The 69274-nt window shown below is 53.9% G+C and overlaps 2 protein-coding genes and 1 long non-coding RNA gene across 8 annotated transcripts in view; 2 read left to right on the forward strand and 1 right to left on the reverse strand.

Moving 5' to 3' along the window:
- Positions 1-4226: 4226 nt before the first annotated feature.
- LOC130683606 (uncharacterized) lies at positions 4227-36498 on the reverse strand. The gene is made up of 2 exons (XR_008997438.1): positions 36376-36498; positions 4227-5756 (listed from the first exon to the last, which is right to left on the reverse strand). It is a non-coding gene; the product is annotated as an uncharacterized LOC130683606 (long non-coding RNA).
- On the forward strand, positions 30653-50647 carry GPRC5C (G protein-coupled receptor class C group 5 member C). 5 transcript variants are annotated; one of them, XM_057501674.1, is made up of 5 exons: positions 30653-30801; positions 41451-42539; positions 44758-44852; positions 46900-47049; positions 47517-48573. In XM_057501674.1, exons 2-5 carry the CDS (start codon positions 41483-41485, stop codon positions 47664-47666), a joined length of 1452 nt encoding a protein of 483 aa, XP_057357657.1. In that variant the 5' UTR covers positions 30653-30801; positions 41451-41482; the 3' UTR covers positions 47667-48573. The 5 variants fall into 5 exon arrangements, 4 of the variants coding, with proteins under 4 accessions (XP_057357657.1, XP_057357658.1, XP_057357656.1 ...); XM_057501675.1 differs by lacking the exon at positions 30653-30801 and adding an exon at positions 35726-35878 and having other exon boundaries at positions 47517-48575; XM_057501673.1 differs by lacking the exon at positions 30653-30801 and adding an exon at positions 36329-36657 and having other exon boundaries at positions 47517-48574.
- A 12657-nt stretch (positions 50648-63304) lies between these two features.
- LOC118919844 (CMRF35-like molecule 8) overlaps positions 63305-69274 on the forward strand; it is a 12369-nt gene continuing 6399 nt past the window's right edge. The window contains exons 1-4 of one of the 2 annotated variants that reach the window (XM_057501676.1): positions 63305-63417; positions 64215-64401; positions 67682-68023; positions 68711-68873. In XM_057501676.1, the coding sequence (XP_057357659.1) occupies positions 64344-64401; positions 67682-68023; positions 68711-68873 (563 nt within the window). In that variant the 5' untranslated portion in view covers positions 63305-63417; positions 64215-64343. The remainder of the gene's footprint in view (positions 63418-64214; positions 64402-67681; positions 68024-68710; positions 68874-69274) is intronic. The other variant, XM_057501677.1, reaches the window with a different exon arrangement.

Genomic DNA, 69274 nt, shown 5'->3' on the forward strand with positions numbered 1-69274 from the left:
CTGGCACTGTGTAACGGGTCCTTTCATCAGCCTCCTCCCTCCACCTCCCTCGGCAGGGTCCAGGCAGCCCTTCCTGCTTGTCTCCACTTCGGGGAACTACCTTCCCCACTATGGGGACTCAGCCTGCCTGGGTTCAGAGCCCAGGGCTTCTTCAATCAGTGCCTCTTGGCACCCCCTCGCCCCACCCCAGTCCAGGTCCACCTGCACCCACCCACTGGCCAGCCGGTCCTGGCCATGGCAGCCCCCTGGGCATCCTGCCCTCCAAGGGAGTTGACACCCTGGCAGTGGCCCACATGGCGAGGACGGAGGGCAAGGAGCTGGGAGGGGGAGGGCAGAAGGAGACTGCCAAGCCCCCAGCAGTCCCGAGCAGAGATGGGACCCAGGGTGCCTTCCATGAGCGCCTGCCACTGGCCCTGGAGGGGCCCCGGAGCTGCTGCCGGCGCTTCCCATGGTCACAAAACAGGAGGGAGAGTCTATGCCCAGCCCGCCTGGTCCTCCCAGGCAGCCCCCTGACCTCGCCAGCCTGCAGCCCCTCCCAGCTGGGGAGACGGGAGCCTCTAGGTGCATCACTGGCAGGTGGACAGGAAGGCAGGCCTAGCTGAAGGGGCCCACACGGGGTGCTCGCCGGCATGTAGGGAAGGGGAGGTGGGGGCTAATCCACTTGTGAGACTCCCACCTGCCTCTGAAGCTGCTCCCAGGCTTCACACCTCTGTCCCAGAAGCCTGGAAAGGGGACCCGCCCTGGGGAGCGCGCAGGCCGCCTGCTTGGCACTCCCTGGCCTTGCTGAAACGGGAGCTGAGGCCACCCTTCATTCCTCTGGAGAAGGTGGGTTAGGGCTGGGCTTAGCCTCACAGCTGCTTGGAAAGTTGAGTGGCAGAAACCCACCTGCCCTCCTTCACCTCAGGTTCCTCCTCCTGGGCGGGAGGGGGGAGGGCAGTGAGAGCACAGGTGGTCTCCTTCCCACAGGGAGCCTGACTGCCCACCTAGGGTGCCGTCCTCCAGGCCTGCTGTGAGGGCTCACCCCGCCACCTGCCCTCCGGCTGAGCCTGGGAAGGGGCTCCTCCAGTCTAGCCTTGGGCACCCCTCCTGCTGGGTCGCCAGCCCACCTCAATGTCTGCCTTGTCAAGGCTGCTGGAGGTGAAAGAGTTAAACAGTGTGTGGTGCTTCCTCCCCAGACTCCTCCTCCTAGATGTATATTTAGCAGGCAGGGCAAGGGCAGAGAGAGGATGCCAGGATTGCCTGGCACCACAGACTGGTTTGCCACACCACTCCTCAGAGGGCAGAGGCTGCAGGGCCGTGGATGGGGCAGGGAGGGTGCAGGGCAGAGGCTCTAGTGGAGGGAAGGGGGCAGGGATGTGTGAGTGGCTTTAAGTGGAAGTCTGTGGTCTCACAAAGGACTTTGAGGCTCCTGGGGAGGGCACTACCCCTCTTCTGTGGAAGAAGGACCTAGTGACGCCGTCTCCCGGAGATGTGGAGGGACTGCAGAAGAGGGCTGGGGTGAAGGGCAATGGGCAGGGCTCGCCGGAAGACCTCCTCTGCCACCTGCTGACATGGCCACCCTGGAGCCCCAGTGTCTAGCCGGAGGGCGTGGGAGCTGAGTGTCTGCTGCAGGCTGTCCCTTCCGGTCCTGGTGCCCACCCAGCTGGTGGGAGGTGGCAGGAGGTGAGACGGCTGGCGAGCCTGGACCTGGGAGCTGCGTCTCCACTTGGGGCAGCAGACATCGCCATCAGACATCCCCTGGAGGGTGCTAGGGCAGAAGGGTTTTCCTAAGTTCTCCATAGCTAGTGCCTCCAAGGGCCCTGCCCCTCCAGGAGAGCGATGTTGAGTTAGTGCGTGCTAGGGGGGCTGAAGGCTGAGTATTCTGACTTTACAAAGGTAGAAATCTGAGAACAAACGTGATACAGATCCAGTTCTGCCAAGTCTCCAGACCTCTGGGGCATTCAGTTCATAGGGATGATGTCTTATTTGCTTGTGAGTTTGTTTTTTATGAGAATATCTGCACCCTGCCCCGGGACTCATAGATAATTCTGCAAATCTTGACCTCTCTGCCCTGGGGATTGTCACCAAGGGCCAGGACAACAAGCTTGACCCCAGCTGCTTGACCTTTCCCAGGGTCCCTCCCTTCTTCCCCAGGTGAATGCACAGCTCAGTCATGTCCATGAGAGCCTGTCACTTGTCCTAGAACTTGGTTCCCTGAGGCATGGATTCCCACCGAGGCCTGAGGTACTGGCCCCTCCAGGGGGGGACTCCCCCAGCCAGCGAGAGGGGGGAGCTCTCAGTTTGCCAGAGTGAGTGGCACTCCCAGAAAATATCCTGGGCCACCGAGACATACCAGTCATTACTGGTTTTAGTCTGTTTTGATTCCCCTAACCAGGGGGCACCACCCTTCTAGAACTTGCTGTGTCATGAACACTTGTAGGATCTACTAAGCCAAACCCCTTCCCCAGAGTGCCTCTCTACTACAAGGACACTCTCTGACCTGATATTATTTCTGGGGGAAGACTTACAAAGTAGGGAGCTGAACACATGGTAAGCTGCTCTGCAATTTGAGCAGACGACACAATGGGCACAGTGGGAGCCGGTGGAATGGACCCTGGGCTGGCCCCGGTGACACCTGGATCGCAGGCCCTTCTTCAACACCAAACACAGTGTGTGACCCTAGGAAAGTCACTTCTAACCCCAGGGTCTCAGTCATCTTGTCTGTAAAATGTGGAGGTGGGACGAGATGGGACTTGGGGTCATGTCCATTGCCAGACCCCTTAGTCCTTGCTGAGCCACCTAACCCTTAGTTCAGAGGAGAAGAGGTGGTCTGAACAGAAGGGATGGCTCGGGTGGGTGCAGAGAGCCACCCACCACTGCAGTCTCTGGCAGCCTGGCCACCCCGAACTCACCTCTTCTTTCTTGCTCACTTTGCCACAGCTGACATGCTAGTGCCAAGGGTACTGGAGCCTATCTTTACAGGGCTCAGGCAGCCGCATGTGAGGAGCACAGGCCTGCAGGAGGCTGCTCCAAACAGCCCTCATGAGAGCCCAGGTCAGCGCCCTGGAGCAGGTCCAGAGGGAGGCCAAAGGCTTGGGCTGCCTCCCCTCTCTGATGGCCTCCTGCGGTCCCAGCTGTGAGCCTTCCTCCCTCGAATCTTCCCACCTTACATTTCTAGAGTTCTGGCTCTCAACCTACTGCCACATTCCCTAACTCGTGACCCCCATATGGCAATAAACAAAGGCCACCCAAATGAGAGCAAGCGAAGGCTGTTGACTCAGATCTTGCTACATAGGGAGTCAGCCACCATCACCTACATGTGACAATGACTCGGGGAGACAGGAAATCTTACAGTGGAACAGAGGGAAGGCCTCGGATGTGCCCGAACGGTGGCAGGAGGAAGCTGGATGGGGGCCAGCCAGAAGGGCGGAATCCTACAGGCTTCATTACACGTATATTTGGTTTTCTGCGGTTGGTCCTAAGCTGGAAGCCAGGACCAGAATTAGGGAAGCTGTGGGTCATTCATCAAGGCTTGGCCATTTGGGGGCTGATTATTACAGGGGTTATTGCTTGGCTTCCTGGACCAGTTGTTAAGAGACAGTGGTCTGACTGCTTCCAAGTCTGGCTTCCGTACAGCCAGCAGGCCAGCTTCCGGGGCCAGTTCCTGAACGTCTGGGATTGGTTTTCTGAGCTGGTTGCTGCCGACTGTGAGTCAGACTTCTATTTTTACAGGTGTTCTGGCCATTGTCCCCCTGCAGACTCCGTCTCACTGACAACCTGTGAACATCATCCCAGTTTGTCCAGCAAGCACACGAGCGATCAGGCGGGTCAGCTGCCCCAGCTCGGTCAGAGCCAGTGCGGCTCAGAACTTGGACAGGAATCCACTGGTTTTGTGCATGAAACTTGTCTTTTCAGGTTCCTGCCCCCTGGCCTCCAGCTCCTATATCACTACTTGGAGCCTGCTCCTGTGGGGACCCAGGGAAGGCTGCCCCAAGATGGGTCACTGTGACATGTAGATTATTTGGAGCTGAAAACCATCGAGGCCCCAAAGACTCAGGAAGATGCTTTGACCTCTGCCCCACCCTACACCTCCCAACACACACACAGCTGCCTAAAAATAATTTAGTTGGAGGAACTACTCCAGCCGAGCTGCCACCATAGACAGCTACATTATGATGTAAACTAAGGGAGGTAGACGGGGAGGAATGAGGTTAAGTCTGTTAAAATTTCTCTCTGGGCTCCATTGCTTCTGTATGGTCCATCAGTATTTTGTTTAGCAAACATTTCTTTTCATATTCCGGAGAGTTACACCCCTTCTTGCTTGTCTCAGGCCCCTACCCGCTTCTCCTCGGTTCAGGATGACGCACAGACCTCATTCTCCCTGACTGTCCTGGGAACCCCCATCTATGGCTTCCCCCTATGTAGATAATTAAACTTTGGCTTTTTATCCTGGTAATCTGTGTCCTGTCAGTTTGATTCTTAGACCAGCTAAGGAGAACCTCAAAGGGTGGAGGAAAGTTCTTCCTCCCCAACACTCCAATAAATATTAAATGAATGGGTACGATTTTTATGATGTCGGTGAGGGAACCAGGTAAAACTGCAAAAAGAAAGCTGGGGATGGGGGTTCCTGGCTGATGAGGCCCCTGTAGTCAGAACTGCAAGTTCTTGGCTCTCTGTTCTCTGGCATCACTCAAGCTTCTCCTTGCTCCTGGACTGGAAGCTGAAACTTCAGGCTGAGACTTGTGGGTAGGGGTTGTTTGGGTTGGGAGGGAGCTGGCCTCTGGGCAAGAGCTGTCTGCCCGCGGGCCTGTCCAGCCTCTGTCCACCCCACTGTTATAATCCCCGTACTAGGGATTCTGGTCTGGCCTCACTGAGTAACAGAGAAGGGCACTTCCTCCCAGAAACTGGGCTGGGAGTATTGCCAGGTTAGGGACACAGGGGCCTCAGGCACTGCGGAATAGGGTGGCCCAGTGATCTCTGTCCCTGTCCTCAGGAGTCACCCTGACTTTATTACGTTACACAGTAAAAGGGATTTTCAGTGCAGGAAGAGCTACACTGTAGAGGAGGGGTGGGGCCTGGGAGGTCATGTGACCTGGCTGACAGCGTGTGTCCTGTGCAGGCCCCAGGGCCCTGGGCTTCCAAAAGCATTTTCTACATCTAAAGGGAGCCGCTGGGCTGAGTAATCTAACCCTACCTATTGTGATCTGGATTCTTTTGAGCCCAAGAGAAGCCAGTTTTAAACCCGGCTCCCCTAGGTTATGCTGGTAGGGTGGGTGTAGGTGGCACCTTGTTTCTGACCACAGAAAGAAGCCAAAGAAATCATTTGTGCCCTAAGCGCTGTGTGGGTGGGTCTGTGCTTCCTGCAGGGCTTGGCCGCACACCTTCTGGCCTCAGGTCCTCTCTGACCTCAGGGAGGAAGGGTCACACCTATGTAGGAAAGATTTCAGGTGAGCAACAGGTGTGGCTGTTGATTTTCCCAAGGGCTTGGTTCAAACCCTTCCCAGGCCAGAGAGGAGGGTGCGGTCACCATGCAGACTGCTGAATCTCAGCGCCTGGGGACCTTCCAGTCAACCAGCTCAGGTCATCAAGTTTGTGCACTGGGCGTCTGAGCCTGGCAGGGGGGTAACAGCTACGGCCCCTCTGACTGTCGTGCTGGCTGCAGGAGGGTGGGGTGTGCCCTTCATGCAGCCTTCAGACGTTCTCGTGACTCCATAGCCACACTTCTGCCTCCTCCCTCCCCTCTTCTTCAGAAAGATGTGCAGCAGAGGGCTTGGTCCCTGAGAAGCAAAAGAAAGAGAAAGAATAGTGTGGACTGGGCAGAAGGAGAGAGGGAAAGAAAAGTGGAAGTTTGAGGGTACAAAGTGGATGGAGTCCCAGGAGAATGGGGAGCCCCAGAGGGGTTAAGAGGAGAGGAGAAAATGCAAACAGAAACAGGCCTTGGAAGACAAAACTCTCCTTTGGCAGGGCTGCGTGGGGCCAAATCAGATGTGGCGAAGATTCAGCCTTAATCACAGTCTCTATTGTAGATTGTTGGTGCTTAACATCGGTCACAGGCCTGTCACCTCTCCAGGTTTCCTGAAGCGGGACCCTGGCCTCTCTAGACTCATCCCGGAGTCCTCTTTCCCGATACTGTCACTGCACACAGCCCTCCAGTGGCTTCCCATGGCCCAAGATGCCCTCCTGCCTCATCACCACAGCCAGCCCTTTGCGTCTTCACTCCCAGTCTCTCCGCCCCATCTCTCCCTACACCCCCCCCACCCAGCCACGCTCTCTGGTTTATCACGGGAGTCCCAGCACCTACTCAGTGCCTGGCAAATAGGCACTATTACCCATGCCCTTGACGGATGCACACTGGGTATGTGAATGATAACAATCTGGCTGATGGGATACTTGCCTTTCAGCTTTGAGATTCTGAGTAGGGCAGACATCACATCCATGCGCACCAGTCAGCACCCTTGCTGTGCTGATCCTGTCCAACCGGCTGTGTGAGTGGCGTCTGGGCCCCGTGGAGAGGGCTGCCCAGGCCCTTGTTTCCTGCAGGGCCCCCCACCCTGCCTGTTGCTGCCTACCGTGGGCTCCAGGGGAAAGGCAGGCTTCAAGGCTTGGCAGAGGGCCTCACGTGGGGTTCTGAATTAAGCTGTTTGATTACTGAGAGAGGGGCCTCCTCCGAGTCCTCTGTTCCCTGAAACTTGCCGACCAGAGGGGAGACCACGGTGGACTCTCACATAAGCTGAGACGCTGGCTTCTGGGCCGATGGCGAAAGGAATGCACAAAGGGTCCTTCTGCTCCGCGGGGCCCCAGGGAGAGGCCTGCAGCTAAGAAAACATTTTTAGTGGTTTTTGCTGCCAGCTCCTACATTCCTGAGTAGCTTAGGGGAGCAGGCCCCCGGTTGGGGGAGAGGAGGCTCCCCCCTGGCCTTGCTTCATAGAACAGGCAGTGAAAGGAGCTAGGAACTTTTTTCAGAAAGGCTGGGAGCATGTTAAGGGCAGACCCTCAGGGCAGCTGGGAGCCAACCCACAGGGCAGAGGCAGGGATGAGGGGATGAGGCTGCGAGGTCAGGCTGAGACCCGTTTCAGGAGGCTGGGTGGACCTCCTCCTCTTCCCCCTGCCCTCCCAGAGGCAGGCTGTCTGTGGGAGACAAATCAGGAGCTGCCTTCCAGGCTAGGCACCATCTGGGTGGCCAGGAGGTGGGCCAGGGAACTTCCAAGGCCTGAAGTCACTGTGCCTGGACCTGCCCTGCCCTGAGTGGGCTGGGAGAGAGGGGCGAGGCCAGAGGGTACGGAGGCAGGAGAACTCAGAGCAGAGCGCGAAGGAACAGGGTGTTGGGAGGCAAGTCGGGCCGTTAGCAGGAGAGCTCCCTGGTAGCAGGGGCCAGCTTTATTTCTCTTGGGTGCGGTGTTCTGTGCAGTGTTGAGTTTCTCCTTAGGGAGGTCCAGTCTCCACAGGCTCTGAGAGAAAGGATCTTGCAGGGGGTGGGGAGTTGGGTGCACTTCCTCACCATTCCTAGCTCTCCCTTGTATTTGGTAAGAACTGGAGCCAGGCCTGTCAGTCACCCCTCCACAGTGGGCTGGAACCAAGTGGGGCAGCCCTTTGGTCAGAAGACAAAGTCTCTTTAGTTCCAAAGGATGCCACTCTGAGTCCCAGATGCAAAGCCTCAGGCCCTGTGGAAGGCAGAATTCTAAGGTACCCCCACCATCTCCATCTCTGGGTATTGCTCTGGTGATTATATTACATTATATAGCAGAAGGGGTTGGCAGTGGAATTAAGGCTACTAATTGGTTGATCTTCAAATAGGGCAGTTATCTGGGTGGGTCTGACCTAATCTCATGAACCCCTTAAAAGCAGAGTTTCTCTGGTGGCAGCAGGGAAGTCAGATTCCAAACACAAGGAGGATGCACTGTCACTGGTTTTGAAGATGGGCAGCTGCATGGAAAGGACTGGAAAGTAGCCTCTGGGGACGGACAAAGACCTCCAGCTACCAGCTAGCAAGAAAATAGAGACCTCAGTCCATAAATCTCAGGGAACTGGTTCTGCTGACGTCCTTAATGAACTTGGGAACCAATACTACCCCAGGGCCTCCAATAAAAGCTCACTCTATCCAACACCTTGATATTGGCCTTGAGTCCCCAAGCAGAGACCCAGTTGAGCCCACTCCAGACTTCTGAGGTGTGAGAAGCAAACTCACAAACTGTGAGCTAACAAACAGGGGTCAAAGCCTCTAAGGTTTTGGTGATTCATTACTCAGCGATAGAGAATGAATAGAGGTCTTGCACGGTGAGGGCTCCAGGTTTGGCATGTTGACCCCAGGTTAGAAGGAAAAGGCAGCATTCAGATTTCACCCGAAACCTTGGGGTTGCGCCCTCATCTGCATTCTGAGGCACTGTACCCCTGCCCTCACACTCAGGCATTCAAATCTTAGAGGCCCCAGCTCCAATCCCTGGGCTGGGAACTTTGGACACAAATTATTTATAGATTGACCAATCACAGGTGAATAGCATAGCCTCAGACCTAATTATCCAGGTTTCTTATAAGTTTGTTTCTATTCTAATTTTCCCCTCTATTTCTGCCCAGTTCAGATGCTATGGGATCTTCCAGTCCTTTGGCAAAATCCCTTCTAGCAAGGTATCTAAGCAGAGCTCCCTAGTTTAAGACCCAGACTATTCTACTACATAGTCCATTGGAACTTAAAATGAATTGCTCTCTCTCTTGGTCCCATGACCGAACTGTCTTGATTTCATCCGGTGGCAAAGATGGTTGGCTGTCCACCAAAATCCTTGCAGTCCTTCATAGTACAGACTGGTTCATGAGAGGCAGAAACTACACTTCCCAGATGCCTTGCAATAGATGTCATGTGACTGGTTCCCACGAATAGAATGTGAGCAGCAGCAATGTGTGCTACTTCTGAGCAGGTGCACCATCCCTTCCTCTTCTGCCCGCTGGATATAGGTGACAATGAGACCCTGGGGAATGGAGGAGCCCTGAGATGGAAAGTTCCCGGTCCCTGAATCACCATGTGGAAGAAAGTCACTGGCCGATCAAGAACCCTTTCCTTGGTGTGCTTTATGGATAAGAAATAAATTTCTAAGGTATTTGAACCACTGTGCATTTGGGGCATCTATCTGTTACTGCTTTTTGCCTACCCTGGACAACACACCTCCCTCTACTTGGCTCTTAACCTGAATCAAGTTGCACAAGGTGCTGACTAAACTCCTGGGCTGAAAGCCTCCAAAAATCCCTCTGTTTCACTTTCCTCGGCTGGCTCCCATCCCTGTCTTGGTTCACACTGTCTGCTTGCTCCTAGGCCTGGCTGACTCAGCTGGCCTGGGCCACGATCCATCTGCTGTCAGTGAGGGCCTGGCTCATAGAAAAATGCACATTTATTCCCCCAAAACATAGGGTTCTTTTTTTCAGCAAAGGTGGTGCAGCAATATATTTGGAGAAGCAAGTTGCCTTTCAGCCTATGGCCCCTGTTTACCTTGGGAGGCAGCCGGGGAACACAGGCCTTCAGCCCCTACTCTAAGCGGTTGGGAAGGAGGTGGAGCACGGGGTGGTGGAGAGGGGGAGGAAACCAGAAGGAGGTGACAATTCCCTCTGAAAGCAATTAAGAGTTTCTCGGTGGCCTCAGGGACAACCTCAACTTTTATACTTTTCCCCCAGGGAGGCTGAAGCATGGGGGAGGGGAGCATCTCAGGCTGTGGTTCTTGAAAACTCTGCTTTGTGATGTGGCATTGAGAAGACTCTGGAAGCCCATGTAGGACAGCAGCCCGGCTGCCCGGGATGCCTACACCAGCATCCCCAGCAGTCTGTATTCCTGGCTGGTGTGAAGAGCGACAGCAGGGGGCCTGTAGTGGGGCACAAGCTACCAGGGAGCCCCTCCCACGGTACATTGCTGAAGAGCAGCTCTGGACGGCCAGCCCCAGCAGAGAGGACAGGCTGGACTGTGGACAGTGGTGCAGCCTAGAACAGGCCCCAGGCTCTGCCGTACTTCACAGATGCCACAGCCCAGCTCCCCCGTGGTGTCAGATGCCCTGGAGGTTGTAAAATTACACAGCAAGCCCGTGCTTCAGATGACTCTGCTTCAGCAATTTCCAGTGCAAATTTGCTTTTTGTTTCAGTCTGGAAATAACAGCAGCAGACTCCGGGAGTCTAGCCACCGACTCCTCCTGGCATCTTCTGTCTATGAGCAAAACACAGCCAGATGCACAGGGTGGCACTGAGGTTAGACAGCAGCATCCTGAGCTGGCCCACAGATGCTATCCAAGAGCCCACTCAGGAGTCAGTGAGTCACTGTGTCTCTCCATCCCTCTCACTGGACGGAATCTTCCATCTGCAGCCAAGGGGGAGTCTTGACTTCCAACTCCAGGCAGCCCTTAGCACTAACCCTGAAGTGACAATGAGCTGCACAGCTAGGGGTAGGCATATTTCATGCAAGATGCATTTAGCGATTTCCAGTGAAAACTTCTTCTCAGCTTCCCAATCCCTTCCCTGTGGCTTACCACCCTCCCTGCCCAAAGTCCTGCCCAATGACTTGAATTCTCGCTCCTCTACACGCCACCCGGTTCCTCTCATTCTGGTACTTATAGCTTAGGACTTTGCTTATTAGTTCCTTCCAGATGTCCCCTCTCCGAGCCTAGCTGAATCCTTTCCATGCCTAGTTTGCAGATATGTCTGACCTGATTCCTACCTGCACGCCTCCATCTCTCCCAGGGGGACCAGGGAGCCCGGGATTTGACAGGTACAGATCACCAGGGCACACGTGTGCTGGGCACCCACAGGAAATACCAAGACCAAGGTCTTCCCAGGACTGGCAGCTCAGATGGCTCCCGGGGCAGAAATAACCTGAGCCTGCTGCCCTTTCCTTCTTGAGAGTGACTCAGCAAGAAGCTGGAAGAGAAACACAAATCTAGTCCTGGATCTTGCAGAGGGGGTAGCAGGCAAAACCATGGAGGGGAACAGGCCAGCCACAGGGCTGGGAGCTGAAAAGAGGCTCAACCTCACTGAGAATAAGAGAAGCCAAATGAAAGTGACACTCAGGCCCCATTTTCCACTGAGCATATTGGCAAAGATCAGAGGTTTGACAGCCCATTGAGTTGGCAGCATGGGGAAAGTCACTCTCATGCTTCACCCATTCAACCTCCATGGAGGGCAATTTGGCAAAATCTACCAAATGCACAAATTCTGTGACCCAGCAACTCCACGTCTAGAAATGTAACAGCCAGCCATGCATGCACATTTGTGACATGACCTAGATGGCATTGTTTGTAAGAATGGCAAGGGATTGGAGGTACCCTCCATAGGGGACTGATTGATCCCACACTTACGATATGCCCAGGTGATGAAATACAGCGGCTTCAGAACGAAGAATTAGAACCACTGATGTGTGGATATGGAAACATTGTAAGGAGGACAGACAAAAACGAAGCAGAGCAAGAGCAGAACAGGCTGTGGGGTGGATTGGTTTCAATTCTCAATGAATGAATCAACAGGCATGCTACCATCTGGATAAAAAAAGGGTGAAAGAAAAACAGAACATATGCTTGTCTGGTTGTGTGTGCTAAAGAACATCTCTGGATGGATCCCCAAGAAACAGCTTTCATCGGTTATATGGAAGCAAGCATTTCATTACTTTCTTTTTGGTAACTAAGTTATTGAACTGTGTGAATATATTACCTATTGGAAAAGAAAATGCAATTTAAGATATGTGGGCCCCACCTCTGTAACAGAATGGAATGACCCCAGAACTTGAGGGCTCCACAAATTCCAGGACAGGATAAGGTGCAGAAGGGAGAGATCATTCCGTCTTACATTCACAGCCTGTGTGACATTTACAAAGCACTTCATTTGTGCCGCCATTCAATCCTCTGGACAGTTCCTTTCTTTCAGATGAAGAAATGGAGGCTCAGAGAAGTGAAGTGATTTCTCAGAAGTCACACAGCAAGTGGTTGAGCCAGGACTTGCATCAGGTTTTCTGACTCCCCGTCACAGGCCTTTTTCTACCTCGCCCTGTGGCCAGAGTCCTGGGGCCTGGGGTCACTGCTGTCCCCATTTCTACTTGGAACATGACTCAGCTGCAGTTCTTACTGGTCAGGCACAGCTGTGAGGTCAGAGGACGGTGTCAAGTTGTAGGTCAGCTGCATCCTGCCTGGGGGACCTGGGAGAAGGTGCTCACTAGGCCCACTCTTGGTTATGTCATCGGTAAGGCAGGAACAATAACGCTACCTAGCCACTTAGAGCATTATTGTGAGGGAGGATTAGATGAGCTAAGCACCAAGAAAACAGCGGCCGAGAAGTACAAACAGGCCAGGCTTCCAGGAGCCCAGAGTTCCCTCTGGTAGTGCCCCGCTGGGGGACGCCTACTTAGGAATCTTGCACAAATCAGAGAGCTTCCCTCCCTCCCACAGGAGTTCTGCCCTGGCGACCTGTGGGGCCTCCCTGCTGACACTCTTTACCCCTTCCCTTCTCTCACTGCCCCTTCTCATCCCTCCTGATCCTGCTCTGCCTCTGGGCAGCCTGGACAGAACACACCTGGGTTCCACGTAGAGACCAGGGCAGCCACGGGCACAGAACCAGAAGGTCGTGGCCCCTGCCCCTTCTCACTGCTGCCCCCCACTCCACTTAAATACCCCAAGACTGGGTTTTTTGGAGATTACAATCAACCAGAGAAAGGCAAATACGAGGGGAAAGGCAACTAAACGACAGTTTTTCCTCTTTCTCCACTAAATAGCCTTGAACATTAAGCTTTAGCTAGATATCCTCTTTTTTTTTTAATAAGCAGATAAAGTTTATTTCTCCCTCTACAGTGGTCTGGAGGTGAGAGGTCTTGTCTGTCAGGGTAGCTCTGCTCCCCGGGGAACCAGGTACAGCCCGTCTTGGCACACTGCTTCTCACAGGGGTCCTCATCTGCGGGGTTGAAGCCGGTTTATGGCCAGGCTACCTCTGTGCCTTTATGCAAATCTTAGTTTGACAGTCTAAAGTGCCTTTTTGCAAATGTTAAGGAGAGTCCTTCAGGCAAGTGCATGTCTCTGTCAAATGGAAGGTAGCTTTGCACAGAAAAACAGGGTACCCCCTCTAGACAGAGAAATTAGGAAAAGATACACTATTACAGATGCACAGCTCCCTGGGAGCGCGGCCAGGGAACGTGTATTTTATGTAAGGAGAAAGGTGTCCTTTCCTCTGGGTGGACAGAACCCACAGCTTGGTGGGTGGAGCGAGAATTCACCACAGTGCCTGGATTCCAGCATTTCTGGAGGCCAGCAAGTCCAAGTCCGAGAGCAAGGTGCCAGCATGGTCAAGTTCTAGTTCACACCTTCCTCCCGGTTCACAGCAGGTGCCTTCTGGCTGTGTCCTCACAGGGTATTAGGGGGTATCATCCTTTAAAGAAAGAAACTATTGACAAGAAGAAGCCCCTTCCTTCTTAATTCAGTCTCCCCTTCCTTGTTCTTAATTTATTTTTTAAATTAACATATAGTAAAACAGACTTATCTTTTTGGGATTTCTGGCATTGGTGTAACCGCCACTGTGACCAGGACACGGGACAGTTCCACTGTCTCCAAACCCTGCTCCAAGCTTCCCCTTTGGGGAGCCACACCCTTTCCCCACCCCTGGCCCCTGCCCTGCAACCATGGACGGGGCCACTGGCACTGTCATTTGTCTCTTTGAGAATGTCATAGAAATGGAATTATACAATACGTAACCATTAGGTTTGTTTCACTCGGTATCATGCCTTTGAGATTCTTCTCAGGTGTTGCGTGTATCAGTAGTCATTCCACTGTATGGGCGTACCGTCGTTCATTGATTCAATCCTTTCTTGAAGGACGTTTGGGTTGTTTCTGGTGACTATGAACAGAGCTGCTATACACATTTGTGCACAGGCTTTTGTGTGAATAGAAGTTTCCATTTCTCTGGGGTACTGGTTCTCAACTGGAGGCAATTTTGCCCCCCAATCCCCACCCCCCGGGACCATTTGGCAATTTCTGGAGACATTTTTGATTGTCACTAGAGGGAAGGAGGGCTACAAGCATCGAGTGGGTAGAGGTCAGGGATGGTGCTAACCATCTTAGAATGCATAGGACAGGCCCATAATAAAGAATGATCTGGCCCCAAATGTCAATAGAGCTGTGGTTGGAAAATCCTGCCCTAGGGTAAATAGATAGATGTAAGATTTTGGGGGTCATATGGTACCTGTATGTTCAACCTCATAAGAAATTGCCAGACTGTTTTTTCAGAGTGACTTGACCATTTTGAATTCCCCCAAACAATTTATGAGTTCTGGGTGCTTCACATCTTTTCCAGTGCTTGATGTCAGTCTTTTAAATTTTAGCCATTGTAACAGGTGTAAAGAGGTATCTCATTATGCTTTTAATTTGTGTTTCCTTAGTGGCTAATAATGTGGAACATCTTTGCATGTGCTTATTTGCCATCTGTATATCCTCTTTGGTGAAGTGTCTGGTTAAACTTTTTGCCCCATTTTTTAATTGGACTTTTTGTATCCTTAATGTTGAATTTTAAGAGTTCTTTATATATTGTGGATATGTTTTATTGTCAAATATGTGATTTGTATCTTCTCCAAAGTATACCTTGTCTTTCCATTCTTTTAATAGTATCTTTCACAGAGCAAAAGTTTTTAGTATTTATAAATCCAATTTGTCTTTTTTTTTTAATGTATTCTACTTTTGGTGTCATGTCTAAGAACTCTTTCCCTAACTCCAGATCATGAAGATATTTTCTTCTAAAAGTTTTAGTTTTAGTTTTTTATTTTTTTGCATATGGATGTCCAATTATTCCAGCACCATGTGTTGAAAAGACCATCTTCTATTATCTGACTTTTGCCTCTTTGTCAAAACTCAGTTGGGCCTATTTCCTGGGTTCTCTGCTCAGTCCTATTGACCACTGATGTCTACCCATTGCCATACCATGTCTTGATTACTGAGCTTTATAAGAAGTCTTAAAGTTGGGTAGCATGACTTTAGGTCTTACCATTTCATTCTTCTTTGTCAAAATTATTTTGGCTACTCCAATTCCTTTGCCTTTCCATATAAATTTTAGAAACGTCCTGTCTGTATACAACCTTTACTTGTTTTGTACAAGTCTGGAGTGTTTTCCAACACCACCGGGAAATTCTCCAGCTCTCAGAGGACACCAACTGGGTATCCTCCAAATTTAACTCAGTTCTGACACTATCAACCTGAAGACAGCAGGTTAAGCATTCAGTCCCACAAGACTGCCCCCATCCCTGCCACTTCAGACACCAACCGCGAGCCCAAGGTGCTACGTGTGCTTCTGACTATAGGGCTATAAATCAAACGTTCTCATGACCCACTCCTCGGATTCAATTAATTGGCTAAAGCAGATTACAGAACTCAGGGAAACAGGTTATTTAACTAGAATACTGGTTTATTATAAAGGATATGAAAGATCAGCCAGGTGGAAAGGTATGAAGTCCAATAGGGTCCCAAACTCAGTAGATTCTGTCCCTGCATATCAAGGCACCAACCTAGAAGTACATCAAATCCTGTTGTTCAAGAGTTTTCATAAAGCTTATCTCCAGGGCCGCCCCAATGAATGGATGGGGCTGAAGGTGCCCACCTTCTATTCAGTTGGTCCTCTTGGTGACCAGTCCTACCCAGAAATTATGTGCGTTCCCCATCCTAAACCGTCTCATTAGCATCAACTCAGGTGTAATCCAAAGGGCTCATTATGAATAGCAAGAGGCACTCCTATACTTAGGAAATTAGAAGCATTTTAGGAGCTCAGTGCCAGGACAGAGGACAAAGGACAAACACATTTCGTATCATCCCCAACATATAGGCTTACAACACCCCAGCCTGCTTTCTTCTAGGCAGGACTCTGACATTCAGATCAGATTTTGAGTATGTTCTAAGGATGGGAGAAGTGCTGATTTTATAGAAAACTCAAAAACAGCCATTCACCTGCTTCCTGGGAGAACAGATTGTATTTCACCTGAGGAATGTGAAGAATGCAAATTTGCTTTCTTTTACTTGCTATGGAGTTGGGAAGTGTTGATAAAAAGATTCACAGACTCATGAAGCCCTCCAGAAGCTCACGAGCCAAGCTGTATTCACTCTTTGACAGGCAAATGGTCACAATACTTCTAAGCCTGCAAGATCATTCTTACCCACTTGAAACATGGTTTTCGTCAGGTCAAATAACTTGCCGGGAACTGTGCACAGAATGTCTTCTAGAGGTGGAGTGGGACTTCACGTTGTCTAGTTCCGTGGTCGCTGAGTCTGAATACACCGCCCTCCAATTCTGCGGTTTCTAGAACAGACGAGGCTGAGAAACACCAGAACTAAGAGCAGAGTAGAGCTGAGAGTGGGCTCCGCTGGTCCGGCCAGCACCCGGGGTGGGGGCACCCTCTCCCCATGGCCTTCCGCCTGGGACTGGAGACCTCGCTGACCTTCTGCTTACAGGTTCTCGATTCTTGCTGCCGGATCTGGGCCCGCGTTGCTCTCCCGTAAGCGGGCAGTTCTGCTCTCTGCCCTGTACCTCTCAGGGAATTGTAAGACTCGAATGATCAAGCGCAGAAAACGCCCAGAAAGCTACAGCCCAAACTGGCTTCTCTGGGGCATGGAATGGGGTAAGTGGAGATGGGGGTCATGGGGACCCCTTTCAACTTCAAACTCTAATCTGGATTCAAAATTTTTAACAAGTATGAGTTTCTTTTGTGATTTAAGAATAAAAGTGTAAATGTTTGCAGTAACGACATTAACATAACAATGTGCTTTGCTGCCTTCAAAAAGTTTCCAGCCCTGCTAAGCTATACTAGCTACTTTTCTACCTCCCAGTGTGTGGGTCCCAGGGCCCAGCAGGGGACGTGCAGTCTGAGGGTGCTGTGAGATCAGCAGGGTGGGGACCCGGGTTCCGGGGGAGGTGGGAGAAAGAGAAGGTGTGGCTCCATGTAGGCCATGAGTAGGGCTCCTGCCTCCTCCCTCCGAAGCCCCAGGTATGGGACATATGTTTCTCCCTGGCTGTCTGGCCAGATCAGGCTGCAGGCAGGAGCCGCAGGACCAGAGGGAGGGACACTGCAGAACAGAGTGGAGTCAGCACAGAGCACATTAAAAAAATCAATCACTGAGGCAGCAGCCCACCAAGTAAGGGGGCTGGGCGCTGAGGCCATCCTCCCAAGGAGCCAGCTTGCCACTGGGGATTCTGGGCCTCCTGATGGCTCAGCAGGCACCGAGGCCAGCCTGGGCCAATTGTGTTCAGCGCCCAAGGGCACAGCCGCGGGCTGGCACACCTTCACTGGGCAGCGAGGAGGAATGGGCCGTGAGCATTTGTGCTTGTTTATTTGCCGTTGGAAGCTCCTCGCACACGGGTGTGGGTGCTGATTTCCTCTGTGTGGCTGGAGTCTGCCCAGGACAAGGCCTCCCCTATTCCCAGCCCCTCCCGGGCCTGGGAAAGCAGCAGGGGGCACAGTCCACGGAGAAGCCAGGTTACCCCATGAGCAACAAGAGGAACCATATAAGGAGACTGCTGTTGTTCCTAATAAGGGAAGAACCCAGTGATTGTCACTCTGCCAGTGACAGGAGGGCAGGTCCCCAGGACATCTCCTTGGAGCGGGGAGGGAGGCAGGGATGGCAGGTGGCCCAGGCCCCTCCAGCTAACCGTATAAATCAGGTTGCTTTCACAGCTAAGTTCAAGTTACAGTGCCTCTCAGACCCTCCAGCACTCACTTCCTGTCCCCAGCTCCCCATGTCCCTCTCCATCTTCCCCTGCCCCTGGGGGGTGGATCTTCCTCCTGTGCTGGACAGAAGCTCTGTCCTGTCTTTCTGCTTGGTTCTCTGCTGCGGGCTGCAGCTGCTCAGTGGCCAATGATAGACTCAGGGCAGGGTTGAAAAACACCAGACCCCAACCCGCTCTCATCCTGAACAAGTCTAAGGAATCCTGTCTAACAGACTGTCTCTTGCTCAAAACAGAAATCCTTTCCCTCTTCCATCAGTCCAGTAGAAATCATTTCATGCAGACAGCAGCCTGAGGCCCTCCTCCCTAATTCAGGCACCTGCAGTTCTCCCTAAAGGGCCAGATAGAAAGGCTTTGACTTCATGGCCGCATCTCCACAACTACTCAACTCCGTCATTGTAGCAGGAAAGCAGACCGATACCATGTCAACATACGGGCGTGGCTGTGTTCCAATAGAACTTTATCTATTAAAACAGGCATTAGGCTGGATTTGGAGTGATGTGCTGACCCCTGCTCTAAGTCACCAGACCCCTGCTAGGGCAGGTCTGAGCAGCCTTTGGGACCAGCCATCCTCTAAACTCCGGACCTGCAGTTCCCTGGGAATGCCTATCCCAGGATTCCCCCAGAGCCTGGCTGGCTCCAACTGCAAAGACGAAGAGAGTTTGTATGGGGGGAAGAGGAGCAGTTTGCTGAGCTGACTTTGAACCCACTTCACCTTTGCCCAATTTAATTAAGCTTGAACAGAGACCTTTCCAGTGAACACATTTGTGGCTCCATAAATCACCAAGGTCAGCCACTTACAGAGGTGAACCAGGAATGATCCATCTCTGGTGGTGAGTCTAGAGAACAGGCTGGAAGCCTGGGGAGGGGCCCTGGGTCCCCCATCAGGGCCCAGGAGCAGAGATATTTTCTTATTCACATTGCCTTGGCCTTAGGATTAGGCTGCAGTGAGAAAATGGGGTCCAAGTCTCAGAGCTGCTGTCACTTACAACTGAATGACCTTGGGCAAGCTACTTAATCTCTCTAAGCTTTAGTTTCCTTGTTTTATAAAATGGAGATAAAAATAGTACTTGGTTCCTGGAGACCTGAGGTTTTAGCTCAGATAACCCAGCAAAGCATTTAACACAGCACCTAACACACATGGGCAGGGACAGGCCTGTGAGCTTTCTGGCCAGGCGCCTTCCATGGGTCAGATCCATGCTGGGAACTGCAAGGGTAAATCCTATTTAATAACTGCAACAATCCCCTTGAGGTGGCTCTCATTATCCCATGTTACAGGTGAGGAAACCGAGGCTCAGGGAAGCGGTAACTCACCCCAGGACTCACAGGGTTAGCTATAGAAAAGGGAGCTGTGAAAGCAAATGGAAAGCAGAAATGGGTGGGAGTGGGCCAGGAAGCTTGGGAACCTCTGCAGACAGCCGGGCAGAGAGGCGGCCCCCTTGAAACAGCCCCATTTTCACTTTCCAGAGAGGAAGAGAGCAGGTGAAAGAGCTCAGTGGGGGCCTGTCCCCCGTACACCTGCCAGTCTTTCCTGGAAAAGCTGATTCCTGGGGAGTTGTTGGGTAGACGTCCCATGCCCTCCTTGTACTCGGTTAAATTGGGTCTCTCAAAAATGTTTGTCCACTCAGAACCTCAGAATGTGACCTTACTTGGAAACAGGGTCTTTACAGATATAATTAAGGTCAGGATTGAAATCATACTAGATAAAGATGGGGCCTAAGTCAAATGAGCATGACCCTGTAAGGACCAAAGAAGGACAAGAGCCATGTGAAGGTGGGGGCAGAGACTGGAGCAATGAGCCTGCAAGCCCAGGATGGCCAGGAGCCCCCAGAAGCTGGCAGAGAGGCACAGAAAGGGTCCCCCTCAGGGCCCAGAAGGACCCAACCCTCCCAGCACCTTCATTTTGGACTTCTGGCCTCCAAAAAACTGTGAGAGTTCATTTCTGTTCTTTGAAGCCACCCAGTTTGTGGTAATTTGTTATGGCGGCCACAGGAAACTCATCCACCACATGTGGACTTCTAACGGTGGTCCCCAGTGTCCCCGGTGTCCCTGGTGCCTGGCACACTCTGAGGGCCCAAGGACCCCAATATGATGAGAGAATGGGCAGGGAAAGAATGCAGGAAGGGAAACCAGCCAGTGGGCAAGGGGGAGTCTGGAAAGCTAGGCTGCAATGCAAGTGTAAGGGAAGCCAGGAACAGGGGCGGAGTCCGGCAGTAAGGAGCAGAGGTGAGGCTGGCCAAGCAAGGCTCCGTCTCCCCTACACCTGCGCAGTGGAAATAAACGCGGCTGGTGACGAGTTCTTTACTAAAGAGAAAGCCAGTTCAAAGAAGGACTGTTTGGTGGCTTCCCTCTCCCACTTAAGCTGCCTTCCCTACCCCCATGTCAGGGCTGGGTCCGCACAGCTCTCCAGCAGACAAGTAGAAACCAGTCCTGGGAAGCCATCACTGCTTGGTCAGAGCTGGGTCAAGATGTGGGAGTGAGGCCAGGCTGGGTGGAGAGGCTCTGACCCTGGGGCCCCAGGGCCTTGACCTGCCCACGTTTCGGTTGCCCAGGGCAAGACAGCAGCACCTGGTGATGGGAGGGTGGGGTGGGGTGCTGAGGCTGCCCAGGGGCCTTTCTGTTGAGGGGTTTCCTCCTGTCCCCACACTCCAGCCGAAGCCACGCCCGCATGTTGTCATAGGAAGAGCCCTTCTAAGCTGGGCCGCTCAGGAGCCCGAGGAGTGGCGGCCGCCCCCTGTTTGGGTGGTAGCTCACCTCCAAACACAGCAGTGGCCATCCCTGCACGGACACACCACCACCGCACAGAGTGAGTCCCTTCCCCGACCCTTGTGTCCAGGCTGCCCTGTGGCCACTTTGACCAACAAAATTCAGCAGAAGAGACGCTACGCTGGGCCAGATCCTCACCAGCCCTCGAGAGGACTGGTCGTTTCCACCTGCTCTTGGAGTCCTGAGCTGCCACTGACGAAGCCAGGGCCACACCGCTGGAGAGAGGCCGCGTGGAGGAGCCCTGGGCTGCCATCTCGGGCAGCCGGGCCTTCGGTGACCAGAGCCCAGCTGCTCTCTGACTGCTCCAACAGAGAGACGGCGCCCCATCACCAAGGAAGAGCCGGCCAGTTGAGCCCCGCCAACCCACACAACCACTAGACATAAGAACAGTTATTTGTTTTAAGCCACTAAATTTCAAGGTAGCCTGTTGAGAGGAATATTGGGAAAGATTCATTCCCTATCCCTTCCCCAGGTTCTTCACTGGCTACTTTGGGGCAGCAAGGACCCTAGGCTCCAGAGTCCACAGCCCCTCACTGACGATTTGATCCAATGTCCTGCCTGGTAACTGGCTGTGGTTATGGCAAAGTTGTTGGGTGGCGCTGCTCCTTCTGGGGTTGGTGGGAAACCTCTTAACTAAAATCAATAAATGTTTGCAAAGCAGCTGGGCCATTCACGGCACTCCGAGAAACTAAAAGCGACATACGATGCCTTTTATTTGAAAAGCATTAAATAGCTCAGCAAGCACTCTCATATACTGAGCCGCGTGTCACCCGTGACAGCCATGACGCAGCGGGGCAAGCCTCATTTCCTTTGTTACAGAGCAGGAAGTCACCCAAGACCACACAAATAGGAGCGGTGGGGCCAGGGCTGGAAGCCAGGTCACCTGGCGCCCCGTCCACGGGCCTCCTTCACACTGCATCCCTGTTGTCCCCAACTCCTCCCAGATAGCAGTTTAAAGCTCAGTCAGGCCCATTTCCCCAGGAACAGAGAACTGGGGAAGAGAACCTGACTGCACATGGTAAGTATGTGTTGTAGTGATGGGCCTAGAAGACACCCTCCTGGGCTGGGTGTGGCTCTAGTCTTACTTATAATAACTTGGCAGTTACTGACTTTGCTGAGCCTTCATCTCTGCACCTGTAAAGGGAGACGTACTAACCGCACAGAGATGTTAGGGGAGGGCCAGGCTTTTGGGACCGTCTTGAACAATAGAGTGCAGTGGACTTGACCCTCCATGATTCTGGAAGTTAGATCTCAAAATGCAAGCTCTCTGCCTTGCTTTCCACGAAGCAGTCCGACCTCCAGGGCTGCCATGCTGACAGGAAGCCTGGGCCCGCCCACCAGGGAGGCCACATGGAGGGGCCCTGAGGCCACAGGAAGAGTCAGCCCCCAGCTGCCTCAGCTCCTTGCTGGTTCAGCACCATCCTCTGCCCAGCTGCATTTGTGGAAGACAGACAGGGAGCTGCCAGAAACACCCGACCCCGCCCTTCCCAAATATCTAACCCAAAGAAACCAGGAGAGATAAGAAAATGGTGTTCGCTGTTTGAAGTCACTCACTTTTGGGGTTATGTGTTGCCTAGCAATAGACAGCTGGAACAGAGTTGGGGGGTTAGTGGGTTGAATGATGTCTCTCCTTTGCCCCCTAAAATCAGTATGTTAACCTAGAACTTCAGGATTGGAATGAGGGTCTTTGCAGATATCATTATGGTAAGGAACTTGAGATGAGATCATCCGGGATTGGGGTGGCCTTATATCTAATTATAAGTGTCCTTATAAGATACGGAAGACACAAAGACACAGAGAAAACGCCCTCTGAAGTCAGAGCTTGGAAAGATGTGGCCACAAGCCAAGGATCGCCTGGTGCCACCAGAAGCTATAAAAGCCAAGGAAGGCTTCTCTGCTTACCGCCTGCAGAGGGAGTGGGACCCTGCTGACATGGTGATTTTGGACTGCTAGCTTCCTGAACTGTGAGAGTAAATTTCTGTCATTTTAAGCCACCGAGTTTGTGGTAGTTTGTTTTGGCAGCCCTAGGGGACTAGAGGCAGTTCAGGACCCACTGCTGTCATGACAGCAGCTGTGTTCTATGACTCCTACATCAGATGCAGAAATGACACACAGAAGTGCTCCCAGGGGAGCAAGAGACAGAAGTCCTGTGATCAGGACTCCTTTGCCACAGCTAGAGCAAGGCCCAGAGCAGACAGAAGGGTCAGGGTAAGAAGCAGAGAGGAGGGTCTTGCCATGGGGCATGCTGTCTACCTGTTGCAGTTCCATGCAAAAAGTCCACATAAAACAAAACTAAGCAAATGTAGGAACAACCCATTGAGGGTGTCCGTTTCTTGACCCTAGAGTTCAGATTATCTCTTTGCAATCTTCACAATTCAACTTTTTGGCAGAGTGTGGCCCCAAAATCCTTCCCTGAAAATCTCGTGTGGATTTAGGATTAAATCACCATCCATCTGGAGTTGGCATGACCAGAGAAGCACAGACATCTGCAGGGGCAACAGGGCTGGATGAAGGGGCTGCAGGCTGACAGCTGCTGTTTGTGCCGTCTACATTGACCTGCAATGGTCTCAGCCTGGCCCCAGAGATGCCTCGCCTGCCTCTCCACCCTTCACAGCCATTCAGACATCACGTCTAAGGGTTCTGACTCCACCTTAGAAAAGGCCTTGCATCTGATTTCTCTTCTCCACCCTCAGCGCCATGAGCTCCCTGTCCTCTCTCATCTGCACGCCAACACTGGGTCCCAGGAGTCTTTCCTTCGGGGCCTGGGTGGAGGCCTCTGTGGCCTTGCCCCACCCTCATTGCCAGCCTCCAGCCCCCTCGCCCTCCACGGTCCCTTTCAGAAGCCACACCGCGTTGGTACTTTCTGAACCTATTAAGACCCAGGCTTCTTTCCTGTCATCCCTCTGCTTACAGCCCCTGTCCTCCCACCTCTGAATTCCTATGCATGGTTCCTGGCCCGGCCTAAGCCTCACCTCTTGGCCCCTTCTCGCCTGGACTCTCCCACCCGCCTTTCCTGGCTAGCTTGGAGTCCCTCCGCCCCCAGAGATTTCGTTGTTCCCTTGGCACCTGTGTGCTTCTCATGAAACTGCTACCAACACGTATCTCAATGGCTGGCTGACGTTAGTTTCGCTGATTAGATTATGAGTGTTCTGGGCAGGGACTGTGACTCAGTTTCCTTTGTACTCCATGCCTGGCACTTTGGGAGTATCTGTGGAAACGAGCCTGACAAATTAGGAAGCCACAGTAGGAAGAGGAGAAGGAACTTGCTGGAGGTCACCCAGCTAACTGGAGGCAGAGCTGGGATGGGAAACCACTTTCCAACTGGTATTTTTCTGGCACACCTCACTGAGTGCCTGGGGTGGCTGAGGAGTTAGTGAGCGCCAGGAACAAGGGGCTGAGTGGTATTTCTTGGAGAGGTGCCAGGACGCTGCCAAAAAACAACTTTTAGAGAAACAGTGGCTTAGGAAACAGGGAGAGCAACATGGGCCATGGAGATGTTTAGGGCAGCCAGGTGAGAAAGTTCTGGAGCAGAATCTGCCTCGGGGGAATGGAGTGTTCAAGGAAGAATTTGATCGAGACAGATTCTGTGGCTAGGATCCAAAAGCCACTGGAAAGGTGAGGAAGTTCCAGTGAGAGAGAGCAGCCTGGGCTTGGGAAAATGGCCAAGACATCAAGACTTTCCAGGTGACCTAACGGGCTGCCCGCCTGTGCTGACATCATGACGACAGTGCGTGGGCCAGACGGGCCATTCTAGCCATCAGCTTCCATTGTCTAGACTTCTGCCAGCACTCCGTGACGAAAAATGATACGAACTCCTATGTTTACTGGGTTTGACACGTAACATAGCAAGTATTGTGAGTTGATTTGTGCCCCTCCTCTCCCAGATATGCTGAAGCCCTAACCCCCAGAAGCTGTGAATGTGGCCTTATTTGGAAATAGGGCCTTTGCCGTTGTAATCAAGCTGAGATCATACTGGAGTAGGGTGGGCTCCAAGTCCAATATGACCAGTGTCCTTATAGGAAGCTATGTAAAGAGACACAGACACACAGGAAGAAGGCCAGGTGACAGTGACCCTCAGATTGGAGCAATGCAGCTGCGTTCTGAAAAACGCCAAGGGTCACCAGCAGCCAGCTGGAAAACACAAGAAAGGGCTTCCCTCAAGCCTTCAGAGGGAGCAGGGCCTGCTGACACCTGGATTTTGGACCTCTGGCTTCCAGAACTGTGAGACAGTACATTCCTCTCACTTTAAGCCACCCAGTTTATGGTACAGCAGCCTTAACAAACTCACACAGCACGTTTACCTTTGTTCTGTGATTTGACCCTCCCAACTATGCTGTCAGCTGCTCTGCTACAGTCTGTGATAGCCAGCCGCCAAGAGGGCCCCAGTGGTCCCCCCTCCTGGTATTCGGTGTTCACCTCTCTGTGACATCCCCTCTACACTGAGAAATCAATAGGGTATTATGGAAATGACAGCATGGGCCTCGCATGGCTAGGTTACTACATTTCTGTTTCTGCCTTGCCTTCAACTTATGAAGAAGTCTACGTAGTGAGGAACTGAGGACTCTAGCCAACAGCCAGCTCCACAGAGGGCACCATCGTGGAAGCCGATCCTCCAGCCCAGTCCAGCCTTCAGATGAGTGTAGTCCCGGCCAACACCTTGGCTGCAGCTTCATGAGAGACTCCAAGCCAGACCCCCCAGTTACTCCACTTGCTCATTCCCAACCCACAGAAACTGTGTGTCATGACAAATGTTTATTGCTTTACGCCACTAAATTTCCTAAGTTGTTATCAGCACGAGATAGCGAATATACTTCCTCCTATCCCAACAGAAGCAGCATGTAGCATAGTTAAGAAAGTTCTGGGAAATTCAGATGGCCAACAGACACATGAAAAGATGCTCCACATCGCTAGTCATCAGAGAAATGCAAATTAAAACTACAACGAGATATCACCTCACACCAGTAGGATCACCACCATCCAAAGGACAAACAACAACAAATGCTGGCAAGGATGTGGAGAAAGGGGAACCCTCCTACACTGCTGGTGGGAATGTAAATTAGTTCAACCACTGTGGAAAGCAGTATGGAGGTTCCTCAAAAAGCTCAAAATAGAAATACCATTTGACCCAGGAATTCCACTCCTAGGAATTTACCCTAAGAATGCGGCAGCCCAGTTTGAAAAAGACAGATGTACCCCTGTGTTTATTGCATCACTATTTACAATAGCCAAGAAATGGAAGCAACCTAAGTGTCCATCAGTAGATGAACGGATAAAGAAGATGTGGTACATATACACAGTGGAATACTATTCAGCCATAAGAAGAAAACGAATCCTACCATTTGCAACAACATGGATGGAGCTAGAGGGTATTATGCTCAGTGAAATAAGCCAGGCGCAGAAAGACAAGTCCCAAATGATTTCACTCATATGTGGAGTATAAGAATGAAGAAAAACTGAAGGAACAAGACAGGAGCAGACTCACAGAACCCAAGAATGGACTAACAGTTACCAAAGGGAAAGGAATTAGGGAGGATGGGTGGGAAGTGAGGGATAAGGGCGGAGAAAAAGAAAGGGCGCACTACATTTAGCATGTATAATATAGAGGGGGGGCACGGGGAGGGCTGTGCAACACAGAGAAGACAAGTAGTGACTCTACAGCATCTTACTATGCTGATGGACAGTGACTGTAATGGGGTGTGGTGGGGGGCACTTGGTGAAGGGGGGAGCCTAGTAAACATAATGTTCTTCATGTAATTATAGATTAATGATAACAAAATTTAAAAAAAGAAGAAGAAGAAAGTTCTGGAGCCAACTCTCACTTACCAGCTACTAATCTTGAATAAGCTGCTTCAGCCTCTCTGCCCTCCCTTATTGATAAGCAGCCAGAATAACTGTATCCACCTTATTGACAGTTCAGAGGCACAAAAGAGTTACTATGTAACTTATAACAGTCCCTAGTACACAGTAAGCATTAGCTATTGACATGCGGGCGAAAAACAGCTTGAGAGGTGAATAGACATCTCCACAGCAACACAGCCAGCCCCTCAGCAGCCAGGCTGAGACCTGAAGCCAGGTATCCCAAGCCCCTGTGCTGTGCACATGGTCTGAGTGACTATGCACACTCTCCGAGTCCCTTCCCTGGCGGCAGGCCCTTTTTGCAGCAAAGCACTATGAACAGTTGGCTGAGGGGGCAGCAAGTCAGGTCAGACCTTGGCCCTGGCCCTGGCCCTGGTGAGGGTTGGAGAACCCCTCAGCCCCTGCAGGAAGGGTGTCAGAAAAGCATGTAAGCACAGGCAAGGGCAGGCTGGGCTCCCTGGGAGGGGGGTCTTCTGGATCACATTTCATTGTCAGAGCGGGTCCAAGGATGGAGGCAGCCACTGTTTTCAGCCCTGGTTAGGAAGTCACCGGGAGGGCAGAACTGTTTTGAAATACAATACAGTATTAGAGCAAAAAGGTGGGTGGGAGTGAATCTCTACTGCATGGGCTGCTTAAATTTAAGCTGGAGCCTTACCACCTTGGACAAGCAAAAGCCACCAGCTCCCCTAGAACAAAGACCCATTGCCCTTTTTCTCCAAGTCTGTGGCTCCTGTCCCACATCTGGTAAGGAGAAACCGTAAATGGTGCAGTGAATCAGTGGAAACGAGGAACAGAAACAAGAAAAGGCAGTGGCGTTTGAAATTTGCCTTTGAATGAGCAACAGCCTAGGAAAATTGGTTGCAAAGAGCCTCCAGGTGTGCTGGTAGCTTTCTGATGACTCCTCACCTCCAGGTATAGCTCTTTGGAAAACATCAAAGGTGGTTACTGGGTGTGGTTTCTCCCAAAAGGTCAATGAAGAGTGGCAGGGTAGGCCAGCCCAAAACATGCCTCTTCGTCATATGGATTATTCCAAGCTGATTATTTTGAGAAACAGCAAGCACAGGAGAAGCTTGGAAAACAGTCTTAGCTATCTTTTTTAAGGGAAATTGACATTTATAAAGGAAATCTCCATTTGTAAGGGTGTCTCCCTCTCTGTACCAGGAAGAAAAGTATACCCCTAAGTCCTGAGAATCTTATTAATGAAGAGACACTCATGTAAATCTGCATAATAAACCTTACTCCTGTTTACCTCCCCGTTACCAGCCTCCCCAACACCTTTCTGTCTACTGTGTTAAGTTGAAGATGGTACTGAAGTCTGAAATCAAAGCCTCCTCTTTGAGTTACTCATTTTTCTTGGTGATGTCCCATGAAAACATGAGGTATACATGTTTATAAACTTGTTTGTCTTCCCTTGTTAATGTGTCTCTTGTTACAGAGTTCTCAGCAGAGAACCTAGAAGGGTACAGGGAAAATTATCCTTCTGTCCCCCACATCACTGTGATCTAAAACTGACCCCTACCAGCTTGTAGGGCTGGCATCCCCTCAGTTGACTTGCCTTTCCTCTGAGCCTTATCACTTCTAGAAAGAGGAGTCTGGGTGAAGGCATAAGACCAGATACCCACAGATAACAACTCAGTGAAAACTGCATCTGACCTCTAGGGTTAGCACCAGAAAAATGTTAATGAGGGCCCATCTTTGCAGCTGGCTCACCTGTTGTTGAGCTCTGCCGGCTCCCCAACTCCAGGACCCTCACCTTCCAAGAGAAGTCTAAGACCTTCAAATCATGTGAGTCCAGCAAAGCTTCGCACTTGCCCACCCGACTCCACACTGAAATCTACTTTCGCTGCTCATCTCCCCATCAAAACCCAGTTGCCGGAGGCACATCCCTTTAATCAGACTGCTCTGACCACACACCCTCCAGTGCAAGGCAGCAAGTCAGCCCACAGTTCTGCTCATCACTTTTTCCTTCCTGTGATGGGTGTGCTTGTCTCTGATAGAATCCGGATGTGAGCACCGCCTTTTGAATAAGTCCACCTACCAGCACCGAGAGACCTGGGTGTCATATTACCTAGGCTACCAGCATTCTCCAGAGGACACATCAGCAGGCCACAAGCTCACCTTCCCCCTGACCCCTCCCCTCAAAGAGCCCGCCAAGAACCCTGGCCATAAAAAGCCTCTTGACTTGTTAGAGACCCCTTTTCCTTTGTTCTGCTGGCTGAAATAGGGGGGACCCTCTCAGGTTTGGCAATAAACCTGCTTGGACTGTTGAGTTCACATCCCCTCTTTTTCTTTCATCTATTCCCTCTATCCCTTTCAGTCTCCAAGACAGATTTGTATTTCAGTGGCTCTGAAACTTTATTAGACACAACCATCACCTGCGGTATTTGTTACAATACAGAGTCTGGGTGGGTTCAGAAGTCTGTAGTCTTGATAGGCTCCCAGGTGACCGTGAAGGTGGTGAACCTTGAACCCTGAGAAACTGTATCCTAACTGAGATTTCAGACAGGGGTGGAAAATACTTGAGAAAGGAGAAGCTCATAGTAACCTCCTTGGAGCAAGTGAAGGTTCCTGTGGCCAGGATTCTCGTCTGGCCCTGGTCCACATGCTCATTACACACATGTGGGCAATACATTGTTACTGACTCTATATAAAGAGCCCCGCCCAGTGCTCTGGGCTGCTGCACGGCTGCAGGGCTGCGCAGCAGCAGGAGAGCAGAGACTGGAGTGGTGGCAGCGCTGAGGACATAGACTGAGACAGCTGCCAGGGGCAGGGGGGCCCAGAGGCAGAGACCGGGCTTGCTGCATGCAGACTCGCTCTGAGTGGACAGGATTTAGTGACTGGCCTACCACTGGGGAAGTAACGCTCCATTGTCATTTTTTCAGTCTCATTGAATCTAGAGTGAACTTGTTCAGAGCTGAAACCCATTGGCAAGAAACCTCCTGATCCTTAATCATCCCATCAACACAGAAGGGACAAAGCATGGGGAGGAACGGGACCGCCACAAGGCTCTCATTTCCCAGAACACCCTCCTTGTGGTTCCCCGCTGTGCTTCCCACCCGGGCTCCACTCCTGTGCGCGTCCTCCAAAGTCCTTCGGAATCCCAGAGGCGGGGAACCGCCCACCTCCTGTGACAGCCCGGAATCTCTCATGGGGCAGCCACACCCTTTGTGTTTGGCTTCTCTGCCACCTTCCTTTCCTCAGCTGACTTGAACCATTCTCGGTTTAACCTTGCCTCTCGGGTTCTCAGGGTCAGTGTGCATCACTAATCACACCTGGGGTGGGGTGAGGCGCAGATTTTGTAAGACAGGCTCTTAGGCTTCTTGGCTAGAGGCTCTGGTTCAATAGCTGGAATGGGATGGAGAAGTCTACTTTTTAAACAACACAACTGATTCTGCTGTGCACTGAAGTTTGAGAAAGCCTAAGAAACAGCTTCACCACCATCTTTACGAGGTGCTTGCTTCCTGCACAGATCAGGTGGCGCAGGAGATGAGCCTGGGCCCAGAAGGTCCCAAATCACCGGGCACTCTGGCCAGCGGCGCTCAGATCAACGGTTTCATGTCATTTCTACAATAATCACTTGGGGTGGGGATCATTACCCATTTTGCAGATGAGCAAGTTCTGTGCTTTTTGGACCATACTGCTGCTCCTTGCAGCTCTAAAACTATGTAGTTCAGTGACAGGAAGCCAAAACGACCGGCTTGAGCTTTATGTCGTCACCAGGTGACCTTGGGTAGGCTCTCTTCCATTCCTGGCCTCCAGCCTCCACAGGAGGGTAATAAAGCCGCCCCTATCACCTCAGGGGGCTTCTACCAGGGCTACCCAGAATCAAGTTAATTACAGGGGCTTAACCTTGCTTTAAGGTGGGTTTGATTATGGCTGTCATCTTTGTTCACCCAAACTCAGTCTTCAGACTTCATTGCTTATGTTGCAGAATCAAATCATGCAGTCTCAATTAAAACAAGAAAGAAAAAGGCCCTCAGGAGAATCCATCATTGCATTTAACTGGGAGGGACATAGACAGAATGCCTGAGAATGGGTTAATGCAGTAGGGTGGGTATGAGGACACTGTAAAGCTGCTGAAAATGCCCATGGGCCAGTGAATGGCAGTAAGAATGAAGGCCGTTGCATCAGAGGGCTGAAGTATACGCGGTTTATGGGCAGCTCCCACTTTAGAATAACCACAGCTGCTATTAAGACCCTCAAACGCGCCAACAGTGGTTCTGAACTTTGCATAATGACTGAACTCTGCCTTATCATCAGAGGGGAAGAAAACAGTCTGGAAACCAAAGGGGCTGAAATTTCAGCTGCTGCCAGGCGTCCTGGAGCTCCATCACACTCCCAGAATAGCGCGGTTAGGTTCCCGGCAGCCTCCGGCTGCACCGCAGCTGGGCTTCCGGAGAGCGAGACAGTCAGGCCCCAAGCAGCGCCGGGAACAGCTGGGACTGGACACCACCCTGAAGCCAGCTGGCTAGCCCTGCCCTGCTGGAGGCGCCATCTCTGGTGAGTGTGGGCATGTCTGGCTCTCCCGCAACACCCTGGCTCTCCCCACATTGTCTTGGGTTCCTGGCTGAGGTCGAGAGTCAGGGTAACTTCAAATCCCAGGGGAAGGGTCAGGGGCAGCAGCTGAGCCTTTTGAATACAGCTGTGAACCAAGTTGGCTGGTGAGGCTGGTGAAGGGCAGGCTGTAGTGTGTGCAGAGAGGATGTGACTGTAGGGGCCAGTGGCCACCAAGAGAACAGGTGGGAGAAGGAAGAAGGGTCAGAGAGGGAGAACACAGCCCTGCCACGGGCCAGGCTACTGCCCGGCACAGTGCTGACCTGAGGCTGGCTTCTGAAGGTGAAGGGACAGTTGGGAGAAGGGAGGTTGCCAGTTTGTCACTAGCTTTGCTCTGTTGCCAATATTCTTCTCTGGCGCAGCTTGTGCAGATCCTTCATCTAGTTACCCCTCACAAATATTCCCTGAGGCCCTACTATGGGCAAGGCACTAGGGAACACAAAGTTCCCTAGGATCAGGCAGACATCTTTCCCTCAAAGAGCCTATATCCAGTTGGGGATGTAAGACATGTGCATAAACAACATTAAAAAGGCAGAAAAAGTAAAAGCTACACACACAAAAGAGAAAAGCACAGCACACTGAACTGCAAGGCCAGTGGAATTAAAAACAATGGGTTCTAAGCCACGGCGAGTCACTTAGCCTTTAGGAACCTCAGTTTTAAATTGATAAAACAGAGGTACAAATACTGCCTTATTCAACTCCAGGGCTGTAAAGATCATACGAAAGACACTTTGAAACTGTTTCGTGCTATACAGAGGCAAGTGGTTATGAGTATTATCAGACTAGCCAGAGTTTCTCTGAACTTCTTGTTCTGGGATTCTGGGAGTCTGAGGAAGCCAGGGACCTGGGTGCAGGGTTCATGACAGCAGCAAGGCCGGAGCTAGCCGCCGAGGCCTCCCTGGGGTGAGGTCAGGGAATGTCCCACATGGATGGGGGTCTGCAGGATGACTGTCGGAGGCACTGGGGAATGGAAGGAAGATTGCAAGTGAGGATAATCAGTCCAGGGGCATGTAACCACTGGGGTGAAGTAGAGGGCACAGCTGCCTCTGAAATAGTCTCAAATCCGGGTGAGTTGTTTCCTGAAGGTAAGGGAGACTAAAAGTAACACTTTGAACACTTTTCTTTCAATGGTGTGGGTGGGCTGAGGGGCCTGAATCTTTGGACTCTTGGCTTTGACCTTGGTTCCTAGATTCACTCAGTCTACTGATGGATACCCTTGAGACCTCAGTAGCTCAGAAAAGCCAATTCTCTCCTTCTACGGGGAGTTGCTTAGTAGCCACTGAGTCAAGGACCCAGAGGGGAATAGGGAGAAGATTTTGTGGCGACTATGGATGGGCTCAGCCTCAGGTGACATTCCAGCAGGCTCTGCTCAAGGCCCACTTCCGGGTACATTTCCTGAGAGATCACCCATGGGCAGCCAGTTGTAGTAAATGACCTGCTTCTTAAGGGGCCACCTTGGAATCTGGGTCCTTTCAGAAAACTAGGGGGTACCTTCTGTTCCAAGCAGGCAGTCCCATGAGCTTAAGAGAAAAGGAGACTTGGCCAGACACTGCAGCCTGGACAGTAACCAGTTAATACAGACCCTGGGAGCAAGGAGAGGTCAATTGCAAAATCTGTTTACCAGCCAGTTGTGGGGCACCCAGCCACCTAGCACAGGATTCCAGACACCTACCTGTCAGGGAGCCAAAAGCCCCACCCTCAGCTTGGTGAGGAACTATTCTCGCTCCACTGGTGCCAGGCCACAAGACCGGGGACACTCAACCCCCTAGGAAGGGGGAGCAGGCCTCCCACTCCCCAGAGGAGGAAATAGTTCCTGTAAGAGATTCTGAAATCTGAAACTGCAGTCCAGGACTCCTGCTACCCAGGCAAAAGGGAAGTCCCTCTAGGGAACATAGCTGACTTCCAGCATTCCAGGGTAGGCCCCTTTAGTGCCCCCCGCCAGGTTGCTGAGGCTCCCTACCCTGGATTCTGAATGCAGGGCATCCTGGCTGAGGGGAGATGGACTTCCCCAACAGAAGGAAGGCCTGATGCCAGGGGGCACGGCAGGCACGACACTGTCTGCAAGGCCTTTGTGAGGGGGAGCAGCAGCAGTGGGCTACCCTCCAGGGGCTGTTTCTCAACTCTTGCTGCTACTGTTAGGAGCACTGAATAATGGATCTATCACATGACAGGCTCTGTGCCACATGCCAGGGACAACAAGATGACTGAGACATGTCCCTACCTTTGAGAAGGGCACGGTCTAATTGGGGAGACAATAGTTTAGAAGGCTGATTCAGATGCACTGGGGTAAATGATAAATAAACGCATACTAAGCTGTGGGTACACAGGGCAGGCGGCTCACACAGGTCCTTCCTTGGAAGAGGAGGGACATTGGAGCTGAGTTTTGAGGCAGGGCAGATGTTTGAAAAATGCTGGTCAGAGAAAGGGGTGTGGGAGGGACAGGATGGTGCAGGTAGGAGAAGCCCAGGGGAAGGCCCAGAACACGGCTCCATGAGGCTATTCTGATGAACAAAGCAGCTTCCGCAAGGGTTTGGGTTAAAAACTGTTAGGCCCCTTTAGCCGACAGAACTGAGGTTCAGAGGGGACAACCAGGAAAGGAGAGGCTGGCCACCTGTAACTGACCGGCCTGTGTGAGGAACATTCCAGACACAGCTTCATCTGGATGTTGCAGCAAGATGTAGGGAGGCAACTGGGGCTCAGAGAGATGAAGTGACTTGCCCGAGTCACACTGCTGGTGGATGGCAGAACAGCTCCCCACCCCACGTACAGCTCAAAAGGGGCGCTCCAGTGGATAAAGGCAGGTTCACAGGCCGGCAGGAACTCAAGCCCCACATCAGGGGAGGGAAGTATTCAGGCAATCCAGTAATCCAAGGCCCATGTGGCACCACTTCTCAAAATGTTACTTTTTGGTGAAAATGGGAGTTTGTAAAGGCTTAGATGCCTATAGGTCATTAAATTGGTTGGAGGGCATTTGGGACACAGTTAAGCCTTTTAGCTGGAGTCTTGGAAGGCAGCAGGACCTCCCAGAGCTTCCCCTCTAGCCTTTGCAGAGCTGTGTCCAGTGGCACCCTCCCTATCTGACTCTTGGGGAAGGGGGGGCTCTCATGTTCTCCACCCCATCTCCCCTCCCCTGACAAAGCACAGGTAGAGGGTGGGGGTTACTAAAGCGGAGGGCACCAGGGATCTTGGAGACCCAGAGGCCCAAGTCTTCTGCCCTGAGGGCCTGGCTTTGTTTTGAAGTCAGACCCTGTTCGGAAGGGGCAAACTGTTCTCAAAACTGCCCCGCATTTCCACGGCTGTCTGCCATTCAAGACTGGCTGAGGGCAGAGTTCAGCTGTCTCAGTGTCCTGGTCTCATTCTAAACAACTCCCAGTCGGTGGCCAGGCACCAGACACCCCAACCTTACCCCAGCCTGGGCAGGGAGTGAGGCCTCCGGAGGACGAAGGGGTTGCGGAAGCTTGAAAGCAAATTAAGCCAATGGCCTGGAACCCCCAACACATCTCCCAGACTACACCTCCTACACCCTTTCCCTCTCAGAATTGGCTTTTCACATATGCTAATAAGCCACCCCTCCCAGCAAACTGAATTCTGCATTAGTTGCTTTGTGAATGAAAATGCTCTTCGGAGGTCGCAGTGACTTAACCCTCTCCCCGAGGCGTGACTGGCTGCCTGCCTTTCCACGGTGGACACCCAATTGCCTGGACCTTACAAACGTCTGGACACCCTCACGAGCGGTCCCCGGACACGTAGGGTCGAGGGAGTTGGGGGAAGGAGGCAAAAGTAAGTCACAGCTTTGCAGCAGAAACGCGCTCTTTTCTCTTCGTATTTTAAAGAATTACAAGAATTCCGTCTTCGACCACATTTTCCAGATCAGCCAGCAAGGACAGGGTACAGAGAGGGATACAGGGTTCTAGAAATCGAGGGCCCCACCACCAGCCCCTGCCGCTGAGCAAACATTCCCCTCTCCTGGAGTCGGAAAAGCCGGTGTGCGGGGGGAGCAGCCGGCCTGAGGTTTATCGCTCCGGCAGCTCCTGGTGATTCATTGAGTTTGACTCCCGGTTGTCAAGATCGAGGCCCGCAAACAAACAGCCCCCGAGGTATCCCTCCCTTGCCCTGCGCCTCCCACCACCCTGCCACCCCCCAGCCCTGGACCAGCTGCCTCTCTCCTCCAGGTCTCCCTTCGCGGGGGGTCGGGGCTGAGCAAACATGCCCCGCCGCCCGCCCTGCCACCGGCTGGCTCCGGCCGCGCACTGCTGGCGATTCCCCAGGCAACTCGGCGTCACGAGAGCCAGCACCCCGGAGACCCGGCGCCCTACCCTCCCTCCACGTCCCCTGGGCCCCGGCCAGGCCCAACAACCTCTCTCTTGGTGCACTGCGGCCCCTCTGGGCCTCCCGCGCTTGCTAACTAGGCCCCGCCGGGCGCCCCCGGACCGCGCAGCCCACGTCCCGCAAGCCCGCAGCCCCAGGGGAGGACGGCCAGAAAATCTCGTTTACAGGGCCGGAGAGATCCCAGCCTGCACTCGCTCCCCATTTCTGCGGTTCCCTCTCTGCCGATTCCAGGCGGGGGGAGGGGAAAGGGTGGCAACCCGCTGACCCGCCGGGGCAGAGAGTGCCGGCGGGGGCGCAGAGTTGGGAGGGTACCCGAACTCGGGGAAAAGTCCCGGGGCGGCGGGAGCTGCAGGACTCTTGAGTCAAGGCCGACGCGTCCCGGAGCGCACAGCCCGCGAGGGCCGGGTTAGACACCGTGCTTCGGGGAGCGTAACTGAAGGCTAATTAGGACAAGTCGGAACCGAGAACGGGGACGCGGGGAGGGGAGCGCGCTCAGAGTTGGACATTGTCTCTTGCGGTCTCAGGAAACCCAAGCGCGGGGTGGGCGGTCCCAGGGTGACATCTGCCCACCGTCCCGAGGGGTTCCGGGCTCGGCCCTCGGCGTTAGGGGGGCGCGCGGGTGCATTCCCACGCACCTTTGGGGACTCGGGTGCCGGCAGAGGACCGCGGGTGCAAGAGGCGGACACCGTGTGTGGTATGTCCACGTGTGCAAACTCGGGGAGGGAGGGGGCGCAGAAATCGTGACAAAGACGGACTTTGTATCTGAGTATGCGCTTCGCTCCAGCCCGGAGCAGCCAACTGCCGCTGTGTGTGCCTCACGCGAGAGCCAGGACGAAGGTGACAAAGGCTAGGTGTCGGGCACGGAGAGTCGCACCGAGGTGGCCCCGCGCGTCGCTGTGTGTGCGCGCGCCAGGACATGAGGGGAGGGAGAGGCCGCCCGCGAGGTGTGCTGGGCTGCACCCCAAACTGTTTTCCGGAGGGAAAGCCGAGTCCGGAAAGTGAGCGCGCGTGAGTGTGCGCGCGCCCGGGTGTGGGGGGCGTGGCAGTAAACAGCAACACAACCCACACGCCCGCCTCCCCAGGAACTCCCCCCACCCTCCCGGAACGGCTAGTGCGACTCGCTGGAACCTGGAGGTGAGTCGGAGGGGGAGGGCCGGCGGGCTTTGTTGCTCTGCTCGCGATTGCACCTACCTGGAGCTCCGCGGGCGCCCGATTAGCGCCTGAATGGAGGTGATGTCACGGTGATGCGGGCGCCGGCCCCGCCCCGCCCAGAGAAAGGAGCCGAGCCCCGGAGAGGCCGGCGCGAGAACCAGCTCCCGGGTCTCGGGGAGGCGCAGGCCCTGCGCCCCAATCCCCCGACCGGGCCCCGCCCCCGCGCGCTGTGCCGAGTCGCTCCCACCCCGCCCCCGCCCCGCCTGGGGCTGGAGGTGGCCCCAGACGCTGCGCCGGAGCCCGGCCGGCGGCGCGTCCCAGGTAAGCGCAGCTGCCTTCCCGCCCCGCCCTCCGCTCGGCCGCCGGGGAGAGTTGGGTCGGGCTAGCGGGGAGAACTGGGGGCCGGAGGACGCCCGGCCAACTCCGCTCGGTCCAGAAACTTTCCAAATCGGAGCCCGCTGGAGACGGGGGGGGTGGGGGGAAGCCCGGCGATATGGCCCGGGTAGGAGCGGGGGAGAGGGAGCTGGTAGAATTCCACCATCAGGGTCTCCGCGGGGGACTTCCTCCACCCACCCACGCTGCCTCCGGCGTACACCCCAAGACTGGGATAGGAGTGAGGAGGGCAGGTCTCAGAATCTTCCTGCGGGAAGTTTGGAATTTCAGTCAAAGAACCTATACTGGCAGCCTGGCTTCTAGATCCCTCCCCTCCCCTCCCCCGACTCCCGTAGCCCCAGGGCTGTTTGCAGTGTCGAGGTGGAGGAATCGACTCACCAGCAAATCCTTAAGCCGCAGTTTTACACCCAGGAAACTCAGTCATTTGAAAACGCTACGATCTTGATCCTGAAGCACAGGCCCAGAATATGTTGAAATAGGGTTTTGTGCTCTCGGAGGTCTCCCCCACCAGCCTTCTTCCTTCGTATGTGGCTTGGGAAGGGGGTGGTGTTTGGGAGGTGGGCTTATTCTAGAGCAGACTTTTCAGCTGAGGACTTCTAAGTTTCAGAGTAGTCTGGGAATTTTGGCCCAAATGCCCCTTCTTTGTGGAGATCTGGGCTGGGGTGCCAGGAAGTCCCCCAGTCCCCCCAGCCTTGCTACTGAGGTAGTTCCTGACAGGCACAGAATCTGGAGTTACTCTTAATACTTATTACTAGTTGACTTAAAGGCCAGAGCCCCCTGGAAAGAGAAGTAATATGATAGGGCCTGGCCAGGGGCAAGGGAGAGGAGGAGGTAGATGGGACGGGGAGAGGGCCATCCATGCATCTCCTGTTTTGGGGGGCGGTGCTCTGTGGCATCTCCGGTACGTTTAGGTGCCTCCCGCCCCCCAAGAGGGGACTCTCAAGGGTGGTGGCCCCCTTGAACATGGCACCTGGTTATGGGTCTATATCTTACTCTATCGTTGAGCCTGGGAGACAGACCACTAGTGGCAGTGTGAAGCCGTGGTACTGTTCTCAGGATGGTATGCTATGTTCTGGGGTTCTCAGGCTCCTGTCTGGATGGTGGGGGGTGAGGAAGGGCTTTGCCCTGGCCGGCTGCCACATCCTCGCTGGCTGAAGCCAGTCATGGCTAGCTGGGTCTCTGAGCCCACCGTGCTCCCCCTAGAGAGGGACAGAGGGAGGAGGGCTTCTGGAACTGGATTGGGCTGGCCCAGACCAGAGCTGGGGTGGGGGCTATCGCTGAGCCTGGGGAAAGGCTGATCTCGGATGTGATTAAAAATGTTAGTATGACCGATTCCAGGGAGGTGTAGCAAAAGGGTCCCTTGGTACAGAAAATAATCTGAGACTGGCCTGAGCCACGGCCATTGTGTGGGGAAACTCAGGGACAGGAGATACCCCTCCTTGGTTCCACTGAGAACTTCAAAGCAGAAGATGTGGTTCTACAGTGAAGAGGGCAGGCCTGGCATCAGGGAGAAGTGGGCACAGTCGGGTCAGTGAATGGTTTTCAGATGTCTGCCGATTCAGGCATGGCCCTACGTGTTGCAGGGGTGCTGAGATAACACTAACATGTCTCATCACTACCCTCAAGGACCTTTGTCTGGTAAAGTGACAGGTACACACATGACTTTAAAGATCAAGCCTCAGAAGACTCAGCCTGGAAGGGTGGGCTCTAGGGACCCACAGGAGGGAGAGTCCTTAGGCAGAGCAGGATCCATTTCATCAAAGGCCTTTCCCCTTTCACCACCATCCAAATAGGTGACAACAGCTGACTGGCTGAATCTGCTCTCCTGGAGGTCAAAGGGTCCGTACGGAACTCTTCCGAGTTATTTTTTTTTTAAGTCTTCTGCTGGCCTTGAAGTGTCCTGTCCTAGGCAGTAGCCAAAAGCCAGACCCAACTGGCCCATTTCTCCACCTGAGTAGGAGTCACACTGTCCATCCCCCAGCTCACCCTTCCTTTTTCGGGGGAATGGGAGAAATGAGACATTTCAGGGTGGGGATGGTTGTCTCATCTGGGGCTGGTAAGTTGCAGGGCAGCAGGGCAGCTGGTCAGCACAGGTGCCTGGGTGGGGGAGGAGGGGCAAGTCCAGATTCCTGTTGCCCTGGGAAGGTCCCACTCTGGTGGAGCTGACAGAGGGTAGACTGTAAGAGATTTTGTCTTGGAAAGGATTTCTCAGATCTGAACATCATGACTCTTTGGCCTCGATCTTTAAACCAGGATGAATGTGTCTTCAACAGATCAATTGCCTGTGCTTTTTCCAGACTCAGATCTTAATGCATCATCCTGGTTATGCCCTCCTCATGCAAGAAACGGCCTTCAGTGGCTCCCTATGCCTTTAGAAAAATGCCCCAAACTGTTCCCTATAGCATTTCTAATCTCTTGCCTGCCAGCTGCAATTTCTCTTTACAAATCTCAGTCCATACTTGGTGAATTTGATGAAATACTGAACAAAATGCAGTTGAAAAGTCTCCATTCTGTCTTTTCTGACCCGTTCAGCAGGAAGAGCTGCCTCCTATTAGATTCTAAATCTCTCCTATTAGATTCTAAATGCCATCAAATCAGGGACTGTTGGTCATCCTTGTGTTTTCCAGACCTCTTGAGAACAATAGGCCCTGCTCCCCCCACCCCCACTCCCCAGGTGCTCAGTAAATGTTTACTGATTTGGAGGTATTCCCCGTTCTAAACCAGGACCTGGAAAAGGGAGAGGGAGTGAGGTGCTTCGGGATGTGCAGATGCCTGAAGCCTAAGTCAGGGTGGTCATTCTCAGGATTCAGTCCAACCTACAACTTCACCCCAAGTTCTGGCTGCTTTGCTATGCACCAAAAATGCTCAAGATGGGGTTGAGCACTTTGGATCCCATACATATTCTCTGTAAATCATCTCCCCTGAGTGGTTCAGTATTCCTCTTTACCCATTAATCCTCCCCAACTTTTTCTCTTTCCAGCACTTGTAAATACAGTTTGTGCTTTATTGATTTATGATTAGACACAGCCCCCTACAAAAGCTTTAAGACACATAGAGGAAAGCTCTTTCGCACTGGAGTCAGGAGAAACTGTCTCTGTTGCAGTATGGTTATTTAGGAAATTGATGGTAATTCAAGTAAGGATGTTTGAATTTTAAGAGTTAATGGTAGGTGGTGTTTCAGGGGGAAAGAAAGCTTAATTGAAAAATGAGGTATCTGAGAAGGCTGAAATATCTAAAATATTTTCAGTGGACACGGAGGATACGGTAAAGGACTGAAAATTGATGACCTGCCAGTTTCACTTACCAGTGAGTTTTATTTTCCCTGATTTAGTAGCTGTGCTCTGCCACTGATCAGTTATGGAGAGACGGTTTGTATTAACTGAGATTTAGGATTTTTGTTTGCTTTTTAGAAATTAAGTAACTAAAAATGGTGAAAATGGGAGTAGGTAAACTGCAAATCCATGCCATTCCCCTGCCAGCCACTAGTGGTCACTATCATCCCAGGAAAGCTTGGTTGCTGTCTTTCAAGAGAGCTCCTGGGCCCAAGAGGTGAGAGCGGAAGAGGCAGGGTTACAACTATTCCTTGATTTAAACGTGGAGTACCTGCATTTCATAGAATTTTGGAATTTATAACTTGGCTTTCTTAGAGCAATTAAATGTTTTGTTTTCCAAGTAAATGTAAAGTCTTTGGAACACAAAGTAATTTGCTCTTTAATTTCTCTTGACCTGACACACCCTTTACCTCCACTTCGTTCATGGAAAATCCAAATGATATTGAGAGCAGGGGGGTTTGGTTTTCTTTCGTGCTGATCTGCAGCATGTGGCGGGACCCACTGTCAGGACTGCTGGTTGAGTACATGGAGTAATAAGTTATCTTCCTAGTGCCAACTGAAGATACTCTTGGCCTTCTAGCAATACCGTGAAGTCTTCCATTATAAATGCCTTTGGGTTTTGCATTGCCCTTGCCTGGTTCTTGCTTTTAAATGTTAATGCCTCATAGGAGAACTTTTGCATTAAGTCATTAACTCCCTAGCTGGGAAATTATTTTATCCTTGACTTCAGCAACTGAGCTAGACAAAGAACTTTGGATTCTGAAGAGAATTGGCACTAAAAGTGGGAGAATAAAGGGCAAAAAGGGCGGTGGTGTGGAGGAACCAGAAGGAAGTATTCATAAATAACTTTTCAACTGTGTCTTAATTTTTTCTGGCTGCAGGTTATGCCTGTCGCAGGTGCATATTAAATGCTTAAGTGAATGAGTGCACAGCCGACTGGCCATGGACTCAGGCATCAAGGGGGCGGAGTTGAGGGGCATAATATCTGGCTTATTGAACTCCGGAAGTACCAGGGCAGAGAGGACATGCTAAATGGGTGGCATGATTGGTTTTGACTTGCTCACACACCCCATCATCCTTGACCTCCAAAGCTGCGAGAGCTCAGGGAATATTTGGACCCAGGTTATAGTTGGGGGCAGGAGACCCCTGAAAATTTGGTGACAGTGCTTCCTTTTCCCTGACTGGGAACAGGGCCAAATGGGCTTAATCTCATCTGCTGCTCTGGTCAGTTGATAAGCCTCCCAGGAGTTCTGTGTTAAGGATTCTGAAGTCCAGAGGGACAGTCTCGTCATCAGCTTGGACTGTCCATCCTGGTTCAGGATGGAGGAAGCAGCACCTCAGAGGCTGGCTTCGGAGGACTCATTTTGCCCTTTCTCTCTCTGTCCCTAGGGACCCACCCGGAGCCTGGCCTGGGAGCCAGCATGGCCATCCACAAAGCCTTGCTGACGTGCCTAGGACTGCGCCTCCTCCTATTCCCAGGGGCGCAGGCCCAGGACCATGCCCATGCCCCACCTGGCTGTAGCCCGGACCTCAACCCCCTCTACTACAACCTGTGTGACCGCTCAGGGGTTTGGGGCATCATCTTGGAGGCAGTGGCTGGGGCCGGTGTTGTCACCACTTTCGTCCTCACCATCATCCTTGTGGCCAGCCTCCCCTTTGTGCAGGACACCAAGAAGCGGAGCCTTCTGGGGACTCAGGTGTTCTTCCTGCTGGGGACCCTGGGCCTCTTCTGCCTGGTCTTTGCCTGCGTGGTGAAGCCTGACTTTGCCACCTGTGCCTCGCGGCGGTTCCTCTTCGGGGTCCTGTTTGCCATCTGCTTCTCCTGCCTGGTAGCCCATGTCTTGGCCCTTAATTTCCTAGCCCGGAAGAACCATGGTCCCCGGGGTTGGGTCCTCTTCACCGTGGCTCTGCTGCTGACCCTTGTGGAGGTGATCATCAACACGGAGTGGCTGATCATTACGCTGGTCCGCGGAGGTGCTGAGGGTGGTCCTCCGGGTAACGACAGTGCTGGCTGGGCCCCGGCCTCGCCCTGTGCCATTGCCAACATGGACTTCGTCATGGCACTCATCTATGTCATGCTACTGCTGCTGGGGGCCTTCATGGGGGCCTGGTCTGCCCTTTGTGGCCGCTTCAGGCGCTGGCGTAAACACGGGGTCTTTGTGTTGCTCACCGCGGCCACCTCCATTGCCATCTGGGTGGTGTGGATCGTCATGTACACCTACGGTAACAAGCAGCATGAGAGTCCCACCTGGGATGACCCCACGCTGGCCATTGCCCTCGCCGCCAATGCCTGGGCCTTTGTCCTCTTCTATGTCATCCCTGAGGTCTCCCACGTGACCAAGCCCAGCCCAGAACAAAGCTACCAGGGGGACATCTACCCCACCCGGGGCGTGGGCTACGAGACCATCCTGAAAGAGCAGAAAGGCCAGAGCATGTTTGTGGAGAACAAGGCATTCTCCATGGATGAGCCAGCCTCAGGTAGGTGAGGGACACCCTCCCCAAGTCCCTGGCTTTTATTCCACATCATTTACTACAGGACAGGGAGCTGGTCTTCTGAGCAAAATGGAGTTTTATCTGTAGTTTTCTGCCTTTATGTCCCTAAATTCCTTATTTAAAAAATTTTTTTCCTGTACTCGTGAGTGTATTTTCACTGTGAGATTCCAAGCATTACAGATAACACAAAATTCTCCCCAACTATCTTCCCAATTCCACCCCATTCCTTCCTGTTCCCTCCCCAGAACTGACCCCTATTGACTATTTTAATCTCCACATGCCTCAGTTTCCTCTTCTGCAAAATTGGGAAAATAGCAACAGTTCCTGTTTTAGGATTCCAGGAGGATTGGCTAAATGCTTGGAAAGTGCTCTAGACGTATAAGCTGTTACCCGTGTGTGCGACTGTGATTCACTTCAGTCGTAGGTAATAGAATCCTTCCAAAACTTATTTTTCTATTAAGTACATATCCATAGTCGTGGGTTTCCTTCAAAAGTCCTTACAGTTAAAATGTCGTTCTTTTAAATAAAGCACAGTGCCACATTCCACCCTAAGCAGCACCCATGGTCCAGCCGCATGTCCCCTAGCTCCAGCCCGCGCTCTTTGTTAATGGGAGGGGGCTCTCCTGGGACTAGGGGCGCCTGCCAGCCAGCTGCACAGTCTTGGGGGTTAGGCTGAGGGTGCCCCGGAGTTGGAAGAGGCAAGGACCCTTGAAGCCTCTGCAGAGGGCCAGTACCTCTCTCGAGCAGCCTGGGAGGTAGGACGGGGCTGGCCATTCTCCAAGTGACCTGGCCAGAGGAGCTCCCAAAGGAAGGAGTATTTCTCTGTCATTTGGTAATTGTAAGGCCCCTAGCATTTATTGAGCACCTGCTGTGTGTCTTTCCTGGTGTGTCCTGTCACACGTGTCTCAAATGCCTTCTTAGCTGGCTGGTTGGCTTGCTTATCCGACATGATCTGGAAAGCTGGAGGTATGCTCCGCAAAGAGCCCTGCCGCCGACCCGAGACGGCTCTCAGCAAGATGTTTGGGGGCTTAAAACTTGTAACTGCCTAATTGCCAAGTGCCAGAGGTCAGAGGGAGAGGCAGGGGAAGTTCCAGAATCGGACAGAACCTCCTGCCTCTCTGTACAAGTACGTCCCCATAATCTCTGCTTTGGGGAAAGGGTGACTTGTCCTGCCAGTCCCTTGATCTTTGATCTGCTCCCTGGGGCCCGCTGAGTGGCACAGCGGGGCAGGTGGGAGGAACCCTGTGACCAGCGTTGGGAGGAGCTTGCCCCATCCCCGCACCAGCTCTCACCCTCTGCCTGTTTGTCAGGGCCAGACAGTTCTCAGCCTTTGTCCTCTGGACGCAAACACTCCGGGGGCTGTGAGGGTGTTTTCCTTTTATTTTTTCTTTCCTAAGTGAAAAAAATCAATCGAGTAAGCCCAGCACTTAGGAAGGCCTCTATGGTTGTGGTCCCTCAGAGCTGCGGGGCCGCCGGCCTGCAGGAGCCAGACATCCGCTTGCCTGCCCTCGCGGCGCACAGCCTGCTCTGGGGCCTCGGGGGTTGGCCAGCAGCCTTCCTCAGACACCCTGGGAGTGCCCAGCAGAGCAGAACAGGTCGGGAAGCCAACACACACAAGGCACAGGCAAGTATTCCTGGAGCCGAAAATAGTTCTGGGAACTTGCCAAGGGGACATAGGACAGGATGTGTGTTTAGTCCCCAGTGCACGGCTCTGGGTCGTGGGGTCCTGGGGCATCAGCACACAGTTCTGCCCCATGAAACATGAGGAGTCTTAGGCTGTGGGGCCTCAGCTGAGGTGCCCCAGGGCCTGGCAGCTGGCCATCCTGGAAGGCAGCCGAAGGCCCATGTGCCCCTCCTGGCCTCTGGCCCCAGAGGGCGGATGGGGATGTGAGGGTTGCTGACGGGAGCATTTTTTCTGAGCCGATGGTGGGGGCTTGTCCTGCCCTGCAGGGAAGCCCAAGGGGAAGGTGAGCAGCGTCATGCCCTGCGCATCCCAACAAAGGCAGGCTGGGCTCCGGAGGGCACCCCACGTATCCCTCACCCCCAAGCTGGCCACCCCTGGCTGGGCCCTCCCTGAGTTCGATGTCACCCCAAGGTCGGCCTAGCCCCCTTTTCTTCCTCTGCTCCCTGGGGAGCCTTGCTTGAGAGCAGGAAAGGGAGCTGAGAGCCCCTCCAACTGCTCTTGTGTCTCCTTCTCTTGCAGCTAAGAGACCGGTGTCACCATACAGTGGGTACAATGGGCAGCTGCTGACCAGTGTGTACCAGCCCACCGAGATGGCCCTAATGCACAAAGGCCCGGTGAGTGGGGTCCCGGGGTCCCCATGGCCCTCCTGAGACCACAGAGCCCAACCTGAGTGGGCCCGTGGAGAGGGCCGTGTGGCCAGGGCAGGGCGGGTGGCGGGGGCAGGGAGAAGGCAAGCTTCTCCGTCTGGGGCATCAGCTCCACGGAACCCAGAGCGCCGGCCCCTTAGTGCCCTTTCCCTGGAGTTGACATTCCCCTGCCTTCAGCTGCAGTGTCGTGGGACCTGCCCTGGGTCACTGTGGCATCACACAGTGGGGCTGCCTGCCTGCCGTGGGGAACATGGACTGGGCTCTCCTTGACCTGGTGGGAGCTGCTAGCCTTACCCTAAGGAGCTTAGGGAGGGACAGAGGAGGGTCTCAGCCAGGTAGGTGTCATTGTTGGTGACCCAAAGGGACAGGCCCAAATGGCAGGTCCGGGTTAAGTATTTACTTCTCGACCACAGTTGTCCCAAGAGGGCCTTGGCCCCCCTCCCCCCATTGGCAGGGAGCAGTTCCTGACCTCACGCCTCCCCTGGGTTCTGGAAACCAGATGCTCCATTAGCAAGGGGGGTGTGGGGGCAGGAACAGGAAGCTGGTGGGTTAGATTCTCACTCTCCATATATGTTCCTCCTCCCGGCTGGCAGTCAGTGTAGAAAGAGGTCAGTGACCCGACTTGGCAGGATGCTGGGAACAGGAAATGAGGGAGGTCAGTAGGGTGGCCCCCTCGCTGCCGTGACCTGGGAGCAGGGTGAAGGGACTGAATTTCCAGCCCCTTCTTCCTAAGCTTGAACCTGTGGCCAGGAGCCAGGATGGGCAAGGAGTCTCTGAACATGAGCCACCAGGCTGTGGACGGCCACAGAACCCTTTCCTCAGTAGCTCCCCATCCTTGCCACCCCTCACCCACTTGGTGTGCACTGAGTCCTTTCCTTGGGGGAGGATCCGAATTTTATTCAACACAGTGGTTCTCAAGTGTGGTCCCCAGACCCCCAGCACTCCATCACCTGGAAACTTGCTAAAAATGCAAATGGGGTGGGGCCAGTGGTGTTACGGATTGGATGGTTGGCATCTCTTCAGTGACATCACCTTGATAACTGGACATCTGCCAGAATGGGAGTAATCACCCACAGAAATCTGCAAAGACTACAGATTGGAGCTCCTTCTCTCCCACCCACCCCAGTTGTTCAACATTTATCAACCCACCACGGAGTGGGGCCCAGCCAGCTGTGGGCAGGACCTAACAAACAGTCCAGGTGACTCTGATGCTTACCCAGGTGTGAGGTCCACCAGCCCAGATGTTCAGAGCTACACAGGGAAGGGGTGTTGGAGATCCGCCAACAGGAGGGAGACCCCACCCCCACCCCAGTTCTGATTAGAGGGAAGGTGGCTTGGGCCCTTGGGGCTGCACGGGGTTGGTTGCAGGTCCTCCTGTAGGATAAGGCAGGTGGGGCCTGTTCAACGTCCCTCCAGCAGGGTTGCTGGGATGGGTGCCTCAAGACCCTCTTCACCCCATAGCCAAAATTACTAACCCATATAGGAACAGGATCACTGGAGCTCTATGCAGGTTCCAAGCAGAGAATTTGGGTTTTAAGTCTACAGATCAGACTCTTAGATCTAAGAAATGTGTGGGCACAGCCAGAGCCCACCCAGGAGCTTAACCAGTAGCTGTGATGCGGTGGTGTGTTGGGTGTTTTTTGGGGGACTCAGGCAGGAGGCTGGGAGCATCACCAGACAGGAAGAGCAACTCAGCGTGGTTCACCCTCCCCTGGGCTCCCAGGACCCCTAAGGAATTGGGAGCAGGAGGGGGCTTGAGAAGAGGATCTTTGGGAAAAGAGCGCTCATGCCGAGAAGCCCCAGGACCGTCAGAGGTGGGGTGCTCGTGCTCATGCCTAGAGGCCTGGCACTCCGTTTCCAGAAGTGGAGTCATCCATCCCAGGCTGCCACTGGGGCCTGGCTTGGGGGGCCGGGGAAGGGGGAGCAGCTGGCAGGCCGAGCCCCGTAGGAAGCAGGTGTGTGTGCATCCGCCCTGGCAGAACCTGGCTGTGAGACCGCCTGTTCTTCCTTCCAGTCCGAAGGAGCTTATGACGTCATCCTCCCACGGGCCACCGCCAACAGCCAGGTGATGGGCAGTGCCAACTCAACCCTGAGGGCCGAAGACATGTATGCAGCTCAGAGCCACCCGGCGGCCACACCGCCGAAAGACGGCAAGAACTCTCAGGTCTTTAGAAACCCCTACGTGTGGGACTGAGTCTGCAGCCTGGAGGAGGCGGGCAGGTGTCGGGAGGCCCCTTGGGACCTGTCCTGGGTGAGGGACTCCCCCACCCAGGAGCCCCGTGCTCTCCCGTCCCCCTCCTCCACCCCCTTGCTGGTTCAGGGTGACACTCAGAGACACAAAGGCCCTTCCTATCTGCCATTGTTTGGGTGGGTGTCCCAGGTGCCCTCCACCCACTCCTCAGTGTTTGTGGAGTCGAGGAGCCAACGCTGGCTTCATGCCAGGGTCTCCTGGCAGCTGTGCTCCAGTCAAATAGTGTTCTTCTCGGGGTGGCAGCCGGTCGGCACCTACGTTCTCTGGAGTCTTCGGAGGCATTCTGCAACCTTGAGAGAGTTGACAGGCACGTCTGTCCCGGGTCTTGCTCCTCTGTGAGGAACAAAGGTGCCTAATAAACACGGTCCTGTTTTATTAAGCCCTGCTCTGGGAATGTCCTTTCTGACCCGGGCTCTGAGCTGCTGCTGAGCCTCTCTGCTGTGGCCTGGGGAGGTCCCTCCCTCTCCTCCTCTCTTGAAACCCAGCTCATTTTGGAAGCTGCTGCCGCCTTTCCCTTGTGTGCAGGGTAAGTAGCTGACACCTCTACCCAGGGAGGGGCTCCTCGGCTGAGCTTCTGTGTCATGTGTGATCAGAATGAATTTCTGGGCCCGGCTCGGGTCTAGGGGACAGTCGTGAGTCTGGGGTTGTGCTGGATTGGGAAGCCAGGCAGCTTTCCTCCGGGACCCCGTCCACTTGCCCTATGTGGGGACACCCGGCAGTGTATTAAGGGAAGATGGACTGACTTCAGACTGTCTTGGGGTAAATGGTGGATAAGGTCCTTAGGGGATGAGGTGGAGGATCACTCTGCTCCATGCTATTAGGTCAAGTTGTGCACACGTGGAAGGGAACAGCTCTGAGGGGACAGTTGACAAAGTGGGTTTCCAAAGAGGGAAAGCCTTGGGCCAGTTCTGGTTGGTTTCATTCCTGTGTGGTCATTAAAATGCTCCGTCCTTTATGGCAAACAAAGCCTTTCCATAAAAACTCATTTTAAATATCATGGATGCTCAGAAAGGTGGAAGGGACCGTATTCTCTCCTCTTTCCAGAGTAAAAAATCCCAGAACCATACCATTTTAGGGTGAGACATGGTCTTAGGGGTAAGTTAGTGGTGTAGTTTTCCAAGCCCTTCTCATAGGAGACCAAATTGACCCAGAAAAGCCATGTAACTTCTAGAAGTGGCTACACCAAGATTGGCCAGGCTTTCTCAGAAGACACAAAGATCTTTTTCTCTGGCCCACTGTTTGGTGGCTACCAGGCTCCAGTGGCCTGGACTTGGAAGAGCAGCGGCGTCCTGACCCTTGGACACTGGCTCAAGGTTTTGTGAGGGGGCTGCCAAGCCTGCCCCTCCTAGGCTTGGGAATGTTTCTCCCCAACTAGCCAGAAGCTGTTTTTCTGATACAGGTTGTAGGGGGAAGAAAAGTTTCTGTTGAGAGAGAAAGGTTGCCAGAACTTAAAAATCGAACTTCTTCTTCAATGTTACATGGCACCAACCCCCCCCGCCCCCCCGAGGACTCTAAACAGTCTTTTCTCCAGTGACGACCGGTGCTTGAGCCCTGAGCAGTGGGGTCCCCTTTGACTCTTATTCTTTCTGGTTACTTTAGGCCCAGTCCCCGCAAAATAAAACGAGATGTTAGACGCCCTCTTCCCTGGACCGCACGTCATCCTGATGTCCTCACTCCTCTGTGTCCAGGCTGGGCAGGGCCCACCACCTTCCCCACCCTTGTCACTGGAGCTGGGAGGGACCAGAGGCCACTGGCCTGAAGCAATGGACTGAGTGGGGAGCCCTGTGAAAGCCCGAGGCACGTGGCTGGGGCTCTAAGGCCTCTCCCCTTGCAGCCCAGCTCAGCCCCTCCTGGTCCCCAAGCGACTGAGGCCACAAGGATCTGTCTGCAGACCCCCAGCCTGCCTCCATCCCCCTCTGATGCCCTCCCCGCAATCAGAGCCCATGTCCCGTGCTGTGGTTCTCCTCGTGGCCACCTTCAGATGCCTTCCTGGCCACCCTTGGTGTCCAGCATCAGCCGGTCCCACTCTGCACCTAGATGAGTCTCCTCCATGAGTCTTTGGAATCAAGCCATGGCCGAAGTTGGCTTTTGCCTTTCTCACCAGGGCCTCCTGCCACCACCTGGACCGCGGAAGGCCACTGAGCTGAGGCAGAGTCTGGGCCTCGGCCTGGGCAGACGCCGCTTGTCTTCATGGTCTGTGGATCCCAGATCTGAGCCCCTCTGGTGCTTCACTCACCTGCCCGTTTGCTCCTCGATCTCTTCACCACCTTCAGTGAATTGGGTCCCATCAAGACACAAGCTGGGGGTTGAGGTTTCATTCTCAGGGACCAGTTGAGAGTCCTGGACCACATGGATTAGGGTTCTAGACCTCTCCCCGGACTGAGATTTGTGGGACATGGATGCCCCTTAGACAAGTGGTATCTAGGACTGAAGATTGTGCCATTTCCTAATGTGCAGAAGTACAGGTTTCTACCTCACCTTGGTCACCCTGACATGCTCCAGGGGGTCCTGATGGACACCCAGGGAAGTGGGGGACATCCTTTGGACCTGCATGATGCTGGCACGACGGACAGATATGGTGGGAGTGAGATCACTGTAGCATTGTCTCTGGTTTTATCCTGTTTTGGGGTACCTGATACCTGGATCATTCAAGGTACCCTCCCTAGGTGTGCGCTGGGGCTACATACTCAGCCCAGCATCACTTCCAGGAGCTGAGGTGGGGGCCAGGGTGGAAGCCATGTCGGGGAGCTGGGCTGTGCCTGACATGGCCCTACATACAGTCCCACGGCTTTCCTTTGCCGCTGCCATCTTCCACTCCCAGAAGCCTGTGGCTTTGTCACTGGGATGTTTTTCCAGAGCTAAGTGGGGTGACCAGTCCCTACAGAGAGTAGGGCCGGGCCCACAAGTGTGCCGTCCCCCCATCATTCACAGCCATCGTTCTGGGTTGCTCAGTTCCATGAATGGAGTATTACCTCCCTCTGATGGGGGAGGTCTGCACCTCAGACTTCCCCATCTAGGTTAGTGGCCCCAAGATCCCCTTAGGGTGAATAAAGGCACTGTCTTTTCAAGGTGATGGTCTCGTGCCACAGAGAGCAGCCTGCAGTGGGTATGTGTGTGTGTAGCCCGAGTCCTCCCAAGATCTGTGAGTTGGGCCCTGGGCAGGGCTGGGTCCCTAAAAGATGGCAGGCCTGCGTCCCTAAAAGATGGCAGGCCTGCCTGGTTTCAGGAATACTCAACGGCCATGCTTAGGCCAGTTTGGCCAAGTGCAAAAGATAGATGTGTTTTGAGGAGGAAAGCAGTACCTTCTCAGAAGACATCCAGCTGCTTCACAAACAAGCCTCAAAAGGAAGAAAACAAGAAGAGGCTAGAACCTGCTGCAGGTGATGCCAGGTTAACACCCTGGTAAATCCCACACCCACTCCTGTAAAGTGTAGCCTGAAGCATAGAGGTCGAGACTTCCTAATGGCCCAGAATTAAATGACCTTATTCTAAGTGTAAGAGATTAAACTACCCCGAGTCTGTGTGTGCATTAATTTTCCTGGGATTTAGTACATATTTTTAACCTATTTCTTGCCTTCCTGACCAATGAAGGCTGATTCCAACTAACCTTGGTTGGGGATTGATTCTCTAGGGAGGAAATGAACCTCTAAAACAAGCGAACTCCAGGACCAGCATCCCTCCCCCACCTGCCCACACAGGCCGGGCATGGGTATGTAGCAGGGAGCCTTGCAGTCCTTGTATAGCCTGGCATGCTGGAGTGGGGGAGGCATGATTGAGGCAGGGGGCAGCGAAGGATCAGCAGTACCTCCCCTGGGTCTGGAGGACCTCCCAAGTGCCACACATGGCATCCCAGTTCCTACATGTGGTTTTCCTGCCCTTATCCAGGGCCCCTTACAGCTCATGCACGTAAAGTGACTTGCCCAGGGTCACACAGTAAGGGCTCGTCAGCCCTCTAACCCATTGTCACCAAGCCTAGCACTTTCTCGCCCCAGGAGAAGTGCTGAGGTCAGGCACAGGTGCAGGTGACCAGACTTGGCTGCCTGCTGCCTTTACTCCGGGCCCTCCCGGAAGCTGCAGCTGTGCTCCAGCAGCCACATGAATTATTTAGCATCTGCACCAGCTGGGTAATGCTCTGGCCACATCCTCCTCCGGCTCAGGGCTCAGAGATTTCTGACCTCCATCTCTTTGAAGAAGAGCTGCTGGTGGGCAGAGGTTAGGGCTGTAGGTCTCTCTGTGGGGTGTGGGTGACTGAAGTACACAAGTACCCTCAGGGAAGGAGGTGAGAACAAAGACTAACTGCCCTTGTAGTAGGAGGCATCTCTGCCACAGAGAGATGTGACCCAGGAATCAGATGGCCACGGGTTCAGATCCTGACTCCTTAACTAGCTTTGTGACCTTGGGCAGTCCTCTTGACCTAACCTCAGTTTCCTCATCTTTAAAATGGAAGTACTAACACCCTGAGTTCATATTTAGTGTTCCCCCTTCAAGGTCACTCCATGAAAGTCACAGCCAAGCCAGAGACCCAGGAGCTAGCTGGCTGGTTTCCTGCCCAAACACCTGGTCTCAGGGCCAGATCTCACTGTTTTCTGTCCTCTGGAGGGCCACATCTTTCTTTTCCTTGCAGTTCCTCACACACCTGGCCCCCAGGGTGGGTGGGAAGACAGGTATTGGAGGGAGATGCTAAGGAGAGGGACGAACCCTTGGCAGTGCCTGGACTGATGGGTTGACAAGGTGTAAAGAGGCCCTTGGAGCTGAGAAAGTCGAGAAGCCAGGTTGAAGAGGTGGGTTTGAACTGCTGTCAGTTGTCAGGAAATGTTCACTGAGCCTCTATTCTAGGGCACAGACAGGAGCAAAAACCGGTCCCCCGTCCTCCAGGGGCTGGCAAACTTAACTCCCCTGCCAGGTCAGACCCAAGGGCTGAAGTGGGCGCAGTGATTGTGGGCTCCCTCCCAGATCCATGTTGGCTTGAGGCAGGCAGATCGTGCGTCCACCAGGCATCTCTCAAGTGACATCCTTCCTGCCAACAGGGTTCCTCAGGTGGGACCTGGTCTTTCCTGCCCTTGGTTAGCTCCCCTGACTGCCTCGGTTTTCTCATTTGTAAGATGGACCCCGAGGCTCCAGCTTTGCCTAAACCCTGGAGTTGGGACCCCCAATAGTTGAGAATGGGCCCCAAACCACAGGGCTGCCCTGAGGATACGCCCAGCGACCTCGACTCGAGGTCTGGAGCAGAACTGGGCGCACGCAGGGCCTCCGCATCTGTGCCTGCTGCAGAAACTGGGGTCCTGGGAAGGGACCGAACTCCAGCCGGCTCTCCGATGACTCCCAGGTTTTTCGAGCCAGGCCTGGGAGGCGCCGGGTACTGGTTGCTCCGCGCCGAGCGTCCAGGTTCGTACAAACGACAGCTGTTCCTCCACTGTCTGACGGCACCGGAGCTCCCGCGGGCTCATCGGGGTTCGTCGGGTCCTTATCGAGCGTTTGAGCTGCGGCCCTGACCTGAGGGGGTGGCAGCTGAGACACCCAGAAAACACGACACTGTGCCCCGTGCCCCCAGGGGGCGAGAGGTTGGGGTGAGGGCGTGCCTCTGGCGCTCAGACGTAGCTCCCTAGCCAGGGCCCGCCCCCAGTCCCCACCCAACCCGAGGCCGCCTCCAGCCTCCCGCCCAAGCCCCGCCCCGACACGCCTGCAACTGGATCCCGCGCTCGGCTAGCCGGCCTGGACCGGCTGTCTCAGCGGCTCCCGTCCGGGCTCCCCGCCTCCTCCCTGGGTGGTTGGCGGCGTCACGTGCCTTCTCCCCACCCTCCGGGCCCTGCCAAGACCTTACACTCAGCTTCCCCTCTTGGGATTGCAGTGATTTGGGACCTTTTTCCTTTCCCTTTCCGGGCAGCGAGCCCCGGACCCTGGCTGGTACTAGCGTTCCTCCCTGTGTCTCTGGCGCCCGCCCAAAGCGGGGAGTCAGGGAAACAGCTCCGTGTCCCCCAAGAGGAGTTATCTCCTCCGGGAGGCCCGCTGGGCTGGCTCATCACGTTGGCATGGGTGGGTGTAAGGGTGCACAGGAAGCCCTACCACTGCCTCTGGAGGAGGGTGGGGGGCTCCTCAGCCGGTACCGTTGACCCTTGGGCCGGGATCATGTTTTGCGGTGGGGCCGTCCTGTGCGTTGTAGGTGCATCTCTGGCCTCCACCTACTACATGCCAGTAGAACCACAGTCATCCTAGTGGTGACAACCAAAAATGTCTCCAGACATTGCGCAATGTACCCCGGGGGCAAACTCCTTCCTGAGTTGAGAACCACTCCTTTGGGGTATGGGCGCTGGCACACTCTGGAGCCAGAGGTCCCTGCCAGCCCGGGACTCCTTATGGGATTCCCGGCCCCCTTCTCCGTGCTGGATTTCAGATGCCTCAGGTCAGCCTGGACACCGTGACCCTTAGCCTCACAGCATTTGGGAGGCATGTGACCAGCCAGCTCCTCCCACTGTGCAAACACCTGAGCTCCTGCCCTGGATGTGGAGGTTGGTCCCAGACAGGGGATGTGGGGCACTCATGTTTTTCTGTCACTACCAGTCAGTGTAGTTGGGGCACCAGAAAGAGACCCACATGGTGTCCATCAATCAGGCAGCCCCGGGGTTCATGGAGAGCAGCTGGAAGAGGGGCCATGGTGGACTAAGGCCACCAACTGAACCCAGGGGCTGCCTGGGACAGGGGACTGAGGGTCAGGGCAGCATCCTGGCCAGCAGAGGCTCAGGGTGAACCCCAGTCCTTGGGGCTGCCAGACGTCCAAGGGCTCAGCTCTGTTTTCTCTTCCACAGACACACCCCACATAGGCTCGCACATGCACCCACGTGGAGGTAGGGGCTCGGGAAGTGGGGTTTCAAGGACCAAAAATATGAATCATTAAGCAGGCCTATTTGGGGATGGTCATCATAGGTGGAGGGCAGGGGGCTGGGCAGATGCTGTTGTCACTCCCACCCCCTCCCCACCTCCACCCCACAATGCAAAGTAGAATTTTCTAAAGCACCCAGTCCCAGACTTAAGGGGGAAAGGTTTAATATTGTCCCTGTCCCCCATATTCATATTTACCTGTATTTGCATAAGAAGTCGAAAGACACCGTAACAGGTTAAAGTGGAGGGAGTGGGTCCCTGAGACCAGGCGGATGAAGGGCAGGGAGACTTTCTGCTGTTTTCTTTCTCTCTTCTTCCCTCCCTCCCTACTCCCTTCCTTCTTCCATCAAAATAAATAACATTTTTTTTTAATGATCTGAAAGGAAGAAAAGGAGCCCAAAGTGAGCTCACCTGGAGTAGTTCTGCCCTCCTCCGCAGTGACCTGCTTTGTCACTGCCCACCCTTTCCAGGGGCCGCAGTCCTTGGCCACACCTGTCATTCCTTGTCCTTCCTCCGAGAGGTTTCCAGCGTTCCTCTGCCTGTTTTTACAAGGGCATTTTCCCCTTGGGAGGCTGTTTGAGGCAGCTGAGGAAGAGAGTGCGTTCATTGCATGCAGGTTCATGGGACCCCCACGCCCACTCCCACCCAACCTTGCTGGATAATTGTGATTCTGAGAAGACCCAGTCAGATCGACATTCATGGAACAGGTCACCTGCTGACGCAATTTGCAGCTTCTCTGTGTGTAGCTCATTGTCATAAAACACGCTGTGTCCCTCAGGGCAGACAATACAGACACGGGAATAACATTTGACTCATCAGTTCCTTCATTCATCAGTCTTTTATCAATATTTATTAAAGGCTGCTCCCTGCCATCATTCTAATGGCACCAGCTTCCACATGGAAGTCTCCTAGTGCCCAGGTCTGCCTGGCACACAACCCTCTCTCTTCATGTCCATGAACTCCATTCCAGCTCCCCATATTGGCCACATGGCAAGTGTCTCTGGGAGGAACTGACTATTCTGTGTGAATTCTATAGTGACTTTACCGTATTGATAAGGTGATGTCATATTCTAGGGAGGCAAGGATAAAGCCACCCTGTACATGTGCACGTGTCAGTCTATCTGGGTAGGGGGCTGAGGACTTACCTGGCAGAGGTGGTGTCTCAGATTGGGAAGTGGAGCCCAGGGGGACAGCCTGAGCTGGGATGAAGGTCATAATCATGAGGTCAAGAGGGGAGTGTTTGAGTCTTTAGAAGGTCCATTCTCCATGGGCACCAGTGAGCAGGAAACCCAGCATATTAATTTGTGGGAGCCATTTGACCAAGTGCCGCAGACTGAGTGGCTTAACAGTGGAAATTTGTCATCTGGTAGTTCTGGAGGCTGGCTGGCTGAAACCAAGGTGTCGTCCGGGGTCGGCTCCTTCCGGGGCCGCGAGGGGAGGATCTGTCCAGGCCCCTCTCCTCCCTGTGTGTCTTCACATGGACTTCCCTCTGTGTGTGTCTCTGTCCAAATTTCCCCTTTTCATGAGGACATCAGTCATGTTGGCTTAGGGGTCACCCTAATGAACTCACCTAAACTTGGTTACCCCTGGAAAGATCCCACCTCCAATCACGCTGCATGGTGAGGGACTAGGACCTCACCCTATAAATGTGGGGGGATGAGATCCAACCCACAACACCTGGGCTACTCCTTTTGGATGAGGTTGAAGGCGAGTGGGCCCCACAACGGAGGCAGCTCCCTGAGGAGGCTGGAGGAAAGCACAGGCGTGGGAAGAGGCCCCTAGCACGTCCTCTGTGTAGTGTCCTGCACGAGAAGCTGTTACATTAAATACCCCCTGCACACGAATTCCTTTTGATTCTCTGTGACGCCGGGACATCCTTACACGGTGCTTAGTCTCCCTGGCATTGCCTTGCTGAGATTCCTTTCTTCCTCCAGGAAAGCAGATGGCATTAACAAATGGAGAAAATTATCTATAATTCATAATCCAAGTCCATTGAGATCCACATGCTCCTTCCCAGATATGGGCTACAGATTCGGGTCAAGGGAGGGCCAGCAGGGAGCAAAGATGAAGAGTAATGTCCCTCTGTTTGGGGGGCTTCCTCGTCTTTCCTGTTTCAACGGAAGGAGAGGAGCAAGCCTGTGCCCTCAGCATCCTCAGGCTGGAGAGCTGGGATTGGATGTCACGGTGGGCCCACAGTCACCCCCTAGGAGAGCCAGGAAAGCCACGGTGCCGCCCCTCCTTGGGTGGTAGAGCATGGCACTGTCAGCTACCCCCAGGAGTGAGCAGTGCCACCAGCTCTGAGCCTGGGATGCCCGTGCCAGCAGCTGAAGAATCCCTTCTTCGAAGGAGGCAGGGGTAGGAGGTATCACCCAAATGCAGCGTCGTGTTCCAAGCGGCGGGCACAAGGCACAGCCAGCCCTTGCCCAACAGGAGAGAGATCCCCCACCACCGGCATCAAGGTGGCCTTAGGACGGCCACCTGTCCCTGCTGTCCTAATGCTGACCAGGGAAGGTTTTCTGGCCACTCTTGGCCCAGAGGGTTGAAGGGTCAGCCAGGCTCCCCTGGGGCCAGCAGGGAAGGGGGACTCCGGGACAGAGTCAGGACTTCTTGAGGGAATCTGGCTTCAGTCTGGCACCAACCTTAGCAGTTCCGGGTTTTATCTTCCTAAGGGTCATAAGTGTCTTTGGGAACTCCCTCCACCTCCAAATTTCAAATCCTGAAATCCTTTCCTCTGGTGCTTTTCGCTCTCCACCTACTGTGGTCTCCCTGGACTTAACTTCTCCTCACTGGGGTCTCCCAGCCCTTTCCTCCTTCCCAATCCACAGTCTGCTGCCAGGACACAGGCCTGGACCCATCCTCTGAGTGCCCCTGAGCAAGCTGCAGGCCAGGCTGGACAGTCTGTATAGGAGGATGCTGTTGGCCACAACCTACCAGTGACTACGAGGTGGTCCAAGCCTCCTTACCCTGCCCCTCGTAGTCTGTTCTTAGCACAGCTTTGGAAGATTTTGGATCACCCCAACCACTGGCTGCCTTTCATTGCTCATACAACGCTTGGGCAGATACCTCTGGTGCTCGGGGATGCAGAGGCACGGTGAGCGCAGCACCGAACTCTCGACTAGGACTACATGGCTCTGCTTCAGCAGGGGACAGTCACGCTAATGCTCCTGCGTCTGGGAGCCCTAGGGGGCACGAGGATGCTGGGGGAGCTGCAGAGCTGCTGATCTCCACCCTCCTGTGCAGAGAGGCTGCCCTTACATCCTGCTCCCACTGAATCATTTCATTCAACAATCATCAGTGAAGTTGGCTCTTGTGTGCAAGGACAGCCCTGTTCCGTCCAACCCTGTCCTTGCTACCACCTCTGAGCACAAGTAGGGTCCCAGGCACCCCACAAATCCTGCACACTAGGGTTTCCTAAACCAGTTTGATTGTAGGCATTGTCTTGAGGAGCCTGTTACAATGACGGGTTGCCAGCACCAGCCCTGGAGAGCCCTGCTGTGGCAGGTCTGAGGTGGGCCAGGAACCTGCCTTCTTAACTTGTATCCCAGGTATCTGATACAACTAGCCAAGCACGGACCCTGTGCTAGAGATCTAGATGAGAGTTGTATACTGTCCCCATCCCAGACCTGGTCCTGTAACAGCTGCTTGGGAGGATCTGGGTGACAGGTGGACAGGGGAAATTTTGAAGCACCACATCCTCACCTTTCTGGGACTGTGGTGGGGGCAGGACCTAAAGCTGGTCCCCCAGCACCTCCCGTAGCTGAGGCTCCATTTGGGGTCAGGCCAGACATCCTTCTGGAATTTTCAAGGGCTCTGTCCATTCTCTAACCAGAATTTCTCAAGGAGGATAGAGACAAGTGGGACTGAGATGGAGGTGCTCAGAGCTGAGGTCTAGGACACCAACCCCACCCCCACTTCCTCCCAGCCACTTGTCTGGGCCTTTTTCTGTGTCTGGTAGAAAAGAAGGGACCTCTGGGATTTTTGCCTTGACCTGAGTACCACTTCTACCTTTTAAGGTAATCCTTTGTTTTCTCCTGGAAGTACTTTTATCTCCTGTCATATTTTTATCTTCATCTTCCCATTTTGGTCCCAGTGCTTGTATTTGCCAAATAAACCAATAAACTGCACCTGGGCATAGAGTGCCCCCTGGTGGAGTCAGAGATTATGGCAGTGTCTTAGATCTCGGCTGGAACCCTCAGTTTAGAGGGACCTGGGTTTGGGTTCTGATTCTGGACAACCTGTCCAAGTGGGGCTGGGGTAGGCGTAGGGCTCTCTGGACAAAGTCTGGTGGGGAGGGGCGGGCTGGGCCTTTGAAAGACGTGGCTATCCTAGAATAATGAGGGGCAGGTGGGAAAGGGGCGCCCAAGCCACGGGAGAAAGCAGAGGGAAAGAGGGAAAGGACAAGTCTGTGCTGACGTGCAGAGCGGGGCCCGAAGGCTGTTCTGTGGGTTTTGGCTGTTCAGGAGAGGGCTTGCTTCTGAACAGGGCAGGGTGGGGGGATGTGATAAAGACAGTAAAGGTAGTAACCCCAAACCTTTACGGGGTGTGGACACTAGGCAGCAGTGCAATTATTAACCCCATTTTGCAGGTGGAGAAGGTGAGGGTCAGGGAAGTTAATAATTCAGCCAAGGTCACACAACTGTCAGCGGCAGGACTGGGAATCAGAGCCAGGCAGTGAGACCCAAAGTGCAGGCTCTCCGTCACTGTCAGTGTCCATTCCCCACTCATCCACCTTCAGGGCCACCTTCGTGGGGCTGCTCCTGTGGAAGGACTGGGACTGGGACACCAGATCCTGCAGCCACAGGCTTTGCTGCCACTTTGAGTCCCCCGGTAGGAGCCCCCTCCTCTCTGGGGAGACTTGGTGATCCAGCGACTAGAGAGTGGCTCCCGGAAATGGGGTCCTGCCTCTGTGCTCCCCCCACCCTCTCCTGGGCGTGTCTAGGGTCTGTCTGGAGCCTCTTTCCTCCCCCGCAGCATCCTTCACCCTCCCTCTTCCTCAGGGCATGGGTGCCATGCCAGGGCTCCACCCCCAGATCAACTGAGCCAGAATCTTGGGGTGCAGTTGGGTAGGGAAAAGAGGGAGGGAGGTTGGGAAGGTAGCTCAGCCATGGGTCTTTTTTTTAAAAAGCTCCCCAAATGAGTCTAATATGCATCCAGGACTGAGCCCCCTGCCAGCTTCCGTGTAAACAGATGTGGTCGGTGGGACTAGAGAGTCCCACCCGGATCGTGCCTCTTCCGGCTCCACCCCACTGGGCCCTGCACCCACACCCCAAGCCTACACCAGGCACTCTGACCCCTGAGGCTGTCCACCACAGAAGCTGAGCCTCCTGTTCTCTGCAGCTGGAACCCGCAGCGGCAATTAAGGTCCCATCCTTGGGTCTCTTCCCCTGTGGCCAAAGCACACATTCAGAAAGCGGTTCCTGTCAGCAGGGAGGCTTGTTATGGGGCCACCTTGAACCCAGAGAACTTAACGGGGGCAAGGGGAGGGGGTGGAGCCGGGCATGGAAAGGGGGTGTCCAGCTTCCCAGTTTCTGCCTTCTTCGTCCCTGAGGTGAGGCTGCTGCCCGCCCCAACCCCTCACCCCAGCCTCAACCTCACTCCTCTTCTAGAACACTCTAACCGAGGCAAGAAGAGGAACAACAGCCTGTTCACCCTAATGGGGCAGCTAGACGGTCCCAGGTTGGCCTCAGAGCTGGTAGGCTGTTTGGGCATCTGTGTGTCTCTTGCGTCTTATTGGCTGGGAGCCCAAGAGACCCCAGAGCCTGTGTCCCATGCCCCCCATCCCTCCTGAGCAGACTGGTCTGAGGGCTGGGCATGGCCCCATTGACCCCTCCACGGAGGGCTGGCCTGCCCCTCCAAGGGGCTGGAGCTTTCTCCTTTTCCTGGTCTACTGGCTGGAGGATCTGGAAGGATCAACGTCACACACCTGGATGTGTGTCCATTTGCGGCGGGCAAAGATGAGAGGTTACCTGTCCAAGGAAGCCGGAGGTTCTGGAGATCACCACCAGATGGCAGTAGGGCGCCCGTGCCCTGCCAGTTCAGAATTTACCTTGAGTTCCCAGGAGAGCAGCTTGTCTGTGGGGCTGCAGACTGGGCTGCTTCTTGGCTGCTGGGTCCAACTGCCTGATCTGTACTCCCTGGTTCCAGTCACCTTGGAAATTAAGACCAGGACTTGTTGGGTCTCTCCAGCACCACCCCACGACCTGCCTGCTCCCAGGCCAGGCTCGGCCACCTGGTCCACCCCAGCTCTGCTCTGTCCAGTCTTCGCTCACGCCCCTGCCCACCACCCTTGATCTCTAGGGTCCTCCTGTGTTCCGCTGGGCGCCCCCCCCCCAGAAATGGACAGGCAAGCAGGGAAGGAGAGCTTGCCTTCAGCTCTCCAGACACACAGCTCCCCAACGACTGCACCCAGCGCCTCACTTCCCTGGGAGAGGAAGAGACAGCCACTCCCTCTCTCAGAAGCTTGTAACTGCTTAGGCACTTGGTTTGCTGACAGCTTTCTCTGTTTCCTCTCACTCTGCAGGAAGGAGAAGATCAGCAATTTGACTCAGAAAGTGGAAGTGGGCCAGACCTCTCGGCATCCCAGAGAGGCCTGGGAAACCAGGAAGAAGTGAAGAGCACACACCAGACTCAGGCAAGGGGAGGCAACACGCTCGGGGAACACGTGATCAGTGCCAGGAGGGGTCTGAGGGGGGTCGGGCAGATGGGGGGTAAAAAACAAGGAGAGGCATGCAGAGATGGAGATGGAGGTGTGGGGACGGGAGTGGAGAGAGGGTCTCTTGGCACATATTCACAATGGGCTTCAAATGTGCTTTGAAAACATTTGGGCATAATACCATAAAATTAACTCATTTTCAATGTACAATTCAATAATTTTTAGTAAAGTTACAATTGTGCAACCATTACCAGAACCCAATTTTTGAACATTTCTTCAAACTTGATATTATTCCTAAGACCCAGAGTTTTATGGGTCCCATTACCAGCCCACACCATGAATTCCCATTTTCATAAATGTTGCAGTTGGCTGAAGAATAGTCCATATTTCTTGCCCTGTATGTGAGTGTGTGTGTGTGTGTGTGTGTGTGTGTGTAAGTGTATGTGTGAGTGTGCATGTGTTGCATGTAAAAAGCCTTATTCGTTAAATGCTTTAATTTTCATCAATCCTCTTTTAGAGTCTCCTCGTTTTGTGATATACTAAGAGACTCGGAAAGTGGAAGTGGGCCAGAGCTCTGTGCATCCCAGAGAGGCACAGGAAACCGGAAACACACCAGACGGGCAAGGGGAGGCAACACATTTGGCTTCACCCTTTCCTAACGGGCAGCTTATATACCGCCTGCTGCCCTGGAACGGGTGGAGACACAACCGCATCGGTAGTTAGTGCTCACCTGTTACAAACACTGTAACTTTTAACTTGCCTGAAGTAGTCCTGTGAAATACACACATCCTGCGAAGGCTGCCACGGTGCCGAGACAGATGAGCGGTGGGCTCAAGATGTCATAGGGTCTGTGTGTGCATGTCTGTTGCTTCTGACCTGCCTGACGCCTTGGGAGTTGAGGTCATACCCAGAAGGTCAGAACTCATGTACTTAAGCTCAAGGCCAAATGTGTCTCCCAAAGCCAAATATTAGAAGCTTTTGAACTGACTGCCTGCTGCCTCATCCCACCCCATCTTTGATTGACACAGGTGCCAGAGGGGACAGGGACTCCTTAAGTTTGTCTGGTGTCAGTCTACAAAGGAAGAGGCCTGGGGCTGCCCTTGTGTGAGGAGGGAGGAGGAGGTGGTGGAGATGGGGAGGCTGGGAAGATGGGGATACCCTGGCAAGTCTGTTTGGGTTCTTGTGGCCCCAACACCCTTTTCCCCAGCGCACCCCTGGGTCAGCAGCTTGGGCACCTTCCACTGCCTTCTAGAAGCCACTCTCCCTGCCCTGTGCAGTCACTCCCCAGAGTCATTGTGGTGGGCAGAAGATGTGGGTACTTCTGGGGGTGTCATGTCATCTCTCTGAGTTGGGAGGGGTGAAATTAGCACTTGGGCATGGTGGCTGTTCAGGAAACCACAGCTTAAGTGACTAACATGCACACCCACACCTGTGACCTCACTGTCAGCCTCCCGTGAGCTGGCAGAGTGAGCAGGAGTGTTTCCCATTTCACGCAAGGAGAAACTGCTGAATGAGTTTGCACGCAAGGCAGCTCAGGGCCAGGACACAAAGGCCAGACCTTCGCTGCTGTGCTGTCCCCACTGTCACACCCAGGGGTCCTCCCAAGCCCAGCCCCTCCCACCCCAGGAGGGATCCCAGGTTATTGCCTGTGATTCAGGAGCCCCTGGAGGCCAGTGCTGAGGGGAGGCTGGCTCTTGGGCACCTGCCCTCTTTATGCGTCCCTGGGGGCTGGGAGAGGCTGCTGAGGGTTGACGAGCAGCTTGATGCTGCGCCAGCTTCCCCTTCAGGTGAAGAGACCGCTGGCCTGTTTGTATCTAGTTTCTGCTAAAGTGTAGCTTAGGTGGAGTGCACACATCTGATGTGCTCAGGTGGATGGACTTACCATGCTTGCACCGTTTTAAGCTCTACCCCTTTCTTTTCCTTGGGGGCAGAGTTTGGCAAGAGGATGAGAGAGGCCTAGCTCTTAAATGCGTCCTTCCCTGGGAAGTGCAATGGGCATGTGGGCCTGGGGCTGTGGGTCCTGCGTGGTCCCTGCTTCCGTGAAGTCTTACAGTCTCACAGTGAAAAGGAGGGCATGTGGTGACCCCTTGGCATTGGTGGAGACAGGGACATGGGAGGGAAGCTCGGAGGGGTCTGGAGAAGACAGGGCTGTCTTCAGAGGAGATAGCTTCAGCGCAGCCTTGAACCAGTGAGTAGGGGGCTCAGACAAGGCTGAGGAGAAGGAATGACCTTGAAGAGTCAGCCACGTCCTTCCCCCTGCAGATGCCCTGGCCCCGGTCCGTCACTGGGACACTGCGGAAGCCCCCAGACTGTCTCGCCGGTAGAGTCAGGAGCAGGCCGCAGGTGGACGCTCCCTACTGAGCCCAGCCCCCACAGCTATTCCTGCTGAGCTGCGCAGAGCCCTGTGGGACCGGGTCCTAGTCCCTGCCCTCCTGCTGGGGGTAGACATTCTCTCCAGGCCCAGGCAGCTGTGATGGGTGCACAGAGCCTGCCTGGAGAAGCCGCTCTGTGGACAGGGTGCCTCAGGGAGCCCTCTGGCCAGGACTGCCACCCATCTGCCTACCCACAGCTTCCTTTGCCTCTCCATCTAGACCATACGGAGCCCAGCACCAAGCAGAGAGCACGCCACGGGGCGTCGTGGCTAGCTGGCTGTGGACTGTGGCTTTAGTTAATCCACGACTGTATTATCACAGAAGTTTTCCCACTGACCACCAAACACTGTGCTTGGAATCTTCCAGAAGGAGAATGGGCAAGTCTTTTTGGTTCCTTTGCACTCTCCCAGGCAAGGTCCTCCTGTGGCAAGATGGAGGGAGGAGAGTGAAAATCCCCAAAGGAGCAGCCATGAGTGGGAGGGGAGGGTGTTCTTGGAGCTCCAGAACTAGGGCAGGGCTCCCTACGGCAGCCCTTGGCATCAACAACTGCAAGCCCTCCAGTGACACGTCACATGTGAGGGCTGCTTTCCTATGCTCATATGGCCGTTCTGTGCAAGCTGGGACCCTTGTCACAGGAAATACGTGTGCGTGTTTCTAGTCTGAACTCCACACGGGTCAGGGAAGGAGTGGTCCCTGCAGGCTTTCTGAGTGCCCACTCTGTGCCCAGCCCTGAGCCGGGTCCAGTGCGGGCAGCACAGCCTGAGGACCTTCTGGCCAAACTGAGGACACATTTCCAAGACTAGGAATCGTGCAGGGCCTCTGAGGTCATTGAGCCAACTTGGGAGTCTGAGCTTTGAGCTGGGAGGCTCATGGAAGGGGAGCTTCCCAGAGGGGCCTCCCTGTGGGTGCTGCCCAGGGCCCTTGTTCTGCCCCACAGGGTGCTCACCCTGACCTCAGGGAACCAGGGCACTTACTGGGCACAGCCAGAAGGAACCCAGCCCTCTGTCTTGGGGGGCATAAGGGGTGAGCAGGCCTGCAAGTCAGGGGGAGCTCAGGACCTCTTCATGGGGAATATCTGTGGAAGCTTCCACTCAGCTGGATTCAGCAGGAGCACCCCCGTTCTGGGGTGTCTGAGCTTTGCTCCTTCAGCAATTACATTTTCTGACCGACATAGGAAGAGAAACTGAACCAGGAAGCAGCACCTAATAAAGAAAAGCAGAAGCGGGGACCTGGAGGCTTGACCCTCCTCCCCCGGGGCCTGGAGCTCCGGTCCAGCAGGCGGGGCTGCGGGCAGGTGAGCAGGAGAGATGCCCAGGCAGGCCCGTGCGTGGCTGCCTCCCGCTCTGCTGCTTCTCTGGACCCCAGGTGAGGAGCCCCCTGGGAGAGGTGGTGGGGTCGGGCATGAGGGGAGGCAGCAGTGGGACCCCCCAGATCTCGGATGGGCTGCCAGAGGGCTGCAGCCTGCAGGGAAGGGCGAGGCTCTGTCTCTGAGGAGCCCAGCGGGGGCGTGCTGGGCACGGAGGTGGGCTCCCAGGAGGGCTTCGAGGGCGCCTCCGGGTGGAGTGTCCCGGCAGGGCAGGGATGACCGGAGGCTGCTTGCCCGCTTGCGGTTCCAGGTGGGGGCAGGGTGGGGCCTGGCAGGAACCCCAGGGCCTCGGGGACGCGGGTGCGTAGCCAGGGCTGCTGCTGGGCAGGGGTCGCGGGCTCCGAGACGGGAGCCGGGCGGTGGGTGCGGTGCAGCGGAGCAGAGGCCTGGGGCGGGGGCAGGAGGCTTTCTCCGCGGGGACCTTCCGTGCCTCCCAGAGGCGCACCTCAGACGGCCCATGCCGCCCTGCGAGGCCCAGCCCCAGGGCAATTGAGACCTTTGTGGTCGTTTTGCTTCCCAGTGGCATGTTTGCTTCGGTTCTGTTTGCTGGATGACCGTCTGTGGTGAAGTGACTCCTGTTTGTGAGTTAATTCGGAGACAGGTCTCCCTGGCTCTGCTAGTTCGCCTCCTGACCCTCCCGGGGCCCTGTGGTTGCGCGGGATCCGTGTGCAGTGAGGATTTGCGGTTTCTTTCTGATGAGGTTTCTCTGCGTTCTTGCCTCACCACCTGGTGCGCCAGAATGAAGCCCAGGACCGGAGGTCATCCCTGCCTTGTCCCCAGCCGCGGCAGGTGGGCAGTGTTTCCCACTGAGCATGAAGAAGGCACACGATGTGTCCATTTACACAGCGTTTTAGAAACAATAGTATTACCTGCCGGATGCTTTTTCGTTATCTACATGATTATCTTTTTCTCCATGGAACTGCTAAAGTGGTGAATTACATTAAGAGATTCAGCCATATTTTCGTCTCGGTATCTTAGGCTGACTTCATGGAATGACGGAGGTTTTCCTGCTTCTATATTCTCTGCAACTGTTTAAATGCAACTGGAATTGTTTGTTCCTTGACGGTTTGAGAGAACCAACTTGTGAAACTGGATTTTGCTCCCTTTTACTGAAAAGGAAAGAACTCTTTTTATTTTTTGCATTTCCCCCCAGCTTTATCAAGGTATAATTAACAAATGAAAATTGTGTAAAATTGGTTATGTGTGTGTCTTCCTTTTTTCTGGATTTGGCTACCCTCTAGCGTGTTTATTGTTTGTCCCTCCAAAAGAACAATCAGCTTTTCAGTGTATACCCTAATTCCACTGCTTTTCTGTTCCCTAATTCACTGATGTCAGCTTTGACTTTCCTTGTCCGTTCTTCCTGGGTTGGGTGTGCATGCACCTTGACCCCTCCAGTTGGAGGATTCACTCATTTACCCGGGATTATCTGGGATGAGACTGTGATCATACGGTAAAGCATTAGGTCAACAGAGGAGCTTCCTGGTTGAAGAGTTTTGGATACAGGGAGGCCCCTGGCTGCAGGGTGGTCTCTGGTCCGCTGTGTTTCTGGTTAGTGGGGAGGGGGAGGCAATAAGCGGCAAAGGAGTGAAAGCATGGGGAAGCACATTGGGAGGATTGTACTGAAGTGTGTCTGATCCAGGTAAGCGTGGAAATAAGGCTGAAGGTTTCCTGACAACCTCCCTGTCTCTAGGTTACAACGAAACCTTCACAGGTGCAGAAACTTTGGGGAGAAATGGTGGTCATTTTTCACCCAAGATTTCAGATGTGGGTTGTCTTCAGAAGGATGGCTTACTTCTGTTGTTGCTGAGAAAAGCAAATCGGGAGAGAGACAGACAGAGAGGCAGACAGACGGAGAGGGAGCTCAAAAAGGGAAGTCAGACACTGGAGACAGACAGGGTTGGGCGTTGTGGGTGGGGGTACTGGGATGACCCGGTTCAGGGAGGGGAGCCAAGACCCAGGCAGAGAAAGATGGCACGGAGAGGACAGCCAGGAAATGGCGAGGACTAGAATTAGGCCGTGAGCACAGGAACATCATCTTGGATAAAGAAAGGCTGAAACAGACATTTACTTATTAAGCAGTTGATATGTGCCAATTTTAGTGATTTGTATTTTTCTAGAAAATCACACATTATTCAGTTTTGCACATTTACCTGTAGAAAATTTCTACAAAGTTCCATCTTGATTTCTTTTCATTTTCTCTGTATCTGTGGTTTTCTCTTTTCATTTCTTAATTCAGCCAGAGGGTTCTCTATTTTTATTAGATTGAATCTTATGAATTATGAATAAGAATTATGATATTCCTATTTTCTTGGTCAAAAACCGTTGAATATCTGCAGTTTCATATGGTTGAACCTAATACTATTGGCCAGACATTGGACGTCATCTCATTGAATGCCCCCAAATGCCATGTGAGGCCTACCACTTCACAGATGAGGCATCTGAAGCTCAGAGAGCTTAAGTAACTTGCCCCAGAACACACAGCTGCTGTGGAACAGAGCCAAGTCATAAACCCAGATTCTTCTTAGGCCCTTTCCACCTCACCTTAGCAATAGCTGCTGAGCATTCAGTGGAAGTCACACCTGTGACAGGTGATGCAGGCACCTGCGACACACACACAAGAGCAGGGTAGGGATGTGTCCTCAGTGTGGTGACCAGGGTCTGCTTCACCCACGCTCGCCCTCCCTGCTCCATCTCTGAGAACTGTTTGGGAAGATCAGAAGTAAGTCTTGGAAACGAAAAATGAGCTTCCTGAAAATTAAGTCCATAGGAGCTGGGCAGGCTGCAGTGAGACACAAGATGAACCGGAGGTCATCACCAGTAAACTGTATGTGTGTGACTGATTTTTGTATCCACAAAAGTTACCGTGTGTCCAGTGTCCTTGTGAACTCTCTGGACTCTTTCTGCCTTGGGATGTATTCCCTTGGTGGAAACAGACTAGTGTGTGAGCCGTTCTTCAAGTCCCTGGATGCTCAGGGGTGGGGGTGGCCCTCGGGGGAGCAGGGCGCTTGCGGGAGAGTTCATACAGTCCTCACCACTTGGAGGTGGGGGGCCCCTGTTTGGTGGTGGGTGGGAGAGGCAGCAGAAAATGGGGCTGGAATCTGGAGGAGGCGGCTGCTGTGATCAAAATCTCTATGGGGAACTGAGGAAGGACATTTCAAGGGTGATCTGGCTGATGGTAACCACTAATGTGAGAGGGGGGAGCTTTGGAGGGTGACCCCCCCCAGACACCCCTGCCCCAGGCCCATGTGTGAGGAGCTGGCACTTGGCTGTGTTTTCCAGGCTGTTGGTCTCTGAGCGGCCCCGAGTCCGTGATGGGCACCATTGGGGGATCCCTGAGTGTGCAGTGTCGGTATACGGAGAACTTCGCAGAAAATAACAAATACTGGTGCAGGAACTCATGCTTGTCACCGTGGAAGATTGTGGAGACCACAGGGTCAGAGAGAGTAGGGCGGAGCGGCCGCGTGTCCATCAGGGACCATCCTGCAAACCTCACCTTCACAGTGACCGTGGAGAGCCTCACAGAGGGGGACGCAGGCACGTACCGGTGTGGGATCGATACACCATGGCTCGACGGATTTGTGCGAGACCCCACTTTCCAGGTTGTGGTGTCTGTGATCCCAGGTGAGCCATACACACCCCTACCCAGGGCTGCCTGAGGAGGCTCAGGTCAGATTAGCTGAGGCAGAAATCAAATGGGAGACTTGTGTGTGTATGTGCGTGTGTGTGTGTGTGTGTGTGTGTGTGTGTGTGTGTGTGTGAAAGAGAGAGAAAGAGGAGACAGAGAGTCAGGGACGCCTCCTGGACTTGCTGGCACCTCTGCTCAGTCTTGAGGGATGGGAAGGTGCCTTCAGGTGGAGTGCCGCAGAGACAGCAGAGTGTGCGAAGGAGAGAGCGCGCCAGGAGTCAGCCCTGCAGAACCCAGAGCTGCGTGGGGGATGGTGGGGAGCTGAGCAGAGAAGCAGGCGGCACAGGGCGTGGTGAAGGTGGGAGATCTAACAAGTGACCCGTCACATTACAGTTCAGACAGACCTCTCTAGCAGGCAGCATGTGGCTGTGGCTGGAGGGGACAAGGCTGGGTGCAGAGGCCACTTAGGGCTCCCTGGAGGGCCCTGACCTTCCTCTGCAGGATGGGATCAGAACTGTTGGGGGCTGTACCTGTACCCTGTTTGGAAATGCTCCCCTGGCCCAGGACCCTCTGTCCTGCCCCGCTTCCTGAGTAGATTTGGTGTGAAATCAAACCACAAAGGTATTGACGAGTAGCGGGAGAGTCAGAGAGCTTCCCAGGTCTGATTCGTGCTTCTGCACCAGCAGCAACGACAGCCCCACCCACGGGTGTCCCCAACAAGGCCACAAGCTCGACAACCACAACCACAACAGCACTTATAGCTATGTCGTCCCCTGCCCCCGACGGAGGGAATGTCACCCACCACGCGAGCAACCGGGAGGAATTCCAGCAGAACCAGGGCCTCAGGTGAGGCTGCCTGTCCCTGTGTCCTGGAGGTGGGCCTTCCCTCAGGAGGAGCTCAGGCGGACACCCCCTGCCCTGGCATGTGGTCCACTTAGAACAGGAGTCACACTCCTGCTCACTGGGGACCTCTGTGCACCAGGCCCAGGTCTGCAGCTGCCGTCTGTGTCTCTGATGGGCGGACCTGCCCGGGCTCCCGGAGCTGGGGAGATGGTGGGGGGTGGGGGTGGGCGGGAGGGCTGGGAAGTGACATGTATTGGGGCTGACGATATCCTGCCAGGCACGTGCTACATGCCTCACATGAATGTTCTCATTTGCTCCTCACTACAACCCTATCCTGTTACTACTTTCATTTTACAGATGAGTAAACTGAGGCTCAGAGAAGTTAGCAGTTGGCCATATCATGG

This window comes from Manis pentadactyla, chromosome 4, assembly GCF_030020395.1.
Source record: "Manis pentadactyla isolate mManPen7 chromosome 4, mManPen7.hap1, whole genome shotgun sequence".
Taxonomy (NCBI): domain Eukaryota; kingdom Metazoa; phylum Chordata; class Mammalia; order Pholidota; family Manidae; genus Manis; species Manis pentadactyla.

Coding starts and splice junctions, on each gene's coding strand:
- GPRC5C (XM_057501673.1), top strand. CDS start 36,429: ATGCGGGCGCCGGCCCCGCCCCGCCCAGAGAAAGGAGCCGAGCCCCGG. Junction 42,540..44,757: donor CATGGATGAGCCAGCCTCAG/GTAGGTGAGGGA, acceptor CTTCTCTTGCAG/CTAAGAGACCGGTGTCACCA. Junction 47,050..47,516: donor AAGACGGCAAGAACTCTCAG/GTCTTTAGAAAC, acceptor TGTTTTATTAAG/CCCTGCTCTGGGAATGTCCT.